General features: G+C 50.7%; 3 protein-coding genes and 1 long non-coding RNA gene across 5 annotated transcripts in view; 2 read left to right on the forward strand and 2 right to left on the reverse strand.

Moving 5' to 3' along the window:
• LOC146768856 (uncharacterized) overlaps nucleotides 1-9,796 on the forward strand; it is a 14,748-nt gene extending 4,952 nt beyond the window's left edge. For both annotated transcript variants that reach the window (XM_085560735.1, XM_085560729.1), the window contains exon 2: nucleotides 2,623-9,796. In XM_085560735.1, the coding sequence (XP_085416861.1) occupies nucleotides 2,637-3,074 (438 nt within the window). In that variant the 5' untranslated portion in view covers nucleotides 2,623-2,636 and the 3' untranslated portion in view covers nucleotides 3,075-9,796. The remainder of the gene's footprint in view (nucleotides 1-2,622) is intronic.
• Nucleotides 9,797-20,431: 10,635 nt separating this feature from the next.
• SMIM11 (small integral membrane protein 11) lies at nucleotides 20,432-30,111 on the reverse strand. Its single transcript, XM_077781711.2, has 5 exons — nucleotides 30,070-30,111; nucleotides 28,382-28,443; nucleotides 23,931-24,020; nucleotides 22,096-22,275; nucleotides 20,432-20,593 (listed from the first exon to the last, which is right to left on the reverse strand). The coding sequence occupies exons 3-4, from the start codon at nucleotides 23,949-23,951 to the stop codon at nucleotides 22,108-22,110; spliced, it is 189 nt and encodes a 62-aa protein (XP_077637837.1). The 5' UTR covers nucleotides 23,952-24,020; nucleotides 28,382-28,443; nucleotides 30,070-30,111; the 3' UTR covers nucleotides 20,432-20,593; nucleotides 22,096-22,107.
• KCNE2 (potassium voltage-gated channel subfamily E regulatory subunit 2) lies at nucleotides 23,931-33,651 on the reverse strand. Its single transcript, XM_085560742.1, has 3 exons — nucleotides 30,070-33,651; nucleotides 28,382-28,443; nucleotides 23,931-24,020 (listed from the first exon to the last, which is right to left on the reverse strand). Exon 1 carries the CDS (start codon nucleotides 32,137-32,139, stop codon nucleotides 31,762-31,764), a length of 378 nt encoding a protein of 125 aa, XP_085416868.1. The 5' UTR covers nucleotides 32,140-33,651; the 3' UTR covers nucleotides 23,931-24,020; nucleotides 28,382-28,443; nucleotides 30,070-31,761.
• Nucleotides 31,866-49,241, forward strand: LOC146768857 (uncharacterized). The gene is made up of 3 exons (XR_014950101.1): nucleotides 31,866-31,983; nucleotides 35,514-35,654; nucleotides 45,013-49,241. It is a non-coding gene; the product is annotated as an uncharacterized LOC146768857 (long non-coding RNA).
• The last annotated feature ends 18,203 nt before the right edge of the window (nucleotides 49,242-67,444 follow it).

Consider the following 67,444-nt stretch of genomic DNA (forward strand, 5'->3'; position numbering starts at 1 on the left):
TTTAATAATCCACGGGTTTTATAATCCATTGGAATGTGGAAGGGAATTTGACTTTCTGTTTTCCTATAGAGACAAAAAAATTCCCCTTCAGCTCCACGCCACACCTGAGCCGCTGCTCCCACACCCCCAGAGCTGCTGGAATTCTGTAAAATCTCCTCAATGCGGGGTGGCACGGGCTGAGCTGGGTTTGGTGGGCAGCAGGAGGAGATGCCAGGCGGGATGAGCACAGCCAGGAGCAGGGAATGGGCATCCCTGACCCGCCGGGATGCCCGGGGGCACCGCTGGGGCTGAGGCTCAGAGGTGAAGGGAGGTGCAGAAGGTGGGGTCGGTCTCTCCCACCTGCAGCACTGACAGAACCAGAGGACACAGCCCCAGCTACGTCAGGAAGGTTCAGGTTGGATATTAGGAAAAAAATTTTCACTGAAAGAATTATAAAATACTGGAATTGTCTTCCCAGGGAGGTGGTGGAATCACCATCTCTGGGTGGGTTTAAAAAAAGACTGGACATGGCACTTGGTGCTATAGTTGAGGTGTTAGGGCATGCGTTGGACTTGATGATCTTAGAGGTCTCTTCCAACCTCATTATTCTGGGATTCTGTGAATTCCCTGAGTCAGGAGTGCTGAACATCCTCGGAGCATCCACAATTTCCAAGGGAAGGAAGGTGCCAGGCAGGGATGCCAGCTGGCCTGACCCGGGGGTCAGGTGCTCTTTCTTCCAAGGATTATCCAAATACCTCAGGGGACACTGGCAGGAAGATCGACTCTTTTTAGTCTCCTTATTTTTTCACTTTTTTTTTTTTAATTTTAATTCTCTTATTCACATGAATTTAAATTTTTAAATGAGAATGCACTGTTTTAAACTCGCTTTAAAAATGGCTCAAACTTGCTTTAAAAATGGCTCAAACTTGCTTTAAAAACACCCAAGCTCACTTTAAAAATGCCCAAGCTCGCTTTTTAAATATGTTCTTGTAGGAAATTGCAGGCATCGTCAACCCCTCAGGTGATGGAAAGCACCAGAGCTCGGGCTGTAAGAGGTGGGGTTGTTCCCTCATTTTTAGAGGGCCTTGATGAATAAAACAGGATGAAAACTGAGACAAGGAATGGTGGAATGGTTCTGTTGGGAGACACTTCAGAGCCCACCCAGTGCCACCCCTGCCATGGCAGGGACACCTCCCACTGCCCCAGGCTGCTCCAGCCCCAGTGTCCAACCTGGCCTTGGGCACTGCCAGGGATCCAGGGGCAGCCCCAGCTGCTCTGGGCACCTGTGCCAGGGCCTGAGCAGCAGGAGATGACCTGAAATTCACAAAAATTCCATGTTTGGGATGAAACTCTTGCATCTGATTTAAAGCCCTCATGGGCAGATTGGCACAAAGCTTTCCTAAGATTGTCACGTTCTTCTCAAAAAAGGCATTTCAGAGAGCTAAAATTGATCCATGGGTTTCTGTCAAAATTGGGAAGTTGTTGCTGCCAAAAGCTTATTTTTGGGTGTGGGATTGGGAGATGGAGCAAAAATTCTTTTCATCTTTAGATTTTTCAGAATGGCAGGATTTTGTGGTTTGCTTAGAGGCAATGGTTTGCCCAGAGCAGCTGGGGCTGCCCTGAATCCCTGGCAGTGCCCAAGGCCAGGTTGGACACTGGGGCTGGAGCAGCTGGGACAGTGGGAGGTGTCCCTGCCATGGCAGGGGTGGCACTGGGTGGGATTTGAGCTCCCTTCCAACCCAAACCATTCCATGATTCTGTGACAATCCCAGTATTGATTTCCTCTCCTCTTGGTGAGGTTCCTTTTATTTGAGCTAATCCCTGGAATTGGCAGGGTTATTCCCAAGTTTTGGCTCTGGAGCTGCCCCAGCAGCAGGGCAGAAGCAGCCTGGGGGAGCCCTGTGTGCCCGTGCCCATTTGCCAGGCAGGCAGCACAGCTTTGCATTCCCTGAATTCCTGCCCCAGCTTGCCACTGCCTTCACTGTGGAGCTCTGCCTGGCAGATGTGCAGCTGGGGGATGGAGAGATGGGATATCCTGAGTGGGAACTGAACCGTGGGATACCCTGAGTGGGAATTGAGCCGTGGGATACCCTGAGTGGGAACTGAACCGTGGGATACCCTGAGTGGGAATTGAGCCGTGGGATACCCTGAGTGGGAACTGAACCATGGAATATCCTGAGTGGGAACTGAACCATGGAATATCCTGAGTGGGAACTGAACCATGGGATACCCTGAGTGGGAATTGAACTATGGAATATCCTGAGTGGGAATAAACCCACAGGGATCCCCCAGTGCCAGCCCTGCCCTGCCCAGACCCCACCAACCCCACCCTGGGCATCCCTGGCAGCGCTGGCCAAAGGCTCCTGGAGCTCTGGCAGCCTCGGGGCCGTGCCCATTCCCTGGGCAGTGCCAGCACCTCTGGAGAAGAACTTTTCCCTAAAATCCAACCTAAATCCTTCCTGGCCCAGCTCCAGCCAGGATCCTGCCCCTGTCCCAGGGAGGAGAGACTGGAGCTGCTGCTCAGCTGAGCTCAGGCTCCTCCAGCTGAACTTTCCAAATGCAGGAATTCCAGAGCAGAGGACAGGGAATGGTGTAAGACCCTGGGCTCAGCTAATCCGTACTTTTTTGCTTTGTTTTGTTCAGATTTGGCCTCTGGGATGGAAGCTGCGATGGCTTTGAGCAACCACACCAACAGCAGCTCGGTGCTGACCAATTTGCTGCACATGGAACAGAAGAAGGCCCTTCGGTTCAACAACTACAGCAACCCCGCCCTGGAGCTGCAGGAGGAGATCATGGCCTCCTTCTACATCCTCATCATCGTCGGCTTCTTCGGCTTCCTCCTCTTTGTCATGATGCTCACCAACATCGTCTCCAGCAAGCCCGAGAACTACATGGACTACCTGTACTCGGGGAAGCTGAGCCCACCCCGGGGCCAGCTGGAGCTGCCCCAGGGCCACAGCAGGGACACCAAGGACACCAAGGACACCTTTGTCATCATCAACAGCGCTGCCTTCCTGGACCTGCAGCGGCAGGACGGCACAAACCACCCTGGGGCTGAGGGGCTGAGCACAAACTCGGTCCTCAGGGATGTGTGAAAATGTTTTTTTTTTTTTTCATTTTCCTTCTGTTCAGCCTACCCAGGGGTCATTCTCCTCCTTGTGGAGCTTCCCACGTGCAGCTGTGAAGGCACTAGAGGGAAACTTGTGTTATTTATTCCAGCTGCAGGCCTTTGGATGAGGGACTGGAGATGAATTCCCTCTTGGCTGCTCTTCTGTGGCTGTTCCTATCGTGTTTTCCTGGCTTGGCTCTCAGGAGAAGGGATCAGCCTTCTTTTGCTGTTGCCTCCAGCAGGGCCGGGACAATGTGGGACAATGTGTCTGTGCCTGCTTCCTGGTATTCTTTATTCCCTAATTTATTTGGGAGCTCAGAGCTGCCAGTGAGCCCTGGCTGTGACTGTGCCAGCAGGAGCAGCCTCCGTGTCCAGCCTCCAGCTGGGAAAGGTCCGAGATCTGTGTCCAGCCATCCCACAAGGAATGAAGCTTATTCCAAGGGTCTGGAGGCACGTGCTGCACTTGGACTTGTTTGGCCTGCAGCAGGTTTTGGACAGTGGTCGTGCATTTCTCAGCAGCTCTTCCACACTTGGCTGCCCTAAACCAGGAAAATGAGGAGGGCCAGGATCATCCCATTCCCAAGGGCTTGGAGACAGGACCCAGGGATGGCTCCCACTGCCACAGGGCAGGGCTGGGTGGGATTTTGGGAATTGGGAATTGTTGCCTGGCAGGGTGGGCAGGGGCTGGGATGGAATTCCCAAAAAGCTGCCCCTGGATCCCTGGCAGTGCCCAAGACCAGGTTGGACACTGGGACAGTGGGAGCTGTCCCTGTCATAGCAGGGGTAGGAATGGGATGATCTTCAAGGTGCTTCCAATCCAACCCAACCCATCCCATGCTCCTGATGTCCCTCCCAGAGCCCCCCTGGGCAGCCTCAGGGCTGCCAATTCTCAGCTGGAGCCCTTGGGGATGTGACACTGCCGTGCCAACAATCCCAAACAATTCCGTCAGGGTTTAGTGCCACCCCTCTCCTCAGGGAATCCCACAGAGCTGCTGCTGCTCCCCAGGGTGGACACAGGAACCAAGGGGAGGTGTTGCAGTTTTGGGGTGTCTTCTGCAGTCCCCACGGGGCTCAGGGGTGCTCAGTTGTGCCCTGCAGTCCTGGAATCGAGGATGGGAGGTGGGCAGAGGCAAATGCTGGCAGAGGGTTCCAGCTTGCTGCACTTGGTCCAAGAATTCATCGGCAAAAGCTCTGGAGTCTGCAAATCCAAATGGTTGGAGACCGGTGGGGCAGATACTGTGAGAACCTTGAGGCATTTGGTTATAGGAGTAAAAATCCTGTGAAATCCTATAAAATTGTGAGTCTGAATGTTGGGGGTTCCTCTCGGCCTCCTTTATGTTCCTTTGTGTGTTTGCTTGTTGTTACTGACAGGAAAAAAATTCCCAACAATTTTATAGGGAGCGTTATTTCCTAATTCTCCTCCCACAGGTTTTTACTGTCTGGAACTTCACATTTTGCTACTGTGATGTTTTTCTCTCCCTGCTTTTCCTGTATCCTGTTCTGCCATGATAAAGTGTTGCTATTATGGGATTTTGCCACTGTTTGGGCCAATCCAACCGCCTGGAATTGATTTATTCCATGTGGGCCACGTCCTTAAAGGGAATTTTAAGAGCCTGATCTCCTCAGAACTGTTCCAAGCTGCTACTCCCAGCTGATATCCAAGCTGAAATCCAAACCACTCTCTTGGCTTGGAATTCCAGAGGTTCAGCTTTCCAGCAGAGCTCTCCTTTTTTGGACAGGTGCATATTCCCAGCCACTGGCTCAGCAGGGGCCAGTTAGGGATTGGAGTTGGTTTTGGATCCTGTTCCTTTGGCTTCCCTGAGGTGTCCACAACTTCAGCTCCCAGCAGCCACATTCCCACTGCTGCTGCTCAGCTGGAAAATGGGAGATGTTTAACATTTGCAGCTTCCAGGTTTGCTCCTTCTCCCCAGTGGGGCTGTTTTCCAGAAGGGGAAAGGTGGCACCATCCAAAATTGGATCCAATTTCTGCCGTGCCAGCAGCGAGAGGAGATTCCAGCCTGACTTCCAACACCTCTGAGAAGTCCTGCTTTGCACACCCAGCTTCTCTGTTCTTCCATGCAACAGCATCGGGAAGCAGAGCTGGTGGTGCCTCATTCCATGGTCAAGTTTCGGAGGTGCCTCATTCCATGCTCAGATCCAGATTTCAGTGGTGCCTCATTCCATGCTGAGATCCAGGTTTTGGAGGTGGCTCATTCCATGCTCAGATCCAGATTTCAGTGGTGCCTCATTCCATGCTGAGATCCAGGTTTTGGAGGTGGCTCATTCCACGGTCAGGTTTTGGAGGTACCTCATTCCATGGTGAGATCCAGATTTTGGAGGTGCCCCATTCCAGACTGAGATTTGGGGTTTGGTGGTGCCTCATTCCATGGTGAGACCCAGCTTTCAGAGGTGCCTCATTCCACACTGAGATCCAGGTTTTAGAGGTGCCCCATTCCAGACTGAGATTTGGGGTTTGGTGGTGCCTCATTCCATGGTGAGACCCAGCTTTCAGAGGTGCCTCATTCCACGCTGAGATCCAGGTTTTAGAGGTGCCCCATTCCATACTGAGATTTGGGGTTTGGTGGTGCCTCATTCCATGGTGAGATCCAGGTTTTGGAGGTTTCTCTTTCCATGGTGAGACCCAGGTTTTGGAGGTGCCCATTCCATACTGAGATTTCGGGTTTGGTGGTGCCTCATTTCATGGTGAGATCCAGGTTTTGGAGGAGCCTCATTCCATGGTGAGATCCAGGTTTCAGAGGTGCCTCATTCCATGGTGAGATCTGGGTTTTGGAGGTGCCTCATTCCATGCTGAGATCCAGGTTTCAGAGGTGCCTCATTCCATGGTGAGATTTGGGTTTTGGAGGTGCCTCATTCCGTGGTGAGACCCAGGTTTCCTAGGTGCCTCATTCCATGGTGAGACCCAGGTTTCCTAGGTGCCTCATTCCATGGCGAGACCAAGGTTTCAGAGGTGCCTCATTCCATGGTTTCAGCTTCCATCATCACCTCCAGATTTTGGGCAGGGATTTCACCTCCTGCACCAGTGGCTGCTGCAAGGAAGTACCAGGCTGGAAGATGAATTCCACAGTGAAGGACAAACTGAGCTTCCAAAAGCAGCTTCCCTGCCGAGGGGTGACAGAGCTCTGATACTCCCTCGGCAATGAGCCCGCTCCTGCTCGCTCCTTCACCAGCTCCAGCTGAGGTGGGTCCTTCCCTCTGCTCTGGGGGTTCCACATCCCAAAAAGAGAGGGGAAAATCAAACTCTGACCACTCAGGATCAGGTTGGTGGCTTTGTCCCTTCCCGACCACTCTGCCCCAGCCCCTTGGAGTTTTTCCTCCTGGCTTTTCCCTCCCCACCCCAGGGAGATGCAGCCATGCCTCCACCATTTCAGCCACGCTGATAAAAGCTCCAACTCCTAAAGAAATCCCGATCCTACAGAGTCCAGGCGAGGAATGTTCCTATTTCCACCCGGAATGGTGGCTGGGATGAGGCAGAAGCCATGAGGGAAGTGGGATAAACTCAGCCTTGGCTGAGAATTCCTAAAGCTCAAGCCCAAAGTCCATCAGTTTGCACAAAATCTCTCCCTGGCTGAGCAGGAAACCACCAGCTCTTGTACTGACTCTGTTCTGAGGAGCAGAAGGCTCTTAATTTAATTATTGTCTTACTCTATTTTCTCAATTTCCCTCCTTTTTCTGTTTCCATCCTGAGGCCATCTTTGATTTGGGCAAGTTTTTCTCTCTTGGTTCCAGCAGAGCTAAAACTACCCGCTTTTGGAAAGTATTTTTGACACCAGAAATACAACTTTTGTGTGGGACTTCAGCTCATGCTCAGGAATTCATCAGTCAGCAGGAAGGAAAAGAGATTATTTAAATTTGGGATGGTGATGGTTAGAAAAAGAATCCTAATCTTTGTCACTTTGTGTAAGTCTGGGAGAGAACCAAATTCCCTGTGGAGAGTTGGTTTTGGAAAAAAACCCCCAACTTACAAAACATTTAATTTAGATAAAAATAAAATATTAAATTTCAAACTTAATTTTAGCTGTAATATTATACAGCAGTAAAAAAACCCCATCCTAATGTCACTGCGTATTTCATTATGTTCTGAATTTCACGATGTTTTATTTGGCATTTTAAAATAAATGTGAAAATGTGTGTGAAATAAATGTTTTTGTGATGGTTTTTAGCTCGAATCCCAAATGACTGGGAAGGTAATGACATAATGACCCCTGAAGGGGGTAATTGGGATGTAAGTGATAATTGCCCCCCTAATTGCTCCATTAACAGGGACTTTGTGCAGGGGGAGGTGGTGAATGTGGTGCTTGGGTTGGTTTGTGTCGCTGCTGTAGGGCTGGGGCAGAGGAGAATCAGATCACAGAATCATGAGTATCCTGAGTGGGAATAAATAATAACCACGAATATCCTGAGTGGAAATAAATAATAATCACAAATATCCTGAGTGGGAATAAATATTAATCACAAATATCCTGAGTGGGAATAAATAATAACAATGAATATCCTGAGTGGGAATACATATTAATCATTAATATCCTGAGTGGGAATAAATAATAATCACAAATATCCTGAGTGGGAATAAATATTAATCATGAATATCCTGAATGGGAATAAATATTAGTCACGAATATCCTGAGTGGGAATAATCCCACACTTTACATCCAGTTCTTTAATAGTGAGGTCCATGATTGACTTTTTTGGGGGGGACTTCAGGCCATCAGCAGGTCTTTAAATGTGCTCTTTGCAAAATCAGTAATTCCAGCAGGATTATCAGGTTCTGCTCCTGGTATCCTTTATTAAGGATAAAAGCACATATTGAAAGAACTCTAAAAAAAGAGAGAATTTGAAATCCAAATGTTTCATTTCAGGTGTATCCCATGACCAGGTGCATCTGTGCTCTGCTTGGATCAGGGACAGATAACTTATAAAAAATGGGCCAAAAATCCAATTTCCCCACCCTTGTGACAAATTCCTGCTATGGGAGCCATGAGACCAGGCTTGGGGGTAAATTCCCCAAATTTCAACAAAGAGAAGGCTGGAACATGAACTCCATCGATCAAGGTTGTCTTTGATTCCAAGGGAGGATCTGCTCCTGAGCAGGGAATTGAATAAGGTTGAAGAATTCCACATGCCTTTCCCACTGCAGACACATTCAAATCTGATGAAAATGGGAAATTCAAATTTTCCCCCTAAAGCCTGGTGCCAGCTCAGTGGTTCCCCAGCCCCAAGCACTTCACTTCCAGCAGTCTGCAAGAAGTTCTCAGGGGCAGGTGGGAGAAATCTCCTGGAAGGGAAGTTCCCAGCAATTACTGGTTGGTTCAGGTTTTAAGGCATGAATTCAGTCTCTCAGAATAAAATCTGGCACCTCATCATAGCAAATTTTCCTTCCCCATGCCATTAATTAGTGAAATTCAGTGATTTCCCATGCTGAGTGATGCCAAGTGGTATTTTTTAAGTTTGTCCTAGTTCATTGAACATTTTCTTCCTTTTATATTTTTTTTTTTGGAAGTGGCTCCCAATTGACATAGTGGTGTTCATTACTGTGTTCCTTGTGGATTTCTGAGAGAATCAAGACTATAAAAACAAAAAAGACAGAAGATAAAGATTCAGTAGAGAGACAAACCTGTGCTGTGATTCCCCCGTGTGTGGAAATCATTGAAATGAGAATTTTTGTGGCAGAGAGAGATCTAAACCAAGGGAGTTTCAGAAGAATCCACATATTTCATTCTTCAGAACTGAGATGTGAATAGGAAAAGAAAAATAACCAGCTTTTCTCAGCTTGAGATTCCTCAGCAAAAACATCTGTTTGTTTTTGACCATCAGGGAAGTAGCAGGGAATGAGAAATGAAGGAAAGAGGAGGGAAGGGAAAAGGAAAGAGCAGAGAGGGGCAGGAATGATTTCATTGTCCTGGCATCTTAATCCTGCATGTAATTCCACATTGTCTTGAAGCAGCAATTGCTCCACTAAATATCCCAGAAGGATCAAGGTGGGAAGAGCCCTTCAGGATCACCCAGTGCCACCCCAAACCCTGTCCCCAAGGCCACCCCCAGACTCCCTCTGAACCCTTGGGATCTGGGTGCAGAGGAACAGCAGATCTGCTGCAGCGTTTGCTGTGCCCAAAATATTCAGATCTGCCAAAAACCTGTCTGAATATTCCAATAATTCCATGGCTGAAGGTCAGAGAGCACAGCAGGGTGCACTGTCCTCAATTCCTGCTGGAGGGGGACACCAGGGATGGTCCTTTGTGGCTAAAGCAAAATCCCAGAGTCACAGAATCCCAGAATCACCAAGAGTCTTCCATAGTCACCCAGCATCACCCAAATCCCAAGGGCCACATCAGGGTCTGGTGTAAATCCTCCCAGTGACTCCAGACCTCCCTGGGCAGCTCATCACAATGAAGGGGATTTTTCTTTCCCGATCTCCAACCTGAGCCTCCCCTGGTGCAATTTGTGGCCTTTTCCTCTCATTTTATTCCCTGCTCCTCCTGGCAGGAGCTGTGCAGAGCAATGAGATCCACCCAGAACTTTCTTTTCTCCAGGCTCAGCCCCTTCCCAGCTCCCTCAGCTGCTCCTCCCAGGCGGTGCTGCTGGATTGGGAGTGCTGTGAAATCAGAAGGAGGAAAGGAATCTGAAATCAGCATGAGGAAAGGACTCCTCGCGGTGGCTCTGTGCCCAGGGGACAGGCAGGGATTGCACAGCCCTGGGCTCCTCCTGAGCCACAGCTCTGCTCACCCCACGGCCCAGTGACTCTGCCCTGCCCTGCCCTGCTGACCCCTCTGGGGACAGGGACAGCTCCAGCCAGAGCAGCACGAACCCCAGCGCTCCACTGGTGTGAAAAACACCAACTGGGAATCCAGAGCATCCCCCTGGCTGCCCTGGGACCCTGGCAGGGGTCAGGAACCCCCTGGACAGAGCCCCCAGAGACACTGGCTGTGATCTCTGCCCATGGAAAAGAGTTTGCAATCTTACAGGATCAATTACCAGCTCTGAGTGTTTGATAGAAGTAATAATTAAGTGTGGCACGGGTGCAAAGGTAAAATTTTAGGATTCTAGATGAGGGGTCCAAAGGGGACAAGCTGGAGGAAATTGGGTGTGCCTTGTCCTTTTTCTCCTTCTTCATGCCCTCCATGTCTCACTGTGGTGTTGGCATTTTTCTGTTGGTTCAGGCTGGGGACACACTGTCCAACGTAGGTGACAGATATTGGCACGTTCTTGTAAATGCAGCCCAGGGAGTTTCTGGCATTGAATGTTTGTCACATCCCACTGAGGGCAGAGCCCCACACGCTGCCCTGCAGGACAGAGCTGGGCAGGGCAGCAGAACATGTGAGAGATCAACAGAATAAACAACCTGGAAACCAGCACAGATTAATTGCAATTTCTTCTTTGGCTGCAGGGCTGACAGACAGAGACTTTCTACAATCCTGGAACCATCAATAACTCAGATTCTGACAGCCAACCACTTGGTTTTTCAAATTTTTAAAAGTTTAATAATAATAAAATGATTATAAAAATAGCGATACAATTAGAGTAATAAAATTTAGAGTGAGGACAATTATAAGACAATAAAAAATAAAGAATTATGGATGTCCAGATGCTCTCAGACACTAAGTCGTGAAAAGCATACCTTGTGAACAAAGGAATAACTTTAAAAGCAATAGCTTGTTGTATATTCATATATTTTTTTAATGGTTATTTATACATTCTATTTAAAACAAGAACTCTGTCTGTTGTATGTCAGCTGTTTCCTTTAATCTCCATGGTGTTTTTATGTTTGAGTAACGCCTGAAGAAATTAGTTTCTTCTGATAAGAAAACCATGAATTCTTTATTTTTGGAAGATTTATTCTTTGAAGTGAGTATCTCATTCTTAAAAAAAAAAAAACTCTTTACACAGTATAGTTTCTATTTTAACATTACACTGTAATTTAAAACTATATTTAATATACTATTTGAGAGAATGAATATGGTATAACTTTTTAAGGTTATACATATAATATTCATTGTAACATTTGCGAAAAGCCAACCATAAAATATGGATTTTTCACATCTGGGTTCACAGGAAGGAGAACAAGCCCGGACCTGAAGGGCTCAGAGCCGTGGCCCTGCTGCCTCCCTGGGTTTGGTGCCAGCAGTGGGTGGGTTCTGGGCACTGTGCCCACCTGGTTCCATGGAAAGGTGTGAAACCAGGCTCCTCATAAAACAGGAAAGCTGGACAAACACATGGCCAACCAATATGGTTAATTAAACGTTCTGTTTATTAGTGAGAAGATGGCACTTTATATACACTTCTATATAGTTTACAGTTTACAAAGGCACTCTCATTGGCAAACTAACATTGTTTGTCTTTGTCTTAAGGTGGCCTAAACTTCACATTATAAACCTGTACTCCTTCACACCCAGACAGCCCAGTGCTTCCCATCACACCTTAACAGAATTTCTAACTGTGCCACAAACTCTTAATTTCTAACTGTGCACAAACTCTTAATTTCTAACTGTGCCACAAACTCTTAATTTATAACTGTGCCACAAACTCTTACTTTCTAACCGTGCCATGAACTCTTAATTTCTAACTGTGCCACAAACTCTTAATTTCTAACTGTGCACAAACTCTTAGTTTATAACTGTGCCACAAACTCTTAATTTCTAACTCTGCCACAAACTCTTAATTTCTAACTATGCCATGAACTCTTAATTTCTAACTCTGCCACAAACTCTTAATTTCTAACTATGCCATGAACTCTTAATTTTAACTGTGCCACAAACTCTTAATTTCTAACTGTGCCACAAGCTCTTAATTTCTGTGCCACAAACTCTTAATTTCTAACTGTGTCACAAACTCTTAATTTCTAACTGTGCCATAGGCTGAAAGGCCTCACAAGGCCCAGATCTGAGGTCTGGACTGGAGTGGCTCAAATCTCATTCCAGACAGAAATCTTCCCTCTCTCTCTCAGAAATGCTGCACCAAAGGCGTGTCCTGCCCTCCCTGCCACACAGAGCCCACGGGAGCAGGAATGGGACCGGAGGGTCACAAAATTATGGAATGCTTTGGGTTGGAAGGACCTTAAAACTCATCTTGTTCCATCCCCCAGGCTGCTCCAGCCCCAGTGTCCAACCTGGGCACTGCCAGGGATCCAGGGGAATCTGGGAATTCCATGCCAGCCCTGCCCACCCTGCCAGGGAACAATTCCCAATTCCCAATCTCCCATCCAGCCCTGCCCTCTGGCAGTGGGAGCCATTCCCTGGCTCCTGTCCCTCCATCCTTGTCCCTCTCCAGCTCTCCTGGAGCCCCTCCAGGCCTTGGGAAAGCTCTAAAATCTCCCCAGAACTTTCTCTCCTCCAGGCTGGACAACTCCAATCCCCTGCTCCCCATCCATTTAGCACCAGCAATTATCCCAAGGAATCAATTTGTGCCACAGGAATTGTCCTTCCTGGTTTGAATCCCTTGGGAAGGCAAGGGGGAAGCCCCCATGAAAGATTTCATAGAAACAAGCACTAGGAAAGAGGAAGAGTTTGCTGCCAGGTTCCCAAAAAACAAAGGGAAAACTAGAACAACCTCCTTTTCCTGGGAAAGCTTTGTCAAATCCCTTCCCATTTCCCTCTGGGAGGTTGAGGCCTGGCAAAACTTTTCTCCCCGGCCCCTTTTAACATCATGGAAACCTGTGGGCAGGAAAAAGCTGAGTCTGACATCCCAGGAACTTTGGGATTTTACAGAAACCCCTCCAAGAGGAGTCCTTGCCTTTCCTCCAGTCCCCCTTTGCTGCTGTGCAGGATAATTACAGCCCATGTTTTCCACAAAACCCCGTAACCCCTTCGTGGGGAAGAAAAATATTGTGGCTCATGCAGCTGTGACTCAACTGGTAATTTGGGATGACAAGCAATTCCTTGAACATCTGACTCAACTTAATGGGAGGATGTTACCCAACAGCAGCACCTTAGTCAAGAGCCCTTGGAAAAACATCCCAGCTCCTCAGCAGGGTTTGAAATCCTCATTGTTTTATTGGGTTTGCCAGCAGGAGCTCCTGGGGGGACAAGAACATTGTCCCAGAGCACTGGAGCATTGCAGGGGAGCAAAGCCAAGCTCTGGTCCCACTCAGGAATCTCTGTGTGTGTGGAGATTTTCTCTAAAATGTGGGAAAAACTAATTAAAGGATCTTTGCACAGGGACAAGAGGCAGAGGCAGATGTTGAGGGAGATGTCACAGATGTCCCTCTGCTCGAGCTGGAATGCAAATCACTTGAATTTCCATCATGTCTCACTGACTAATGACTCCTGAGGCTTTTCTAAGTCTCATCTTCCTGGGGAAAAAAAACCACAAACATTTATTTTTCCTCCAGCTCTTGGAGCACGTCTGTAATGGGTGACCCAACACATTTTTAGATGGGAACATTTTAAATGGGAACATTTTCCCCACTTTCAAATCCTCAGTCCTGACAGTTTTCTGCAACCAGGGGCCAAAAGCATTTGGGGACATAATTTAGGGGTGATTATGGTGGGACTGAATGATCCTGGAGGTCTCTCCCAAGCTGGATGATTTGGGATTTTGGGATAAAAGCTTTTCTGAGCGAGCAGGCGAGCTGGAGCGCACTGAGGAGTGGGAGAAGGAATGGAGAGCCAGGAGACATCACTCAAAGCTCTGTCCCTGGGAAGTTATTCCTTGGAATTTCTTCCTGCAGGGCCCAGCTGGGAGAGGTGGAGGCATGGGAGGAAGAGGGAACACACTAATGATCATCTGTGTGAGAAAAGCAGAATAACAGAGCTGGTTCAGAGCCCAAACACAAGGCCCAGACTCATTTCTTTGCCTCCAACTCCCCTGTCAGGAGCTGCCATTTGTTGGTGTTTGTCTCTCAGCCCCTCCACATCAACAAGGAGCTCCAGGCTGGGAAATGAGCCCAAATTTAGGCCAGAGAAACGAGTCAGGGCAGATAAAAAGAGCTGGAGGACTGTGGAAGGGCCACACGGTTGGAAGCTGAGGCACTGGGGAGCACAGCCGAGCAGCAGGAGGAAGTCCAGGGGAAAAAAAAAAAGGATAATCCAAAAGGAGAGTCACCCATCTGTGCTCCATGGCATCTACAGGAAGCAGCCACATCCATCCTGCTTCATGTGACAGCCACATCCCAGCCTCGGGACAGACTGGGACAGCCTTGCAGGGGTGCTGGGACACGTGGACAGTTCCAGGAGATCCCTGGGACACGTGGACATTTCCAGGAGATGGGACAGACTGGGACAGCCTTGCAGGGGTGCTGGGACACGTGGACATTTCCAGGAGATGGGACAGACTGGGACAGCCTTGCAGGGATGCTGGGACACGTGGACATTTCCAGGAGCTCCCTCTGATCCAGCAGGAACGGCTGCCCGACAGAAATCCACGTGGATAAAAGCCTAATCACCCATTTGTGCCCCAACAAACCCTCCCTCTGCAGGAGCACTCGAGGAGCTCACTGCCATGGGACAACCTGGGACAGCTGCCAGGAATTCCTGTGGTCAGCTGGGGTTAGCCCAAGGTGATCCAGGCAAGGTCCAGCTGAGCCCAGACACGCTGGAATTGCTCCAGCAGCCAAGACAAAGCAGCTTCAAAGCCAAAGCCAACCTGGGGAGTGACTTGGTTTGTGCCACCTTGTGGGTCTCAGATTCAGTCAAAGAGAGAAACTGAGAGTTTCTGGCCAGGAAGAAGCCTGGGGAAGAGCTGGAGAAGAATGTAAATAATTCTTTATCTCTCTTGTTGTTCACATTGTTTGTAGTTAAGTTCTATCACTGTGTGTCAAGCACTGTACACCAATGCTGTCGGTTGTTTCCACTTCAGAACAAATGGAGTTGGTCCTCATGGAGCTATGTATAAGAGAGCAGTATATTTTGAATAAATTGTAGTTTTATTCTCAGCAGCCTTCTGAATCAGTCTTCTCATTCCCGTCCTGCCTCGACAGCATCATCACCTCCCAGTCCCTGGACACTCAGAGCCAAAAAAAGGTCCTTGGATCAAAGCCAGGGGGAAAAGGTTGTGGAAATTTTCCCTGAGCTGTCCCCACACACTCACAGGTGGGACATTGGGCTGTTTGCCACGTGGAGCTGCAATGTTAGAGCCAAAGCTCTTAGAGAGGGTCCAAAGGATGGGGAAAGGTCACAGGAGGAGCAGCTGAGGGCACTTGGAATGTGCAGCTGGAGGAGCCTGAGGAGACCCCTCAGGGGCTGCAGCTCCAAGGGACAGCACCAGGCTAGGGCTGGGCCAGGGCAGCTCCAGCAGGAATTGAGGACAGTGCACCCTGCTGTGCTCTCTGACCTTCAGCATGGAGTTACTGCAATATTCCAACAGGTTTTTGGCAGATCTGGATATTTTGGGGCACCTGTCAGGATCCCTGTGGACACAGCCAACGCTGCAGCAGATCAGCTGTTCTGGGATCCGTGGGAAAAGATGGGCTCAGACAAACCCAAAGTGTCACAAGAGGTGACAAAACACTAAATGAAGCCTTGGGATCTCTCAGAAAGCCAAAATTCCCAAGGGTTGACCCACTCAGCAGTCAGAGACCCCAAAAGATGGAAGAACTGTTCCACAAGAAAGAAGCAATTCCACAGGGTTTCCTCAGTTAGAAAGAAAACCCAGCCTGGGCAGGGCAAGGCACCCAAAGTGCAAAGTTTGTTTCTTGCAGATGATGCAGGGAAACAATGGAATATTGGGAGAAAAGGGGATCAAGTGCACTGAGACTCCTCTGAAGGGAAATGTCTGGGGGAGATCACCATTAATAACAACCCTCTGCTCTTCAGAAGGATCCCAGAAGCAGTTAGGTGGGGAAAGGCCTCCAAATCACGGCACAGGGACAGCACCAGGGAGCAGCTGGGGCTGTGCAGGAGGGATTTAGGGTGGATTTTAGGGAAAGGCTCTTCCCCAGAGGTGCTGGCACTGCCCAGGGAATGGGCACGGCCCGAGGCTGCCAGAGCTGCAGGAGCCTTTGGGCAGCGCTGCCAGGGATGCCCAGGGTGGGATTTTGGGGGGTCTGGGCAGGGCAGGGCTGGAACTGGGGGATCCCTGGGGGTTTATTCCCACTCAGGATATTCCATAGCTCAATTCAATTCCCACTCAGGATATTCCATAGCTCAATTCCCACTCAGGATATTCCATGGTTCAGTTCCCACTCAGGATATTCCATAGCTCAATTCCCCCTCAGGATATTCCATGGTTCAGTTCCCACTCAGGATTTTCCATGGTTCAATTCCCACTCAGGATATTCCATGGTTCAATTCCCACTCAGGATTTTCCATGGTTCAATTCCCACTCAGGATATTCCATGAGTCCCACCAAGGTCAGCCCTGCTGGATGCTCAGCTCCTCCAGCAGAGTGAGGATTTAAGCCACGTTCACATCTCAGCTGTGATTTGGGATAAATCCACCTCTTTGCATTTTTTTAATATTTCTTTTTCACATTCCCATTCAGCTCCAGGCAGAGCTTTGCAGGAAGGGATCTCTGTGTGTGTGGATGAGCTTGAGGTGGCTCCCACTGGGATCTGCTCCCCAAAAACCCATCAGGAATTCCAGGAAGGAGCTGCTCCTGCCATCCTGCCTTGTCTTAAAAACTGTCCAGGTCAGGATGTGGGGATGAATGGAAGAGGGAAAAGCAAATTCCTCAATCTCCTTGGCTCAGCAGCGCTGGACAGAGCTCCAGGAGTGTTGGGCCACCATTCCCAGAGAAAAACTGGGATTGCTAGGGGGTCTGGGCAGGGCCAGGGGTGGGACTGGATGATCCCTGTGGGTCCTTCCCACTCAGGATATTCCAGCTCCCTCATGTGTGGTCCATCACCTCCCCATCAGCCTTGAAGGCTGAGGTTAATAATAGTTAATAAACATGAACTAATTAACTATGTCACATGTGCTGTAATTAGAGGATGCAACAAGTAGCTGCGTCCTTGGAAGCCAAGATCGGAGCTGGGATCCCAGGGAATTGTGATTCTCCCCCACACAGAGCATTGCAGAGCAGGAAAAAGCAGCTGGAATTGCTGATTGCCAAGAGGACAAGCAGGGGAGGAACTGCTGGGATCCCTGTTTGGATGTTGGATCCCTTGGGATGCTGCTCAGGGAGCTCTGCCTCCCTCCAGCCCCAGCCTGGGCTGCTTCTGGCAGAAGTCTCACACGAAAAGCTTCCAGTGGTACTAAAATTAAGCTGAGCTTATCTCAGCTAAAGTCTGATGACAAAACTGTCCTGGTGAAGGTTCATTTTTTCATTTTAAGGACCTCAGCAAGCCCAGAGCCCTGAGCTCCCTATTCCAGCAGCCACCTGAGTCACCTCAGAACCCGGGAGAGTTTTGTTTGTTTTCCTTAAAATCCCTTAACAGCTCCTTTCCTGATCACTCAAGGACTGCAGCTTTTGTTTAAACCCACACAGCCTTCACGGGAATAAAAGGAACCCTAAAAGTGCAAACACTGGAAGTTTAGAAGCCAGTTTTTAATGTTAAGCCTTTTTGTTTGTGTCTTCAACACGGAGCGCTGGTGACAAAATGACAAAATCAGAAACACAAACCTGTGCAAGGGAGGTACAGGCTGAACCCAGCCTTGGGAAAGAGGAATTTTATGGAACTGGGGAGAAGGAGAAACCCTGTGTTCTGTAGGCACCACAGTGACCTGGCTCATTTTTGGGATGGGAATATTTCCAAGAGGTTCCTGAGCAGATCCTCTGGTGTTGAGGTGGCCCTTGGGGACAAGCTTTGGGGTGATGGTGGCACTGGATGGTCCTGAAGGGCTCTGCCCACCTTGATGATTCTGGAATACACCAAGCACTCCACAGCCCTCTATCCTTGCTGCCTCCTCTTCCTCAGAAATGGAACTGAATTCTCTTTTCCTCTTTTAAATGTGTTTTTAACCATAAAACCTTTCTGTGACCAAGGAATTCCTGGAGGTGGCACTGAGTGCTCTGGGCTGGGGACAAGGTGGGCATGGGGCCCAGCTGGGACTCCCGGGGCTGGGAGGGCTTTTCCAGCCCCAGGATTTCCTGGGATTTTGGGATTCTTTCAGAATTCCAGGCCCCCAGGTGGTTTCTGAAGGAGAAACTGCAGCAAAGCTGAGCTGCTGTCTCCCCCCAGTGTCAGCAGACTTTTCCTGTTCCAGTGGTGCCACGAGGGATTCCCAAGGGTGAAATCACCTGGGAGCTGTGAGAGCACAGCTCCAACTCCCCATGAACAGCAGGAGCAGCCACGCTTCCCTTTGGGAAGGGACAGGACCTGACAAGTCTCTTATCCTGGAAATTATTGGATATCCCCATCCCAAGCTCTGGGGATTTCTGAGCTCTGATGCTACGCTGAAATTTAGGAATGGCCTCAAGCAGGAGGAAGGCAGGGATGGATGGGATATTGGGAGAAAATTCCTGGCTGGGAGGGTGGGCAGGGCTGGGATGGAATTCCCAGATTCCCCTGGATCCCTGGCAGTGCCCAAGGCCAGGTTGGACACTGGGGCTGGAGCAGCCTGGGACAGTGGGAGGTGTCCCCATGGCAGGGGTGGCACTGGGTGATCCTTAAATTCCTTTCTACCCCAAACCACTCTGAGACTCTAAAAATCAGGCTGGAGCAGAGTTGAAGTCTTTTGCCTGCAGAGATTTTTCTGATTTGGCTGCAGAGGCAGGAAGGTGGTAATTGCAGGATTTCTGAGGAGACTCCTCACAGCTCCTTCCCCCATATTCAGGGGCAAAAACCGAGCATGAATTCCCTTCTTGCACATCTTTGGCAGAGATGATTTTAAGCCAGACTTGATTGCTTTGGGTGCTAAATGGTGCCCAGTGGCTTTGGTGGTAAATGGAGTTGTAAAGGGAGATTGTGTCCCTTTGGCTCTGCCCACAAAACAGTAGCTGAAAAGCTAAAAAAAAAATTCATCATTGTTATTATTTTTCTTTCCTAGAAAAATCTACTCTGGAGAGCCTAAAAACTCCAGACTGGGGCTAATATCCAAAAATAACCAGTGAGTTCACGGAGCCAAGCCAGCGGTGTCAGCAGAGCTGCCAATTCCCTGGAAAGGTTTGGGGGAGTGGCTCCACCAAAATTCCTGGGATTCCTGCAGGGAGGGTGGGCACCAGGCTGCCCTCACTGGCACCCCAAAAATCCAATTCAATTCCCCCCCAGTTCACCTTGGCACGCAGAGGTGAGCGCTGGGAACAGAGGGGAGCTGCTGGATTCCCTGGGAATTCCTGTGCCTGGCAGGCCTGAGGCTGCTGGAGCAGGAGATTTCTCCAGGATGCAGCAGGATATTGCAGAGCAGGACATTTCTCTGTGCTGGGAATGGCTTTGTGCACTGCTGCTGTTCTCCAGGCTCCAAGGAGACAGCAGGGAAAGGAGATTTCAACATCCCTGCAGCTCCAAGGAACTCCCTGAGCATCCCCTGTGCTCCCTGCTCGGTGAGAGTGGGCTCAGGGCTCCTCCAGGGGATCTCCAACCTTCTCTTCCCTCCTCTCCCCAGTCCACTGGAAAAATTCTGCTTCTCCTTAACTCCCAGCAGGGCCTAGGAAGTGCTTTGGAATGGAAATGGGGATGTGAAGGTCCCTGGGGCACTGCCACACCTGAGCCTTTATTGCTGCGCTTCTCCTTCTCTGCTGATGAACCAAAATCTGCTCTGGAGCCAGGCTGGGAGAACTGGGAGTGTCCAGGAGAAGGAAAAGCTCCAGAGAGAGCTCAGAGCCCTGCCAGGGCCTGGAGGGGCTCCAGGAGAGCTGCAGAGGGACTGGGGACAAGGATGGAGGGACAGGAGCCAGGGAATGGCTCCCACTGCCAGAGGGCAGGGCTGGGTGGGAGATTGGGAATTGGGAATTGTTCCCTGGCACGGTGGGCAGGGCTGGGATGGAATTCCCAGATTCCCCTGGATCCCTGGCAGCGCCCAAGGCCAGGTTGGAGCAGCCTGGGACAGTGGGAGGTGTCCCTGCCATGGCAGGGGTAGAACAAGGTGATTTTAAACCCAAACCATTCCAGGATTCCATGCCCAAGTTCTCCAGGATTTGGTGCCACTGCTGCTCCCAAGCTGAGCAGAAAACGGGGAACCAGAGAGATTTCCCAGGATAAAGCTCCTGCCATGAAACTCCCATGGAGCCCAGGAGTGCCTGGAAAAGCTGGGACTGCCCACCTGCTTCCATGCAGCCCCACAGCCTGACCTTGCAGGAAGAAGCTGCAAACCTGCACTGAGCCCTCTCCACTCCCTTCTGCCTCTCCAGGAGCTTTGGAGCCTCCCAGGATGAATCCAGAGCATTTTTCTCCTCCATTTTTCCCTCCAGAGTGTTTTCCTCTTCCTTCCCAGCCACCTCCTTGCAGCTCATCTTTCCCAAGTGCCTCCCCTGCAGCTCCAGCCCTTTGATAAATAAAAAATAACCCCAAGTTCATCTTTTTAAACAAAGACATTTATTTTATTACATAAATAGAGGCTCAGCTGCTTTGCTGCACATACAAAACCAGAGATAATTTAAGTGTCACCCTGAGGTTACCCATCCTTCTTTTCCAGGAAGGCTTCATCCTCCTGGGAGGGGAATCCAAGTGTCAGGAACCTGCAGGGAGGGGACAGAGCACTGAGAAGAGCAGGCACAAGAGGGAGAGCACAGGGGCACCTTTGGAGCTGTTCCCAGCTCCAGGGGGGAATTCCTCCCTCTTCATCCCAGATTTTAGCAAGGACAGGGCCTCTGCTGGGCAGCTCTGGGGACTGGGAAGGGAATTTCTGTGGAATCAGAGAGGTTTTAACTCCAAGGGTGGTGTCAGCTGCTGGGCACTGAGGTTTTGTGGGATGATCCTGGGGCAGAAATCCCTGCAGCTGTGGGGTTATCCTTGGGATAACACTGCACAGAATCCCAAAATTCCAGACTGCTTTGGGTCATGCTTTTAGGGGCATCTCAGAGCTCATCCCATCCACCCCTGCCTTGGGCAGGAACATCTCCCACTGTGCCAAGCTGCTCCAAGCCCTGCCCAACCCTTCCTTTTCCAGGGAATTGGCCAAAATCTGCCCCAAAGCCAAGTCCTGAATCTGCTGGAGGCAGACGACTGAAAAACCCTTTTGGTTTTGTTGTCGTTGGGTATTTTTTGTTGTTGTTGTTGTTGGTTTTTTGTGTGTAAATAGAAAAAAACTTCATTCCCATGGTTATCCCCAGGGCCTCATTTCTAGGCACAATTCCCAATCCTTGGGAATAAAGGGAATAAAACAGTGGCAGGGTGGAAATAAAATCTAGGAAAGATTTTAAGAACTGGGAAGTGTCTTCAGATGGGAGGGAATGAGCTCAGAAAGGGAAATAAGATTTTATTTCAATAAAGAGCAACATGACATCAAACTCCCACTGAGCTTCCAAAGGGCAGGCAGGAATTTAATTCCCATTTTGCTGCAGAATAGGGAGAAGTGAAGCAAACTGCTCCAAAAATGACAAGAAAGGCAGGGAATAGGATCCAAGCAGCAGGCAGGACTCATTCTGCTCATGGACTTGCTCCAAGAATGCAGGGATTGCTTCAGCTTTGGAAACAGAGGGGAGGAGCTAGGGAATTTCAGAACGAAAATCCCAAATTTAGGGAATTTTGTAATGTTCATTTTGCTCTTTCAAGAAGAAAAAGGTGCATTTTTCTCACTGGTGGATGTTCCATAGCCTAACTTGTCCCTTTGGGAATGGAATTTGGGAGTGAAATTTGCCCTTTCCAGCTAAAGCATCCCCAAGCTGTCAATAATTTCACTCATCTAGAAAGGCAGATTATTTTCTCTGTTTATTCTGTGACTTCAGGCCCAGAGCTCTGATTGCAGCATGCTGCCTGGCTGCTCCCCTGCAGTTATTCCAAATTTTCTCCCCCTCTTTGTGCCCAAAATGCCAGGCAGATAAAAACAGAGGGGGAATATTGTGCTCAAACATCCTCAGACAGGACAGTGGTTCATTCAAATCCCACAAACAACTGGAGCAAATCCCCTGAACCATCCCAAATATTCCAAGAGCTCAGGTCTAACTGCACATCCCAAATCAATCCCACTGGGACTAACAATGCCATTGTCCAAATCCAGGGATTGGGATCAATTCCACACCTGAGGCACTCTTCACTCATCCTTCTTCTCTGCTTCTGCCTTCAGCTTCTCTTCACGTTCCCTCTTCAGCTTCTCCTCAATTTTCTTGCTCTGGTACATTTTGACTCCAGCAAAGGCCAAGCAAAGGATCAAGGTTTTAGCTGCCAAAATGTACATCAGCAGTGGGAAGTACTCCAGAGCCTGGAATGCCAGAGAATCTGTTCAGGCACTTCTGGAACACTTGGACAATTAAAGGTGAATTTATAGGGATGTTCTGCATCTTCCATTCCAATAGTAACGCTCCTTTCCCTCCATGGTTTTTATGTCTGTGGGAAATTAAACCAGGCAGAGCAACAAAGGCAAAGAAAAAATCCCCTTCCCTCAAGTCCTGAACTCCTTTTCTCATTTTCCAGCAGTATTTGCACCATCTGGAGCTGGAAAAAGGGAAGAGCTGAGGATTTGAGGGAAATTCTGGAAGTGGAAATGCTGCTGAGCAATCCTCACAAGTGATGGACCAGCTCTCAGGTGGGATCCCCAAAAACACTCCAGGAAATCTTAATTCCTAGAAACTTTGTAATGAACCTGCTCAGAGATGGAAGGTGTAGATAAATGCCTTTAAACTGGGAGAAAAATTAAAAAATCCAAGGATTGCTGTGCCAGTTTTGAATGCCTGGAATTGCACAGAGTGATTCAATGCTATAAAAACATGAACTTGGAGAGGAAAATCCAATTGAAATGGGTGGTGGGCACCGAGCAGGCTCCTCAGGGATGGGGTGGGGTTGTTGGGGGGTCTTGGGCCAGGCCTTGGACTGGGTGATCCCTGTGGGTCTCTTCCCACCAGGATATTCCATGTTTCTGTCATAATTGTGAACTTGGAATTCCCCCTGTTCCCTCAGGATCTCCCAAAGCTGTCAGGACACATCAAAGCTCTGAATTTAAGCCAAGCCTCGTGTCCCTGCACCAGCAGGAGTCTGGAAAAACAACACCAGGCTCTGTCAATCTCCCCACAGGCACATGGGCAGCAGCTCTGAGCCCACAGCTCTGCAGCACCAGGGCTGGGGGCAAGTTTGATGTGCTCAAATTGTTAATTACAGACTCATGGAATGGTCTGGATTGGATTCAAAGCTCATCCAGCTCCACAGGCAGGGACACCTCCCACTGTGCCAGGCTGCTCCAACCTCAGTGTCCAAACTTGGGCACTGCCAGGGATCCAGGGGCAGCACCAGCTGTGCCATGGCCTGCTCACCCTCACAGGGAAGAAATTTTTCCTAATATCTGAGCTAAACCTGTAATTTTTCACTTGGAAGCCATTCCCTGTGTGCTGTCCCTCCATCCCTGGAAATTGTCTCTCTCCAGGTTTCCTGGGGCTCACCCTGAGCTCAGCCCAAAGCTTCTCCTGTGCAGGTGAACAATCCCAGCTGTGCCAGCCTTTCCTGCCAGCAGAGCTGCTCCATCCCTCTGCTCATCCTGGAGCCTCCTCTGGGCTCTCTGCAGCAGCTCCAGCTCCAACACTGTGGTGCCTGACACAGGACCTCACAGAGCTTTCATGGCCCCAAAACCCCAAAAACACAGTGGAGAAATTCCCCTCCAGAAACAAAAGCAGCTGAGGGAACAGCAGCCAAAGGAAAACCTGGAAAGAGGAAAGGAGGAGGAGCAGGGATGAGCAGAGCTCTGGTGAGCTCAGGTCTAACATGGGAGGCCCCACAGGAAATCCTGGGGCAAGCACATCTGGCAAGGGAGGACAACAAGAAGAGTGTGGGGTTAAAAATCCCCCCCTGGGGAAGGAAGCATCAGAACCCACTCCACACAGCCCATGTGGAAAGAGCAGCAATCCCTGCTCTGGGAATGTGCCTCACCTTCCAGTTGAAGGCCATCATCTCAGCTGTGGGGTGCCCCAGGGCCTGGGGGGGTCACACTCCTGGAGGCACAGGGCAGGGCAGGAGCATCTTGGAGACATGGAAAATAAAGCAGAATTAACTCATGGAAACATGGAAAACAAAGCAGAATTAACTCTTGGAGAAATGGAAAATAAAGCAGAATTAACTCTTGAAGGAATGGAAAACAAAGCAGAATTAACTCCTGGAGACATGGAAAATAAAGCAGAATTAACTCATGGAAGCATGGAAAACAAAGCAGAATTAACTCTTGGAGAAATGGAAAATAAAGCAGAATTAACTCTTGAAGGAATGGAAAACAAAGCAGAATTAACTCTTGCAGAAATTGAAAATAAAGCAGAATTAACTCTTGGAAAAATGGAAGATAAAGCAGAATTAACTATTGGATAAAGGGAAAATAAAGCAGAATTAACTCTTGAAGAGATGGAAAATAAAGCAGAATGAACTTGTGGAGGAATAGAAAATAAAGCAGAATGACCTCTAATTTCTCAGTTCTGTGATTGATTAATTTAATCCTCCACACTAACAGTTTATAAATATAGAGGCTGGCAAAGCAAGCACTCCCTGGAGCCCTGAGAGGTCACCAAGCATTCCAGAGCTGAACTCCTGGGATGAAAAGCCTGCAGCACACTCAGCACTGCCCTGGGCTCTGTGCTCAGCTGCTGGAATCCAAATTAACCCCTGGAGGGTTTCCTGTCCATGGAACAAGAGTGCAAAAGCAGGAGGGAACACTGCAGCACCGTGAAAAGCTGGGCTGAATAAATCAGCACCACACCAGAGAGCAGCAGCTGAGCTCCCTGCAGAAATTAAATGTTCTTGCAGCTCCTGTCCTGCTCAGTTTCTGGGTAGATTTTCTAATTTCTCCAGCCAGAGCATCCTCTCCTCTCCTTTTCCCTCTCACCCTGCTGAGACACCTCTGGAAGCATTCCCACCCCTCCAGAGTGACCAAACCCAGCTGTCCCAAAGCCCTGGAGTGGCAGCCACCACCACATTCCTGTTCCTCAGTCACTGTTTCTGTGCTGATCCCGACTGTGCAGCTCCTCCTCCTGCTGAGAAAATGTCAGGGTGGTTGTGAACGGAGTCAGTGTTGTCACATCTCCAAGAAAATGTATTTTTACTTCATGGAATCATGGAATGGTCTGGGTTGGAAGGGCCTTGGAGATCATCCCTTGGAGATCATCCCTTGGAGATCATCCCCTGCCATGGCAGGGACACCTCCCACTGCACCAGGCTGCTCCAACCTGGCCCTGGGCACTGCCAGGGATCCAGGGGAATCTGGGAATTCCATCCCAGCCCTGCCCACCCTGCCAGGGAACAATTCCCAATTCCCAATCTCCCACCCAGCCCTGCCCTCCTTCACCCTGAGGCCGTTCCCTGTGTCCTGTCCCTCCATGCCTTGTCCAAAGCCTCTTTCCAGAATGTTTCCCAGAGCTGACACCTGTGATGCTCTGTCCCCACAGTGTCCTGTGCAGCTGGGACTGGGTGGGAATGTCACTGCTCCCTCCAGGCTGGGACATCCCACCAGCCCCCATGGCCAAGCACTTCTCCCCATCCCATCTCTTGGCTTTTCCAGCCTCCATCTGATCCCAGCCCTTATGAAACCTCAGGATTGAAAAAAGCAGGTGAAGCTGCAGCACGGGGCAGGGAGAACAAAGTGGGAAGAGGAGAGAGGTGGGGAAAGAGGAAGATTTTGCCCAGAGCAGCAGCTGGGGCTGCCCCTGCATCCCTGGCAGTGCCCAAGGCCAGGTTGGACACTGGGGCTGGAGCAGCCTGGGACAGTGGGAGGTGTCCCTGCCGTGGAGGCTGGATGGGCTTTTAAATCCCTTCAAACCCAAACCATTCCAGGATTCTAGGATCCCCTTCACACTTCAAAACCACCACTTACAAGCACTGAGGTCGTCAGTGCAAGAGCAGAAAGCTCCAGCACTGCTTTTTTTCAAGGCTGGGATATCTTAAATCAACAGCTGGAATTGTGTGTTTGCCTCTCCCGAGGAGATAAGGCACAGCTAGGAGCAGGGAACACATCCACAGGCAGGCATTGTTCCCTCCCCAGGAAAAGGCAGGCCAACACAGCCCCTGGGCCCCACACAAGGGCACCTGCCAGGAGCTCCCTGCTCCTCGTGTGCAGCCAAGTGAGCAGGGACAGGAGCAGCAGGCTCTGCCACACATCCCCTGAGAGATGCTCCAGGAGCTGGGATAAAACAGCACCAGGCTGGCAGGGATCCTCAGGCACTGCCAGGGCCCCTCTGGTGTTGGAACCCAGGCCTGGTTCAGGGGTTCTGTGTGGTGGAAAAGTCTCTCCTCCAACCCGTGCTTCCAAAAAAAACTCAGCAGCCTCTTGTTGTTTGGTCTCAAGGCAGTTTTTTGCATGTTATCTAAAAGATTTTCTTCTGGGGCTGCTGTGGTTTGCTCACAGCTCAGGCAGAGGCACACACACACACTGACATCCTCTCTGACTCTTCTCTCCCTTTCTGGGGCTGAGTGGCAGGAGCAGGACAGGGCCTGGAGAGCCCAGGGCAGGAGCTGGGGCTGGAATTCCACACCTGAGCTGCCCATGGAAAGCACAGCTGCCTCTGGGAGCTGGAGCTGGGTGTGCTCCCCCTGGGCCTGAGGGACACACAGGAGCTGCCCTGGGGGTTCTTTGAGGGTTTCCAAGCCCACCTGCTCTGTTTGGAGCTGAACATCTCATTAATCCTCTAATTTCTCAGTTCTGTGATTGATTAATTTAATCCTCCACACTAACAGTTTATAAATATAGAGGCTGGCAAAGCAAGCACTCCCTGGAGCCCTGAGTGGTCACCAAGCATTCCAGAGCTGAACTCCTGGGATGAAAAGCCTGCAGCACACTCAGCACTGCCCTGGGCTCTGTGCTCAGCTGCTGGAATCCAAATTAACCTCTGGAGGGTTTCCTGTCCATGGAACAAGAGTGCAAAAGCAGGCGGGAACTTTTATATGGTACATTACGTGTTACATGGTTACAGTTTTTCCCCAATGCCTATTACCTATATTAAATGGTGCTTTTCTATCTTTTATATGGTACATTACGTGTGACATGTTTATAGTTTTCCCCCAATACCTACTACCTATATTACCAAGTGCCTTTCTACTCTAAACCAATCTGTGAGTGCCAACATCACCAAGAACATGAAGGCAAGGAAGAAGAAAGAGGAGGAACAAGACCAGCCCAAATCCCTCCATCTTAAAACTTCTGACCCCCATGTACAAAGTAAAAACCCCCCGTAGAGGTGTTAAAACCCCCTTGTACAATACTAAAAAATTCTTCCCTCTACTTTGTGACTACTTCTACTATAATATCTAAACTTTTGTGACTTCTTGTTCCACCTGAAGGTTGGTAAAACCTTGGTTCCGTGGTTCAAACCCAAAATCCCAGCTGTTTCCAGCTGCCTGCCAGGGCCTCAAATGCTTCTGACCTGGGCCCAGAACATCCAAAAATGTCTGAGGGACATTCTGAGTTCCAACACTCTGGAGTTTTATTCCTTTACAAATGGGAGGTGCTCATGAGCACAACCATCCCACAGTGGCTGCCCCAGCCCTGCAAGTGTCCCAAGCCAGGCTGGATGGGGCTGGAGCAGCCTGCACAGTGGGAGATGTCCCTGCCCATGGCACTGGATTGGCTTTGAGGTCACTCCCAACCCAAACCATGCTGGGATTTTGGGATTCTGGGCTCTGTGTGCAGCCATGCCCCAGGGAATTCTGTCTGGGCAAACTCCTGCAGATGGGAAAGAGGAGAGGGCCTGGCCAGATCCCACCTCAGGGCTGTGCCAGCAATTCCCTGTGAACCCCAAATCCTCTGGATCCTGTGCAGGCACAGCAGGCTCATCCCAGAGGGTCGTGTCCCTCGGGGAGAGCTGCAGCACACCCCAGAGCTTGGGATTAGCCCTGATTCCAGCCCCAGGATCTCTGCCCAGCTCTGCCCTGTGCAGCACAGCCCCACAGCTGGGCCCAGGCACATGGGAGGCCTGTGGTGGAGCAGGGAATTGAGGATTGAATCCAGCCCTGGATTGCAGCTCCAGCCCAGCCCAGGCTCCCAGGGCATTGTCTACAGAGCACAGCCCAAGGCACCACAGAACAGCCACAGAATTCCATCATTCCCAGAAAATGGGGCTGGAGATACTCCTTTGGGGATTGCTGAACAACTGCAGCCACGAGGCCTTGGAAAGCACTGAGTTACCCGAGTGCACGTCAATGTGGCATTTCTGAGCTAGAAAAGGGGTGTCACTCACCCAGGCCAGGCTGGATGGGGCTCTGAGCAACCTGGAAGGTGTCCCTGCTCATGGCAGGGCTTGGAATGAGATGATCTTTAAGGTCCTTTCCAACCCAAACCTGATTCTGATCTTGGATCAACTCCAGTGACATCAAAACAACTTAAAAAACCATCAAGATCTTCGTACCTGATGAAGCAGAAATTAAAATATGAGTGATTGCTCTGGCAGCTCCTCACATGCTCCAAACTCTGCAAAACAGGAACAGAGCACATGGGATGTTTCATTCACATTGGTTGGATTAAAATCAAAACAAACCCAGAAATGCCAGGGACACATCAGACTGTTCCAACATGGCATCACCAGGGATCACAAAGATGATCCCAACATTTGAGGCCCTCTGCTCTGCAAACAGGCTGGGAGAACTGGGATTGTCCAGCCTGGAGGAAGGACAATTCCAGTGAGACCTTAGAACCCCTTCCAGTGCTAAAAAGGAGCAAGAGGGACTTTTTATATGGGCAGAGAGTGCCAAGACAAGGAGCAATGGTTTTAAACTGCCAGAGGGCAGGGCTGGATGGGATATTGAGAAGGAATTGTGCCCTGGGAGGGTGCCCAGAGCAGCTGTGGCTGCCCCTGGATCCCAGCCCAGCTCTGTCCTGGGCTGGAGCAGAAGGAAGGGACTGGGGAACAAGGAGGGAGGGTGAAAAGCAAGAAAAGCGAGGGGTGGAGAGCAAGGAAAGGGGATGGAGAGCAAGGAAGGGAGGCTGAAGAGAAAGGAGGGGGCACTGGAGAACAAGGAACGGGTGCTGGAGAACATGAAATGGGAGCTGGAGAGAAATGAGAGAATAATGAGGGGGGGCTGAAGGGAAATTAGAGGAGTGGGAACAAGGAACAGGGACTGGAAAACAAGAAATGGGTGCTGGAGAGTGAGAATAAGGAGGGGGGGCTGAAGGGAAAGGAGGGGAGTGGAAAACAAGGAATGGGTGCTGGAAAACAAGGAATGGGTCCTGGAGAGTAAGAGGAGAGTAAGGAGGGGGGGCTGAAGGGAAATTAGGGGAGTGGGGAACAAGGAATGGGGACTGGAAAACAAGGAATGGGTGCTGGAAAACAAGAAATGAGTGCTGGAGAGAAAGGGGAGAATAAGGAGGGGGGGTTGAAGGGAAAGGAGGAGAGTGGGGAACAAGGACTGTGGACTGGAAAACAAGGAATGGGGGCTGGAGAACAAGAAATGAGTGCTGGAGAACAAGAAATGAGTGCTGGAGAACAAGAAATGGGTGCTAGAGACTAAGAGGAGAATAAGGAGGAGGGGACTGAAGGGAAATTAGGGGAGTGGGGAACAAGGAATGGGGGCTGGAGAACAAGAAATGGGTGCTGGAGAGTAAGGAGTGGGGGGCTGAAGGGAATTTAGGGGAGTGGGGAACAAGGAATGGGGGCTGGAAAACAAGAAATGGGTGCTGGAAAACAAGAAATGAGGGCTGGAAAACAAGAAATGGGTGCTGGAAAACAAGAAATGGGTGCTGGAGAGAAAGGGGAGAATAAGGAGGGGGGGCTGAAGGGAAAGGGGGGAGTGGAGAGCAGGAATAGAGGGCCTGGAGAGGAAGGAGGGCGATGAAGAAGGAAAGGGAGCTGGTGAACAAGGAAGGAAAGGTGGATATCGAGTAAAGAGGCTGCAGAGCAAAGCGGGGGCTGGAGGTGGAGGAAAGCGGGGCTGGAGAGAGGCAAGGCGGCGTGGGGAGAGAGGACGGGGCAGAGAAGGGGCAGGGCAGCGGGGAGCTTCCCGAGGGGAAGGAAGAGGGAAGGAATGAAGGAAGGACAGAAGGAAGGACTAAAGAAGGACTAAAGGAGGACTAAAGGAGGAAGGGCCGGGCCGCTCCTACCTCCTCGCGGCCATGGCGGGGGCGGCGCTGCCTCGGAGCTCCCGGCAGCGCCGGCCCGGCGGCTCCGCCCGCTGCGGCGCTGGGGCTGCGGGGCTCTGCTTTCCCGGCCCAAAATTACCGTTTCTGCCCCAAAACTGCTCCCGCAAGGACGCGGGGAGGTGGCAGACACCCCGTGCCCAGCTGGGCATCAGGAGAGGGGTTTGGGGGTTTGGGGTTTGGGGGTTTTGGGATGGTGTTCCACAGGTGAGATCCCTGCAGAGCTGCCCCAGCCCAGGAGGAGCTGGAGCTGCTGCAGAGAGCCCAGAGGAGGCTCCAGGATGAGCAGAGGGATGGAGCAGCTCTGCTGGCAGGAAAGGCTGGCACAGCTGGGATTGTTCACCTGCACAGGAGAAGCTTTGGGCTGAGCTCAGGGTGAGCCCCAGGAAAGCTGGAGAGAGACAATTTCCAGGGATGGAGGGACAGCACACAGGGAATGGCTTCCAAGTGAAAAATTACAGGTTTAGATCAGATATTAGGAAAAATTTCCTCCCTGTGAGGTTGGGCACAGCTGGGGCTGCCCTGGATCCCTGGCAGTGCCTAAGGCCAGGTTGGACACTGGGCTTGGAGCAGCCTGGCACAGTGGGAGGTGTCCAGGTTGCTCCAAGCCCTGTCCAGTCTGGCCTTAAACATTTCCAGGAATGGAGAGTCCACATCTTCTCTGGGCAGCCTGTGTCCCACCTCACCACCCTCATGCTAATGAATTTCTTCCTAACATCTGTCATAAACCTGCCCTCCTTCAACTTAAGGCCATATTTCTTTGTCTTATCAATACATTACGATGTGAGAAGTCTCTCTCCAGCTCTCCTGGAGCTCGTTCAGGCTCTGGCAGGGGCTCTGAGCTCTCTCTGGAGCTTCTCCTCTCCAGCCCTCCCAGCCTGGCTCAGAGCAGAGATGCTCTGTGAAACAGCTCTGTGGCCTCCTCCAGACTCTCCAGCAGCTCCACCTTCTTCTGGAGTTGATTTGGAGGCAGCTCTGCAAGTGGGGTCTCACAGGAGCAGAGTAGAAGACAATCCCTTCCTTCAGCCTGCTGCTGGTTGTGCTTCTTCTGCACCGCCAGCACATCTGGGGCGCGATGGGATCAGCTCAAATCTCAAGGCCTGTGTCCAAGACAAGCCAAAGGCTTCCAAAGAAAAGAAGCCCTTTGTGATTTATTATTTAACACGAGCGAAAATAGGAATCAGGTCGCTAAAAAGGAGTTGGGAGTGAGTGTGGGCAGGTATCAGGTCCCTCCTGTGATTCATTCCCTAATTGCTTCTTCAGTCAATCCGTGGAGATTGGAGATTTCACTGGACATTATGAATTTAAGTCACACAGTTTGGATCTAAATTGGCACTTTTGACCACTAACTCACAGTTATTCAGAGGTGAGAACATCCAGATCTGCTTGTGGATTTAAAAAATGCTCAGATAATCAAGTTATCCTTGTCTTGGCTTTATTTTCCCAAAGGACAGACTATCAAAGAGAAGCACAATCACAGATTTTTCCTGGACTTTCCCAAGATCCTCACGGAAACCATCACATTGATTTCCTCAGGACTCCATTATCCCTTGACCTGTGTGTAAATTTAATCAACACTTGCACAGCTCTTTGCACTTCCAGCGAGTTCCCTGTGTGTGACTCTGTGAATCCCACACTGCTGGCATTCCCAGAAAGTCAGGGTGACTCCGGGCTTGTTTTATCCCTTGCCCCCAGGTTCTCATGGATCACACACTTGAGATCTTCGGGGTTCAGAACCTGGCTTTTGTACTTCTCCCCCCAGTCCTCCACGATGTACTGGTGATAGGGATCGTTGGAGTGCTCCCTCCTCTTGGATTTCACAGTGCTCACCAGGATGGCCACGATGATGAAGGAGAACATCCCAATCATCACCATCAGGTACAGGATGACGTAGTCAAAGTTTTCAGCAGCCACCTCAGCCTCCAGTTTATTCGCTGCTTCTGTCATGTTCCTCCTCCAGCTGTTCATGTAATTGAGGAAGGTTTCCTTGAAAATATCTTCCACTGCCCAAGTGAAGTTTTGCAGCTTGGCCATCCTTGCTAATTATGCTGCTAAAGACAAGAAAATATTATTTTTTAATCAGATGTCTGTATTAAAAGAGTTGGTTTTGAGTGTTTTGTCAGTGTTATGTCAATTATCTAGTAGCAGTCACCTTCTGACACTTGAAGGTGCAGCTTTAGCTCAGCTGAGAATCCCCATCTCTGGGTGGTCGGTACGTTCAGAGACCCAAGAAGGTTCTACTCAGAATCCTGGAATAGTTTGGGTTGGAAAGGGACCTAAAAATCACCCAGTGCCACCCCTGCCATGGCAGGGACACCTCCCACTGCCCCAGGCTGCTCCAGCCCCAGTGTCCAACCTGGCCTTGGGCACTGCCAGGGATCCAGGGGAATCTGGGAATTCCATCCCAGGCCCTCATTTCCATCACAGGGAACAATTCCTTCCTAATATCCAAAATAAGCCTTCCTTCTATCAGTGGGAAACCATTCCCTGGCTCCTGTCCCTCCATGCCCTGGAAATTGTCTCTCTCCAGCTTTCCTGGGGCTCCTCCAGGCCCTGCCAAGGCCACCCTGAGCTCAGCCCAAAGCTTCTCCTGTGCAGGTGAACAATCCCAGCTGTGCCAGCCTTTCCTGCCAGCAGAGCTGCTCCATCCCTCTGCTCATCCTGGAGCCCACTCAGGTCCCTTTGCTCTGTGGGACACTTTGCTGAAGTCCCCCGTGGCCCTGGCACAGGGTTTGTGGCACTGTCCCTCCCCTACAGAGGTGAATCTCCAAGGGAAGAAGGATTGCTCCTGAGGAGAAGATAAAGGCATGGGAGGGACATGGAGGCTGAGACTCCATTCCTGGAGTGGCCTCAGAGACCATTTGGGACAGTCCCCAAAGGGGAAGAGACACTGCCTGGTACTGCAAAGCTGTGTTTGATCCCATTTGTCCCAAAATTCAGACCCCAGTGCTGCTCAGACCCCATGAACCAGGTGTGTCCCACAGGAGGAAAATCCCCCTCTGGCATTCCTTCCCACACACATCCCATTCCCACAGGATCCCATTCCCACCTGATCCCATTCCCACAAAGATCCCATTCCCACAAAGATCCCATTCCCACAAAGATCCCATTCCCACCAAAAACTTACTCATTCCCACCTGATCTCATTGCCACACGATCCCATTCCCACCAAATCCCATTCCCATTTCCACATAGATCCCATTCCCACATAGATCCCATTCCCACATGATCCCATTCCCACAGGATTCCATTCCCACACAGATCCCATTCCCACATGATCCCATTCCCATTCCCACATGATTCCATTCCCACACAGATCTCATTCCCATTCCCACACAGATCCCATTCCCATTCCCACACAGATCCCATTCCCACAGGATCCCGTTCCCACATGATCCCATTCCCACATAGATCCCATTCCCACAGGATCCCATTCTCACACAGATCCCATTCCCCATTCCCACACAGATCCCATTCCCATTCCCACACAGATCCCATTCCCACACAATCCCATTCCCACAGGATCCCATTCTCAACCAAACCCTAAAACCTGTGGGAATCTTCCCCCAAAATCCCTTTGTTCCTGGTCCAATCCTCAAGAACAAGGAGCTGGCTGCAGGAAAGGGGAAGAGGCAGTGAATTTTCATTGCTAATAAAAAATTTGGGATAACTTCCAGTTCAGGAATTCAGGAATTCAGCCTTGTGTGCACACAGGGATTCAGGCGCACGTGCAGGTGGATCCCTTTGCAGTTAAACCCTCACACATGCTCAAATATAAGTGATAAAGGGAATTAATGAAACAAAACGAGAAACTGTAAATGCAAACTGCCTTCACTGTCTGTAAAACCGGCTTTTTCCTTGATTTGCATCAAAAATTTGCATTTTTCAAGAGGAAATAGACTTGTAACAGCATCTTACCTTTGCCGTGTCCTTCCCTGAGGAGATTCAGAACACTCAGGATTTTCCAACTCCGCTGGATAATGGGAAGAAACTCCCCAAAAGAGCAGGGATGTTTTAAGGAGCCTGCACAAGGCTGGGAGCAGTTGCCTGTGCAATAAGTGCCTTGCACTGCACGCCTTGTGTTTGTATTAAATTAAAAGCTGAATCTAATCTCACCTGGAAAGTCAAATATTGGCTGACAGCTTGCATCAGTCATCCTGTCGGATCTGGGATTGAGCCTTTGAGCTGATTGCTGCAAGTTTAGATATTGGAAAAGAGCTTTCCTGGGGATAAACAGGGCTGCAGCTCCATTTCTGGTGAGCCAGAAGAGTAAAGATGAGCTCTGTAAAATAATAATAATAATATTAAGAATTGTTAAAGATGAATTCTTGGCTGTGAGGGTGGGCAGGCCCTGGCACAGGCTGCCCAGAGCAGCTGGGGCTGCCCTGGATCCCTGGCGGTGCCCAAGGCCAGGATGGGTCTTGGAACAGCCTGGGACAGTGGGATGGGATGATCTTTAAGGTCCCTTCCAAACTGATTCATTCCAGGTTTCTATGAATAAACCAGTAGTGCCAGCAGTAATAAGAACATTCATTTCCTTTGCTGATCTGGGCACAAGAGGAGAACACTGAGCAGTCAGGCTGCTCAACACCCAAAGTTTTCCTTTCCCTTTCCTTTCCTTTCCTTTCCTTTCCTTTCCTTTCCTTTCCTTTCCTTTCCTTTCCTTTCCTTTCCTTTCCTTTCCTTTCCTTTCCTTTCCTTTCCTTTCCTTTCCTTTCCTTTCCTTTCCTTTCCTTTCCTTTCCTTTCCTTTCCTTTCCTTTCCTTTCCTTTCCTTTCCTTTCCTTTCCTTTCCTTTCCCTCCCCCTCCCCCTCCCCCTCCCCCTCCCCCTCCCCCCTCTTCCTCTTCCTCTTCCTCTTCCTCTTCCTCTTCCTCTTCCTCTTCCTCTTCCTCTTCCTCTTCCTCTTCCTCTTCCTCTTCCTCTTCCTCTTCCTCTTCCTCTTCCTCTTCCTCTTCCTCTTCCTTTTTCCTTTTTCCTTTTTCCTTTTTCTCCTTTTTCTCCTTTTTCTCCTTTTTCTCCCCTCAGGATCAGGTGAGCACACTTCCACATCCTTGCTGCAGAAGTAAATCCTCGGAGCTCTTCTCCGTGGGCACCTCACTCATGAGCTGGAGCAGGAAAAGACAAAAACTCCCAGAAACCAAACCAGAAGAGATTAAAAAAAAAAAAAAAAGGAAAATGAATGAGTGTTGGCTTTCCTTCTGGCACCCAGCAAATGCTGACACCTCTGAGAGGCTCTGGGACCCCTGAGGAGTTTGCTCAGGGAAATGAGACCACGTTGGGAGCATCAGCAGTGGCTCCTGCTCTGGTGGGGACATCCAAGGAGGGGGAAGGAACGTGGTGGGATTGAGGTGCAAAATGCCCCCCAAGCACTTGGACTGGGATAAAAAACCACATTTTCATTTTACAGCCAGTCCTGCCTAAGAAATGTCACCTTTGGGGGACAGGAAGGCAGCATGGAGCGATCCTAAATCCCAGCACACCCCAGAGAGGGAGATTTGTGTCGTTATAGGACACGAGAAAGCACAACACGAGCTACTGCGATGGCAAGGTAAAAAAGAAGGTTTATTTTTTTACTCTAACTTTTATATTTTTTTAAAGGTGACAGTGGATTGGAGAGTGAATGGGCCACCTCTCCCAAGACATTGGACAAACCACCAGTACATCAACTTTCTCCACCTCCACGAAGGAATGCAAACCAATATGTTGTTTATAGAAATTGTGTGGGAAAATTCTCCAACAGAATGTAAATTCAGAAGGCTTTAGAAAATTTTAAGAATCAGGGTGACAGATTTGCTCCTGGTGTGGCAAAGTGCTGATCCCTGAGGAAACCCTGCTGCTCCCACCACTGTCATGGTTGAATTACTGCTCTCCTTGCTCCTGGAGATGTTCTGAGCAGGAAACCTCCAGCCACAGGGATGAGCTGCTGGCAGCTTTTCCTCCTGATCCCAGACTTTTCCTGGCAGGTTCCCTTGGCTGTGCCCCCAGAGAGCTTCTGTGGGCTCTGAGGGACCCCAAGGCACCTCCCTGTGCTCTGCACAGACATTCCCTGGCTGCTCCCAGCTGCATGAAGTCACTTGGAGCTCGTTTGTCTGGCTATGGAAATGAGAAAAGAGCCTGGAAGTTCCCAAGTTCAGGAATAACAGCCAATAATGTGGAATTTATCCCTTCCTCAACCCCTCTCTTCTACCAGCTGTTCCTGAAGCCAAAGATTCCCTGAACAATCCCAGTCCCAGTGTCCCCCTGAAGGTCACTTAGCTCAGGGTTTGCTGGGTGTGGAGAGCAGCGAGGAGCTCAAGGACAGACAGGGTGGGAAGGATTAAACAGGAGGAGGAGCAGGCAAATGTCTTGGGCAGGAAAGGTGGAAACCTTAATATTAGACTGCAATGGAGGCTAATGCCAAGCAAAATTCTCCTGATCTCATGGAATAATAACAATGGAATTCCTGAATGGGAAGGGATCCCCCAGTGCCAGCCCTGCCCTGCCCAGACCCCACCAACCCCAGCCTGGGCATCCCTGGCAGCGCTGGCCAAAGGCTCCTGCAGCTCTGGCAGCCTCGGGGCCGTGCCCATTCCCTGGGCAGTGCCAGCACCTCTGGGGAAGAGCCTTTCCCTAAAATCCACCCTAAATCCCTCCTGGCCCAGCTCCAGCTGCTCCCTGGTGCTGTCCCTGTGCCGTGATTTGGAGGCCTTTCCCCACCTAACTGCTTCTGGGATCCTTCTGAAGAGCAGAGGATTGTTATTAATGGTGATCTCCCCCAGACATTTCCCTTCAGAGGAGTCTCAGTGCACTTGATCCCCTTTTCTCCCAATATTCCATTGTTTCCCTGCATCATCTGCAAGAAACAAACTTTGCACTTTGGGTGCCTTGCCCTGCCCAGGCTGGGTTTTCTTTCTAACTGAGGAAACCCTGTGGAATTGCTTCTTTCTTGTGGAGCAGTTCTTCCATCTTTTGGGGTCTCTGACTGCTGAGTGGGTCAACCCTTGGGGATTTTGGCTTTCTGAGAGATCCCGAGGCTTCATTTAGTGTTTGGTCACCTCTTGTGACACTTTGGGTTTGTCTGAGCCCATCTTTCCCCACGGGATCCCAGAACAGCTGATCTGCTGCAGCGTTGGCTGTGCCCACAGGGATCCTGACAGGTGCCCCAAAATATCCAGATCTGCCAAAAACCTGTCGGAATATTGCAGTAACTCCAGGGCTGAAGGTCAGAGAGCACAGCAGGGTGCACTGTCCTCAATTCCTGCTGGAGAGGGACACCTGGGATGGTCCTTTGTGGCTAAAGCAAAATCCCAGAGTCACAGAATCCCAGAATCACCAAGAGTCTTCCATGGTCACCCAGCATCACCCAAATCCTGTCCCCAAGGGCCACATCAGGGTCTGGTGTAAATCCTCCCAGTGACTCCAGACCTCCCTGGGCAGCTCATCCCAAGGCCTGACCACTCTGGCAGGGAAAAATTGTTTGTAATCCCTAATCTGACCCTCCCCTGGTGCAATTTCAGGCCGTTTCCTCTCATCCTTTCCCTTAGTGTGGGAATCTGAAATGCAAGGAACTTTCTGAACTAAATAAAAATATAAGTAGTTATAAGAGTAAACAAAGATATTAAAATATAATAATGTGTCATAACATGATTAATTAAAAAACCTTACACTGTAATATGTCCATAAGACAAAATATTTGAAGATTAAGTAAATATATATATATCCTTATGAACAGTATTTTATCAATCAATAATTCCTTAAAATTCTTATAATTTGAAGTCTTATAACCATATTTCTAAACCATATTATAACAATATAAGCCATATTATAACAATGTCACCCTTCCTACCTATGTGAAAAAAATAATAAAAAAAAACCAACCAAACCACATCATCAGAACCAGCTCAAAAATCCCATCTTTAACTTATTCAAAACAACCCACAAATAAATTATCACACTTAGGACATGGCAGGAGCCTCCTGCCAGGGAGGGGTGGAGAGCAAGGAGGTGCTGCCAAGGAAAACTGTGCTGCCTCAGCCCAGGGATGGAGACATCCCAGGCAGGAGGAGCTGCAGTGCCCAGCCCTGTTGCTATGGTTTTATGTGGTGCTGTTGCAAAAGCTTCGGGGGATAAATGAGGGTGTTGGCAGCACAGAGCCTCGAGCTGGAAAAGCAAACACGGATATTTCTGGCTGGGAAGAGCAGATGTGACACCTGGGATGCTCTTCAGGTGCATTTCATTCAGGTGTGTGTCCCTCAGAGGGGAAGAGAAACTTGAGGTGCCCACACTGATCCCTCTGAAATATTGGGGGGTTTCCCATTCTTTCAGCTGTAGTGAAAACATTGGTGCTGCAGCTGAACTGCAACAACCTGTGGGGACCTGAGGGCAACATCTGCCCAAAACATCATGGAAGGCAAAGTAAATGAGTGACAGCAGCAATGGCTTGAGGGTTTTAAGGTTTTTGGTTTGTTTAATTTGTTGGTTTGGGTTTTTTTCCAATGGTTTGGGTTGGAAGGAATCTTGAAGATCATCCAGTGCCACCCCTGCCATGGCAGGGACACCTCCCACTGTGCCAGGCTGCTCCAGCCCCAGTGTCCAGCCTGGCCTTGGGCACTGCCAGGAATCCAGGGGAATCTGGGAATTCCATCCCAGCCCTGCCCACCCTGCCAGGGAACAATTCCCAATTCCCAATCTCCCATCCAGCCCTGCCCTCTGGCAGTGGGAGCCATTCCCTGGCTCCTGTCCCTCCATCCTTGTCCCCATCCCTCTGCAGCTCTCCTGGAGCCCCTCCAGGCCCTGGCAGGGCTCTGAGGGAGATGAGAAGTACAAATGTACCAAGGACAGTCACACTGCAAGGTGCTGTCTGTGCCCAGCTCCCCTCTGCTGCCATGGAGTAGAAAACCTGAATCCAGAGCTCCCCTGCCACCAGTGGCTGGAAACAGCAGCCCTGGTGGTGCGGAGACCCCACTGTCCCTCGTGTCCCTCGTGTCCCTCGTGTCCCTCGTGTCCCTCGTGTTCCTTGTCCAGGCTGAGAGCTGGGCCCTCTGCTCTGATCTTTACACACTTGACTCTGAGCCCTGGAAATAAAAGTGGGTCCTGATCTACTGATCCACTGATCCACTGATCCACTGATCCACTGATCCATCACATTCAAATATTTTTGTTTGTTTGTTTTCCTGGAATTTGCTCGGATAAACACAACCTGTGGAGCTGAAGTCTCACTGAGGAATCACTGTTGGACCTTCACAGGAGAGACCTGGAGGGGCTGGAGAGTGTCCAGGGGCAGGGAACGGAGCTGGGAAGGGGCTGGAGAATTCCTGAGGGAGCTGGGAAGGGGCTGGAGAGTTCCTGAGGGAGCTGGGAAGGGAATGGAGAGTTCCTGAGGAGCTGGGAAGGGGCTGGAGAGTTCCTGAGGGAGCTGGGAAGGGGCTGGAGAGTTCCTGAGGAGCTGGGAAGGGGCTGAGCTGGAGCAAAGGAGGCTCAGGGGGACCTTGTGGCTCTCACAGCTCCTGCCAGGAGGGGACAGCCGGGGGGTCGGGCTCTGCTCCAGGAACAGGGACAGGAGGAGAGGGAACGGCCTCAGGCTGGGCCAGGGCAGGCTCAGCTGGGACAGCAGCAGCAATTTCCCCATGGAAAGGGTGCTCAGGCCCTGGCAGGGGCTGCCCAAAAGAGGAATCCCTGGAGGGATTTCAAAGCCATGTAGATGTGGCTCTTTGGAACGTGGTTTGGGATGTGGCGGTGCTGTTACAGGCTGGAGTCCATAATCTTTTCCAACCTAAACCATTCTGTGATTCCAGATTCTCCTCCCTTCCACACAAGAATCCAGAGATGGGGAAGTGAGGCTGCAGATGGTACCAGAAGGCCAAAGGTTCGTGGTTTGGTGTCAGGGAGAGCAGAGGTTTTATTTGGGATTACAGTGGGAAACAGTTCCCAGAAGCTGCAGCCCAGGTGTGCAGTGGTCACAGACATCCCATCCCACCTGCCACCTCTCACAACAACCCCTCCAGAGCCTGGCCTTTCCAGGGAATGGGAACTGGGAGAGGCAGCTCTGCTGAATCCCCATTTCCCTGCCAAGTCCTGTCCTCCCGAGGCAGAGGGAGGCAGAGCAGCAGCTGCAGCAGCAGGCCCCGGGTTTGGCAGGAGAGCATGGCCCTGCCAGAGGCCACTGATTGCCACGGCTCCCACGGGCAGGGACAGCTCAGGGTCTGCCAGGGCTGAATTCCCACAGCAGCACTCCTGCTTTCCAGCTGTGGGAATCCAGGGCTTCCCTCTGGCTGCCCTGGCAGGTCCGGGACCCTGGCAGAGGTCAGGAACCCCCTGGACAGAGCCCCCAGAGACACTGGCTGTGATCTCTGCCCATGGAAAAGAGTTTTCAATCTCACAGGATCAATTACCAGCTCTGAGGGTTTGATATCAGTAATAATTAAGTGTGGCACGGGAGCAAAAGTAAAATTTTAGGATTCTAAATGAGGGGTCCAAAGGGGACAAGCTGGAGGAAATTGGGTGTGCCTTGTCCTTTTTCTCCTTCTTCATGCCCTCCATGTCTCACTGTGGTGTTGGCATTTTTCTGTTGGTTCAGGCTGGGGACACACTGTCCAACGTGGGTGACAGATATTGGCACGTTCTTGTAAATGCAGCCCAGGGAGTTTCTGGTATTTAATGTTTGTCACATCCCACTGAGGGCAGAGCCCCACACGCTGCCCTGCAGGACAGAGCTGGGCAGGGCAGCAGAACATGTGAGAGATAAACAGAATAAACAACCTGGAAACCAGCACAGATTAATTGCAATTTCTACTTTGGCTGCAGGGCTGACAGACAGAGACTTTCTACAATCCTGGAATCATCAATAGCTCAGATTCCGACATCCAGTCTCATTCCTTCTCCTGTCATCTCCTCACCACAGTGCCCTGGAAGCTGGATCCAAGTCCTGAATCTCCTGATCCACCTTACCCCTTCTCCCTTCACGCTGCTGAGCTGCGGGACCTTTGTGCCAGAGGTGCAAACATTCCAAAAGAAGTTGACTCACAGAGGGAAAATGCATCCAGAGGGTTTGAGTAAAAGGACATGGTGTCCAGTCCCAGAGGAGGATTAGTCTGGGGAGGTGTGACCACATGCCTGCCCCACTTGCGTGTCCTTCCTTAATCCCTCATGTTTGTCCATCCCCTCAATGGATTTCTTCACCTAAAACCTCCCCGCCCTGTCTGGGAAAGAGGAGGGAGAGGCAGGAAAGAGGAGGGTGGGAAAAGGAAAAAAATGCATGTGGAGGACAAGCTGTCCATGGGAAGCAGATGAGACCAAGGAAGGAGGCAAAGGTCACCTGGATGCTCCTGTCAGGCCTTCCCTGCTGGGGCAAAGGTGCTAGGACTTCATGGAGCTTCGGATGAGACAAGGGGAATAAAAAGGGGAGAGCAGGAGGGCAGCCAGAGCCTTTCTAGAAGGTTCTTCAGGGCTCAGAAGAGAAAACACAACCAGGAGGGACATCCTCATGTTGATGTATTCCATGGACATTGATGAATTCCACAGATATTTGTGTATTCCATGGACATTGGTGAATTCTGTGGACATTGGTGTATTCCATAGATGTTGGTGTATTCCATGCATTCCATGGGCATTGGTGTATTCCATGGACATTGGTGTATTCCATGGACATTGGTGAATTCCATGGACATTGGTGTATTCCATGGGTGCTGGTGGATTCCATGGACATTGGTGCATTCCATGGATGTTGGTGTGTCCCATGGACATTGATGAGTTCCATGGATGTTGGTGCATTCCATGGACATTGGTGTATTCTGTGCATTCCATGGACATTGGTGTATTCCATGGACATTGGTGTATTCCATGGACATTGATGAATTCCATGAACGTTGGTGTATTCCATGGACGTTGGTGTATTCCATGGACATTGATGAATTCCATGGACATTGATGATTTCCATGGACATTGGTGTATTCCATGGACATTGATGAATTCCATGGATGTTGATGAATTCCATGGACATTGGTGTATTCCATGGACATTGGTGTATCTCATGGACATTGGTGTATTCCATGGACGTTGGTGTATTCCATGGACATTGATGATTTCCATGGACATTGGTGTATTCCATGGATGTTGGTGTATTCCATGGATGTTCAGAGTGGGTCTGATGGCACTGCAAGGCGGATCAGGATGGAAGTGCAGGGATACTTGGGCTGGTTTTGGTTCCAGCCCCACCAGCACGGATCAAAACCAAACTTGTTCTGCTCTCTTGGCTTCAAGGAAGCCCACGGAATTCCACAGGGAAGTGGGACAGAACATCCCCCGGAGAGCCTGAACTGGAGCTACATTCCCATCAACACCCACTTTCATGGAGTGTACTCTTGGTAACCCACACATTCATGGAATTACAGAGTTATTCCTGAGGAGTGGATGGAGGAGCAAAGGACCTGTTTCCATAACTCCTTAGGAAAACAAGTGGCCTGATCCCCACAGGCAGGAGAATTCCACCACTTCCCTGACTCCTTAGCAACACTCCAGTGCTTCCAGGCACATTTTAAAGCAAGGCTGTTTAGAACACAGAGGGATGAAATCCCAGCTCTCCTGAGCTCTGAAAAAAATCCAGGACACACCTGAGCCTTGCTCTGTTGGAAGCTTTTCCCGAAATTCTCCTCTTGTTCCCCCTGCCATGGGAAGGGAACATCCCCTAGACCAGGCTGCAAACCAGACGTAGGAACTCACAAGTTTACATATCTTAATCCCTTCTATTTTTAACAATTATTTTATTCTTAATACTAGTCAGGGAAGAGAAATAGATTGGAGTCCCACCTCAACCTGAGGAAACATGTTTTTCCATGGAGCCCTGGAACAGCTGCCCATCCCCAGAGGGATGGATTCTCCCTCTCTGGAGCCATCCCAAACCCACCTGGATGTGTCCCTGTGTCACCTGCTCAGGGTGACCCTGCCTGGGCAGGGGGGTGGACTGGGCGATCTCCAGAGGCCCCTTCCAACCACAACAATTCTGGGATTCTGGGCTGGTGTCACTGGTGAGGTCCGGGCTGTGTTTGTGCCACAGGCAGGAACAGGAGGAACAAACTCTGCCAGAATTCTGGGATGAGCACCTGGCCACTGGGTACAACCCGTGCTGAGCTCAGAGTTTGGCAGAAATATCAAGTCAAGTCTAGAACTGCTGCATATTTTGGGTTTGCTGCACCCTGTAAGTGACTATTAAAGAAGTGCTGGTTATTTTTTACTTGATACAGGCCAGAGAGGCTCATTCCCATTCCTGGGACTGTGATGGAGCCCTGACATTGTGGTCCCAGTGGGCGCTGCACAGTCAGAGGGGAAGCAAAGGCCAGGTCAGGAGGTTTGAATGACCCCAAAAACCACAGCAGCCACCCCACATGATCTCTGGCAGTGTCATCCTCTGAGCCCGGCTGTCGGAGAAAATTCCACTTCCACTGCTGTTTATTTTGGCAGGAAAAATCCCAATTTGACACACAACCATCCCGGGAGGTCACGGAGGCCAAAACTCATCCCGAGGCCGCACAAAACCCGGAGCCTCGGGGTTATGTGGGGCTTCCCACGTGGTTAAAGGCAAAGAGAGCCGATCATTTCCAACCCAAGGAGGGCAAACAAGGGTGTCAGCACAGCAGTTGAGAAATCCCTGCCCATGAAACCTGGGATGTGTTGCATGAGCACAGGAACATTCCTCATTTCTTGTTTCCTCCCCCTGCCTTGACCTCGGGCCCGTTTGCGATCCCGTTGCGCAAACGGGTCTTGCAACCCAGCTCCTGCTTCCAGCACAAAATCCTCGCCTCTGGAAGGGCAGGCAGAGGCCAGCCCTGCCCTGGCACCCAGCCTGGGTGCCAGGGTGAGGGTCTGGTGGCACCCAGGAGACCTGGCACCCCCGGGAATGCTCTGGATCCCACACTGAGCCTGCTCTGAGCCAGGCGGGCTTCCAAGTATCCCCTATCCAACACCAGCTCCCTCAGGAAGGTTCTGGAAGCCAAGGGAAGTCCTCATGCTGGTTTGCTGGGTCACTTGGGGTCATCTCCCTTGCTGGGAGGGCTCCCAGAGTGGGGGGATGTGGGATTTGGGAGATAAACTGCACTCCAGAGCTCTGGGTATTCCCATGGGCAAGGAGGGCACGGAGTGATAGCACTGGGGAGAGATAATGAAGGAGGGCAGGGCTGGGTGGGAGACTGGGAATTGGGAATTGTTCACTGGCAGGGTGGGCAGGGCTGGGATGGAATTCCCACATTCCCCTGGATCCCTGGCAGTGCCCAGGGCCAGGATGGACACGGGCTGGAGCAGCCTGGCACAGTGGGAGGTGTCCCTGCCATGGCAGGGGGTGGGAATGAGATCATCTCAAGATCCTTCCTAACCCAATTCATTCCATGATTTTACGAAGCGCAGCATGTCCACGGACATTTTCAGCAGCCTCCTCCCAGCTCCCCCAAATCCCCTGGAACCTTCCTGCTGCTGCAGATCTACATTTAGGGAGCCAGGGCCAGCACAATTCCGTGCATCCTGCTGGGAAGTGCCTCTCCCCTGGAGCTGCTCCGCACCGAGATGATTTCCTGAGCCAGAGCCTCCCCTGGGAGCTGGAGCAGATCCAGGCGGTTATTCCGGGTGAGCTGCCTGAGGGATTCCAGCAGATCATTCTGTGCATCTCTAGAACACTCCTGGCTGGAGAACAGTAATCTTTTAATTGGATTCTCTCCGGATAATTGCCCTGCTGGAGCTGTTCATGTCCAGCTCTCTAGAAACACGTCCTGGCGTCTCCATGGAAGGTTCCAGAAACAGCTCCAGGAGAAAGCCAGGAAGTGTTGACTCACCGTGGAATTTCTACAATACCCTGAGTGTGATGGCCAGAAAAGCCTGGTTTATCCATTTATCCCACCAATATCATGGAAGTGCCTTTTGATCCTGCTTTTTTTTTGTTCCAGTGCCACGTTTAAGAACCATGAGTTGAGTCTGGCGCTGCCTTTTGCTGACCTGAGGATGGACCAAGATAAGGATTTTCTTGTTCATTTTATCCATTTTCATTAAAATTAATGTTCATTTTGAAAAGAAATCAGATTCTCCATGCTGTGTCTGTAGATCTTGGTGTGTGTGTGTGAATCTGGGATTGTGTGCAGTGTCTGACTTGGGGAGGCAATCCTGGAGCTTGATTTCCAGGAATTTGCTGCTGTTCTAGTGGCAGGAAAAGCCAGCACGAGGTTCCTAATACAAATCGGTGATAATAGACACCAGATTCCAGCTAAAAGTCAGGATTTGGTCCCACAAACATCCAAGAGTCTGGAGTCAAGTGGGTGTTTATTTATTTTCTCCTCATCTGCTCCAGTGACCTTCAGCTTGTTGTTCCTGTGGCGCTGGGAATCAGCAGATTTCATGGGACAGACTCCTGGTTTTGCATGTGTGTCTCAAAAGATATTCCAAAAGATATTCCATAAGATATGGAATATCCCAAAAGATCTTCCAAGGGAAAAGCCAGTACTCACCTCTTCAGGGCGGTAATTCAGGAATTTTGTTGGCTGAGGAGGCAGAGCTGACCTTCCTGACTGCAATTCCCCCAGAAAGGAATCCAGACCTGCATCCAAACTCTGCCTTCCACTCACTCATCTGTGGAAGGAGCTGAGCTTCAGCTCTGGATGTTCCTCATGTTGATCCATTCCCATCTGAGCTGGGATTTCAGTGCTGTGCCATGAGTGCTGATCCCCAATGGAAATGTTCCTCCAGGCAGACTGATCCTCCTTCAGAACAGCTCCAAGCATTCAAATTCCAAATCGTGGAATGGTTTGGATGATTTGGCTGAAGACAAAGAGCCTTGAACAGGAGGGATCCCCATCTCGGGGGGTTGATTTTGCCAACCCACACCCAGAACGATCAAATTCTGCATCACTAAAATACAAACACAGATCCCACAGCTCAGGGCTCACCTGGAGTAATTTAATCCCAGAAGGGAGGTCTCAACCTCTCATCAAACCCAGAGTTTCTCTTAAAGCTGATCCCTGAAACTTCATATTTTGTGCTTTATCTGGGTTTTAATTTTGATAAATATTCCACATATTGCTGAGAATATCAGAATTAAAACCACAAGTAGTCAAGAGTGGGTTGGGGAGTGATGTGCCACTTGTGTCCCCACTTATCAGGAGCCCAAACGTGTGGGGAGGAGATTTGTTCCCATTCCTTCCTCCAAAGGCTCCGTCTCAGCCTGTGCCTGGCTGAGCACAGAGCCATTTGTTTGACCTCCAGCTCTGCCTAAACATCCTAATAAACCAGAGGGAGCCTGATTAGATTAAAAAATATCTGGGACACTTTTGCCAGGGAAGCAGGAGAGGATTTAATCTCACCCAGAGACGCATTTTTCCATAAATCAGGACAGCAGGACGTCCCTTGGCGTTTCTCTTGGAGCACCCCGGAGAATGCAGGTCCCAGCTCCAGCTGGAATCGCTGCTCTCATCCCATTTCCTACTGGGAGGGACAATTAAAGAAGCAAAATGTTTATCTTTCCCTTTGGAGAGCATTCCAGTAAAAAAAAAAATCCACGTCAACAAAAAGTCCATGTCAACAGTCCAAATGGGATGCTCCTGTTTACATATGTAGATTAAAAAAATTATAAAACAAAAAACTATAAAACAAAACAAAACAAACCTATAAAAATAAACTATAAAACAAACAGGCCACGAAGAAATGGCCAAATAGGAAGACCCCATAAATTACAGTAATTTTGATTATTTGGCTGGAATGATGGATACATGCCTGTCTGGAATTCTCTAAGGTGTAGCCAGGTGCTTTAACCTATCCTTTGGCAAGGGACAATGATTTTAAACTGGCAGGGAATGGAATTAGATGGGGAAGAAATTAGATTGGGAAGAAATTCCTCCCTGTGAGGGTGGTGATGCCCTGGCACAGGGTGCCCAGGGAAGCTGTGGCTGCCCCTGGATCCCTGGCAGTGGCAAGGCCAGGTTTCCTGGTGACAGGACCACCACGGACTCCATAAGTTCAAAGGAAAACGTGGATTTGCCGAGTCTCTTTCAGGAAAGCAAAGGAAAGTGTAAATCTTCATGGTGTGTCATCCATATTTAAATCAGTGGGACTGAGGAACCAAAACACTTTTGAGAATTTGGGTGGTTTGTCCCATGGGACTGAAACTCCCATAATGGGCAACAGAGCTGGGGAGGGGCTGGAGAGGAAGCCAGAGGAGAATCCCCAAATCCCTGGGGCTGGAAAAGATTTCCAAGGTCATTGAGTCCCAGCTGGGCCCCATGCCCACCTTGTCCCCAGCCCAGAGCACTCAGTGCCACCTCCAGGGGACACCTGCAGGGATGGGCACTGCAAAGCTCCCTGGGCAGCCCCTGCCAGGGCCTGAGCACCCTTTCCATGGGGAAATTGCTGCTGCTGTCCCAGCTGAGCCTGCCCTGGCCCAGCCTGAGGCCGTTCCCTCTCCTCCTGTCCCTGTTCCTGGAGCAGAGCCCGACCCCCCGGCTGTCCCCTCCTGGCAGGAGCTGTGAGAGCCACAAGGTCCCCCTGAGCCTCCTTCTGAAGCAGTCAGAGGATTTCCCCTGGAAGACTGGAGCTGGAGAAGCCTGCTGGGAATGCTGCAGGGTCGGAGGGAGCCCCTTGGATGAGAATTCCCCAAATTCAGTTGATGCTCCCCGAGGGATCCTTGTACACCCCTGGGGTTACTCCAGAGGCAATCCCAGCTCCTGATTTACACCAGCTGGGATGCCCTTGGCCCTTCCTCTGAATCCAGCTGAGTGCAGAAGTGGAATCAACATTTTCCTCTTTTCAAACTGCTCAGCGCTGGAATTTGGCCACCAAAACCTGGCCCCTGCCGCCCCTCTGAGTTGGCACTTTGGGTTCCTCACCTGCTCCTGCTCCCTGCTTGCCCCAGCCAAGGAAAAGCAGGATTGTGCTGCTCCAGCCCGGCTGGAGCGTTTTCGGGAGCCACCACAGCGTGTCCCCAAAGAGCTGTGCTTCCATCCCTGCATCCCTGCATCCCTGCATCCCTGCTCCTTCAGCAGGAACGCGTCCAACTGCGAGCTCATCTGCATGGCCATAAATACACGCCCCTCCAGCGCGGCTCCAGCCACTTCCACGGGCAGGAAAATGCTCCTGACCTTCAGCTGTGCCCAATCCACCCGGCTCGGGTCTGGTGAGGTGAGCACGGAGTCGTAAAAATAAAAAAAAAATAATAAAAAAAACCCCAAACCCAACAAAGCGAGCAGCAGAGAAAACCCAACGGTGGGGAAAGGTCACGGTTCAAGGTCTGCTGCTCATTAATGAGGAACAGCACCAGGAGCCGGCCTCATTTGCATAATGAGTTCCATGCTGGGCTCTGACACGTCCCAAAACCAGGGGTTGACATGGAGTGGGGTTAGGTTAGAAATTAAGGAGAAATTTTTCCCTTTGAGGGTGGGGAGGCGCTGGCACAGGGTGCCCAAAGAAGTTGTGGCTGCTCCTGGATCCCTGGAAGTGTTGCCTGCAGGGATAATTAATGGATTGAAGCTGTAGGAGTTTTGGGATACAGGGAAGTCTCTGGCCAAACTGGAGGAAAAGCAAATTGGAGGGCAAAAGGGTAAAAAATTAAAAGGTTCTTCCAAGACCAGGAAGAAGAGAAACCATTTGAGATGAGGAGACTTCTGCCTCAACTGCGAAGAGTTTCGGGAAGCCCAGGGACAGGAAAAACCTCCGGGATGGAGCTGGGAAGGGGCTGGAGAGTTCCTGAGGGAGCTGGGAAGGGGCTGGAGAGTTCCTGAGGGAGCTGGGAAGGGGCTGAGCTGGAGCAAAGGAGGCTCAGGGGGACCTTGTGGCTCTCACAGCTCCTGACAGGAGGGGACAGCCGGGGGGTCGGGCTCTGCTCCAGGAACAGGGACAGGAGGAGAGGGAACGGCCTCAGGCTGGGCCAGGGCAGGCTCAGCTGGGACAGCAGCAGCAATTTCCCCATGGAAAGGGTGCTCAGGCCCTGGCAGGGGCTGCCCAGGGAGCTTTGCAGTGCCCATCCCTGCAGGTGTCCCCTGGAGGTGGCACTGAGTGCTCTGGGCTGGGGACAAGGTGGGCATGGGGCCCAGCTGGGACTCCCTGGGCTGGGAGGGCTTTGCCAGCCACAGGATTTGGGATTCTGTGAACTGTGTGAGGGAGGCCATGGAGTAAATGAGGTGCAGCCAGCACAGCTGAGGTCCCAGGTACCTCCAGCAGTGACCACGAGCAGAGCTGGGGCACAGATGTCACACAGATGTCACTGCTGGTGCTGAGCAGCAGCACTGAGATCCCTCCTGGTAGAAGGTCAGGAGTGGGCACCAGCTACCAAATCCAGTGGGATTTTTTCTTTCAGGACATGACAGTGCTCTACAGATGTGCTTGTTCCTGCTTTGATCCTTTCCCCCACCAACCCCACCCTGGGCATCCCTGGCAGCGCTGCCCAAAGGCTCCTGCAGCTCTGGCAGCCTCGGGGCCGTGCCCATTCCCTGGGCAGAGCCAGCACCTCTGGGGAAGAGCCTTTTCCTAAAACCCACCCTAAATCCCTCCTGGGCCAGCCCCAGCTGCTCCCTAGTGCTGTCCCTGTCCCAGAGCAGAGATCAGAGCTGTCCCTCTGAGCAGCTGCAGGACCTTCAGGATCACAGAGCTCCTTGACATGGGGCCAGCAGGGAACTGAGGACCCTGGGGCTGTTTCAACTCCATTATTTTTCGATCCTCTTGATTTTTGCCATTTTTGGGGATGGGTGCCTGGAGCCCCTTTATTGCAGCCTCTGTTACTAGAATTGGGGAAGCAGAAGAGCCAATCCCCTTATCCTGGAGCCACTGCCATGAGCAGCTGGCAGAGGGATCCGAGCCGTGCCTTGCAGCCAGCAGAAGGAAAAGGTCAGGCCAGCATGTGATGACCCCCCCAGCTTCCTCCCAGTGCCCTGACCCTTCTCCCTGGGCACAGAAATGTGGGTGACCTCTGGGAGTGCCTGCTGCCAGCGGTTCCAGATGTGCAATGAAACGGGAGCTGACTTCCAGGAACGAGCCCTTGCCAGAAGCTCCTCGCTGTGAGGCCAGTGCTGATTGCTGGGCCCTGACCACAGCATGATGCTCCTCAGCCACAGAGGGGCTGGACCACGCGTGCCCCAGCTGCACTCACTGACCTGCGGCTCAGTGCTCACCTCTGGCCCTGCTGAGGCACCCCAAGGACATCCCCACCCTGTCCCACCCCTGCTGCTGCCCCCGGGCAGGGTGGGGAGGACAGGACCCACTTGGGGGGTTCAGAGGGAGGAGACCGAGAGGAGACTCGCTGCAGGTACAGCTTTCATGGCAGGGGAGAAGGAGGGACAGCTCCAATCTCTGCTCCCTCTGACCTGACAGCACCCAGGGAGCAGCTGGAGCTGGGCCTGGAGGTGTTTAGGGTGGATTTTAGGGAAAGGCTCTTCCCCAGAGGTGCTGGCACTGCCCAGGGAATGGGCACGGCCCTGAGGCTGCCAGAGCTCCAGGAGCCTTTGGCCAGCGCTGCCAGGGATGCCCAGGGTGGGATTTTGGGGGGGGTCTGGGCAGGGCAGGGTGGTACTGGGGGGTCCCTGGGGGACCCTCCAGCCCAGGATATTCCACGACCCCGTGATCTCTCCCAGGCACTCAGGACACGATTGGCAGGAGCTCAGGATGGATTCCCCACGGTCATTTGGGGGGTCCCAGAGCTGATATCAGTGGCAGTGCTGATAATCCCAGGGTGGGGCTGGTGGCTCCAACAGCAGGACAGCAAACACCTGGCAGGGGTGGCAGCTGGGCACTTCCAGGAGGGACAGGGACTGTGGTGATCTGAGAGGCCCAGGTACAGCCAAACCTTCTGTGGGTGACAAATTTGGGGAGCACCATGGGGTAAAACTCATCCAGAGAGGGGGAGATGCTCTCCCAGTTCCTGGGCAGTGGGAACAGGGAATAAATAATCCATGCAGTGCTCCCTGGTGGCACTGCCACAGGGGACACGTGGCAGTGCCAGCCCTGGAATGTGGCGTGGGGCCATGGGAAGGTCAGGCTGGAGGTGGCCTCAGGAGCTGCCTGATCTGGCCTCGTGCTCCAGACAAGTCCAGACCGAGGGCAAGGCTGGAGCTGGACTGAAATGCTGCTGGGATTTGTGGGAGAGCTGCCCCACCCATGGAGCTTCCTCCAGGGACAGGGATGGGGTGCTCTGCTCCTTCCCCAGGGCAGCAGCACAGACAGACAGACAGACAGACAGACAGATCCCTGGCTTTGTTCATCCACCACTCTGGAATTGCTCCTGGAATGACCCACCCCGCTGTGGGAATTCTCCCTGTCTGATGTCACCTGTGGAGTGACAACTTCCTGGGGAGCTACTTCTCACCACTGCTGCTGCTCATTCCTGGCCAGTTTCTAATTATTGTTCATTAATAAAGGTGACCTGAAAGTGTCTTCTCAGCAGTACAAGCATGGAGATGTCCCAGGCCAGCCTAGATGGAGCTTGGAGCAACCTGGGACAGTGGAAGGTGTCCCTGCCCATGGAATGGGATGATCTTCAAGGTCCATCCCAACCCAAACCAGTCAGAGATTCCACGATTCCATAGCAGGACAATTATCCCTCCAAGCCAGGTCCATGTAGGATTCCTCAGCTGCTATAGCAGCTCCAGGCCCTGCAGACCTCAGGGAGATGTTTGAAGCAGGAAAAAGAAAAGTGACAGCAAAAGGAATATTCCAACATTTTTAATGCCACTCAGTTCTCCTGGCTTACCTGGACAAACAACTCCCTGACACACAAGCTCATGAAACACATTCCAATAAATGATCAGAAATTTACCTTTAGCTTTTCCAGCCATTGGGGATAACCCAGCTCTTGGGTTTGTGCTTGCACAGGGAAAAAGGGCCAGGAATGAGTTTGGGTGACTGCTTGCTTGGGCTGTTGGACACAAATTGTCCCCTGCAGACACAGGGATGAGTCCAGCAGCTCTGGCTGTGCTGTCAAATCCCAGCCCTCTGCAGATTTGCCCTTCTTAGAAATGTGGCTACGCAGCTTCCCCCTCAGTCTGGAGTGACAAAAATGGGGTTTTTCCACTCTCCCATGAAGTAAAAGCAACTCTTTGCTCCAGCTTTCACTCACCCAAGCAAATTCCACCTCCAGGCAAACACCACCCGTGGAAAACTCCATGTCCAAAGGTGAGTGTTTTGGAAAGTCAGGAGAGTGTGAAAAATAGGGGCCAGAATGGAAACTATTCCTGCAGTAGAAGGCAAAGGATTGGATTCCCATCTTGGATTCCTTCTCCACAGCGTCCCCAGCCAAAGCTGTCACACACCACAAACAAAGCCAACAATGAGCTGACCAAAATTCAATGTTATTCCACAGAACATAGTTGAGGTGAGGGGAGTTATGTGGGATGGAAGCCGAGGTTAAGTGAACACAAAGGAGAAGGAATTTGGGCACTTTGGGGGATGAGCAGGGAATATTTTTCCTTCGCATCTGGTGCAAATTGGAGGTTGCCAGGCACAAAATCCATACCCTGGGCCAAGCCAGTGGTTGGGCTTAAAAACAAAGCAATTGTCTTCGAAAAATTAAATATTGTTTCTCTAGGATTTGTGGCTGTGCAGCCTCGAGATATTCCAGAGGGAGTGCTGGGGTGAGGTGAAATGACCCTGCTGAGGCCAGGCTGGAAGGTTTCAGAGAAAGCTCCAGCAGCTCTGAGCTGAGGGGCCTGAGGAGACTCATGGAGGTGGCACTTCCAAAAGTAGGTGTTGGCTGAGGAGGAGCGAGTTCTTCCCATCCCACCTTTCCTGCACTCTCTCCCTGTTCCCTGGCTGCTTGATTTTGGCTTTTTTAAACGCTGTGATTTATTAGTTTGCCCTTCCCTGTGCACTCCTTTGCTGACGGGGACAGGGAGACTGGAGAAAGGCACAGATCTCCAGGCAGTGGTAAAAGTGCTGCTTCATCCCAGAATCCACAAATCCCTGGGGCTGGAAAAGATTTCCAAGGTCGTTGAGTCCCAGCTGGGCCCCATGCCCACCTTGTCCCCAGCCCAGAGCACTCAGTGCCACCTCCAGGGGACACCTGCAGGGATGGGCACTGCAAAGCTCCCTGGGCAGCCCCTGCCAGGGCCTGAGCACCCTTTCCATGGGGAAATTGCTGCTGCTGTCCCAGCTGAGCCTGCCCTGGCCCAGCCTGAGGCCGTTCCCTCTCCTCCTGTCCCTGTTCCTGGAGCAGAGCCCGACCCCCCGGCTGTCCCCTCCTGGCAGGAGCTGTGAGAGCCACAAGGTCCCCCTGAGCCTCCTTTGCTCCAGCTCAGCCCCTTCCCAGCTCCCTCAGGAACTCTCCAGCCCCTTCCCAGCTCCTCAGGAACTCTCCAGCCCCTTCCCAGCTCCCTCAGGAACTCTCCATTCCCTTCCCAGCTCCTCAGGAACTCTCCAGCCCCTTCCCAGCTCCCTCAGGAACCCTCCAGCCCCTTCCCAGCTCCCTCAGGAATTCTCCAGCCCCTTCCCAGCTCCCTCAGGAACTCTCCAGCCCCTTCCCAGCTCCTCAGGAACTCTCCATTCCCTTCCCAGCTCCCTCAGGAACTCTCCAGCCCCTTCCCAGCTCCCTCAGGAACTCTCCATTCCCTTCCCAGCTCCCTCAGGAACTCTCCATTCCCTTCCCAGCTCCCTCAGGAATTCTCCAGCCCCTTCCCAGCTGCTCTTCTCCCAACCACACAATTCCAGCTGTGCTGCTGATGAGCAAAGGTAAAGAAAATTCCAGGAGCCATGAACACACTTTTTATTTGCCTTTTGGAAATCTCAGCTGCACTGGTGTCAAAATTCACAATTTTCCCGCTCCTTTCTCACCATTTTTTTACACTTCCACAGCCAGTCCAATAAGGATTTAAAATAATCTCATTTCCAAGATATGGCAGTGGCTGTGGAAGTTCATTGCTGCATTTGGGATCACCTCGATTTACCCCGACGTGATTTAAAATTCTTTTTGTGCTCTATAAATGGGTTTCCATTAAATCACCCATAATATTCCTTTAACCCCCGGTCAGTGTTTGGCTTCCAGTGCCTACATTTAAATATGATTAGAGGAACTCTGCCTCCTGATGAAACAATTCCATATAAAGCAAACTTACCGTAATTTAATTTCTCTTTTGAACTGGAGGCAGAGTCTGAATCCACATTTATTTCATGGAACTGAGGGGGTGGGAACAGGGTTTGATTACAAGAATAAATATAAGATTGCACGATTGAAAAATTAATAGCTTCCCTTATCCAACTTTAATCTTTTTAAATAACTTTAAGAAAAGCTCAAGGGTTGGAATACTTGACTATTCCATAGTAAAGCAGCCAAACAGCTCAGCAGAGTTCCTCCTGAAACATCCTTGATTGACTTTCTCCATGAAAACTGAATATTTAGGGTTTCAAACCATACCTTGATGCAGCTTTTTTTTTTTTTTTTTTTTTTTTACATGTTTTAACCAGCTGAGAATTCATTGGGATTTTTTTCCTGTTGAAAAAAAAAAATCTTGTGGATATTTCAGTGGAATGTTTGTTGTTAAGTGAGGTCAGGCTCCAGGGTTAACTCGTGTTTGATATCCTGGATGAATCCACACTGGGAATTGGAACAGTGCCGTGACCAAATCCCAGAAAATGGAGCAGAACAGGTCAATTCCATTCGGTGAGGAAAAGTTTTTCCAGGGAAGTTTAAGGGATGTAACTCCATGACATTAAGTGAAAAATTTAATCACATTTCCCTAAAAAAGTGATTTGTGCAAAACCTTTGTACTCCCTGAAAGATCCTCTGTTTGAAGGAACTCTCTAATATTATCAGTCAAACTGTGGAATTGTAAAATTTCACAATGGTTGGGATTGGAAGGAGTTTAAGGATTGTCCCATCCCACCCCTGCCATGGCTGGGACACCTCCCACTGTCCCAGGCTGCTCCAGCCCCAGTTTCCAACCTGGCCTTGGGCACTGCCAGGGATCCAGGGGATTCTCTGGGAATTCCATCCACCCTGCCAGGGAACAATTCCCAATTCCCAATCTCCCACCCAGCCCTGCCCTCTGGCAGTGGGAGCCATTCCCTGGATCCTGTCACTATTTGCAGGATAAAAACTCCCTCTCCCTCCTTTTTATAACCCCCTTAAGGCACTGGAAGGCCTCCAGGAGTTCTCCTCTTCTCCAGAACATGGAAAACCAAATCCACAACCTGAGGACAACTTGGGAAGGAATCCCCTGCTCAAGGAGCTGAACATGTCGATTGTGACTGGCATAATTTGGGATTATTCCATTTTTCCATCCACGTTATTCCGTCCCTTCCCGGAAGGAGGCATGAGGCAGGAATTCCACCAGGAGTGGGGAGATTCCAACAACTGCAGCTCCTGGAACCATCATGGAATTTCCTGCTTTGTTTGTACCGATCTTTAATTTATGGAGAAAGTCCAGCAGGTCTGTGGGAGCTGGGGAAGGAAAACCGCCTTTGAAATTTCTCTTTTCAGGGAGCTGAATTCCATCAGGATGGATTTTTTCATGGAGTGGAGCACCCAGTGGTTCATCCATGGGAAGAGAGGAAGGACACCGGGCCCAGCTCAGCCCTCCAGCATTCCTGGCTCTGGGATTTCCCAGCTGGGCTGGAGGCTGTGGCCAGAGTTTATCAGCTCAGACAAACCTGTCCTGCCTGGGTTTGTCCAAACTGTCTCCCAACAGACTGAAACCTTTGGCCTCCTCCCTGTATTGGGATCAAGGCTTCACAACTTAATTACACCTGGAATTAAAGAGATCTTCCTTTGGACTGTGTTAAAACCTCTGCCTGATACTTTGATTGGAGCTTTTTCTTCTTTTATTACCATTTTTATTACTGTTCCTCATTCCTCAGGACTTTTTGGATCTAAATTCCCATTTACATCTTTTCCAATCTATTAATCCCTTCTACATTTCTCCTCAGCTTTATTTCCCTCCCTTCTCTTTTCTCCTGCTTGCACATAATGGGTTTGAACAGAGGCAAAATGCATTTTTATTTTGTTTAGCTCTCTAATCATTGCTCCGTGGCCTTTTCCCTTTTCCACCACCACTGAACACTTAGCTGCTTTTTCAGGGAATTAGCCAACAAACCCCAGACTAATTCCCTAAATAGCAGCAGCTCAGTCAAAATCCCAGAATCCTGGAATGGTTTGGGTTGGAGGGACCTTAAATCCCACCCAGTGCCACCCCTGCCATGGCAGGGACACCTCCCACTGTGCCAGGCTGCTCCAGCTCCATCCAAGCTGGCCTTGATCATTCCCTGGGATCCCTGGCAGTGCCCAGGGCCAGGTTGGACACTGGGGCTGGAGCAGCCTGGGACAGTGGGAGGTGTCCCTGCCATGTGGCACTGGGTGGGATTTGAGGTCCCTCCCACCCCAAACTATTCCATGATTCTGGGATTCAGTTCCTCAGCTTGCCCCCTGTACAGAGCTCCTTCTCCATGGGAACTTCTGTTTGATCCAGATGGAAAACCCTGACACAATCAGGGTCAGTTGTTCCAAAGCCCCTCTGCCCCTTTTTTCAGACACTGATTTGTACTCAGGTCCCTCCTCTTGCCTCTGGAATGGCAACTGTGATGGTGAAAGGATTTCTGTCCCTGCAGCCACATTCCCAATCCCACAGGCTCTCACCCTGCACTTATGGACAATTGGTGTGCAATCCCTCTCTCTTTCCCTGGCTTGCCCTCAAATGAGCAGCCAGACATTCATTCAAGCCCTGCACTTCTTTTCTGATCTAGATGCAAGGAGAGCCTTTTTTTGGGAATCATGGAGAAGTTTTCCAAGCTTTTGCCATGAAGAAATAGTTGCCCCCTACCTGTTGGCCAAACAGCTGCTGCAGCTGCATTCCTGCTCTTTTCCTTTTGCTCCCCATTCTCTTGGAGGATTGCTGGCTGTTGCTGACATTTGTATTGTGCCTGGGTTTATTAATTCATCAAATGCCAAGGATCTGGTTCCTCATTCTGCTGGAGCAGCTGGTTCCCATCAGCTGCTGTTACAATTGGCTTGAAAAACCTCCCAGGAGGAGCCCAATAACTCAGATTTGTCAGATCTGCAGTAATTCATGCAAGATGGGGCCGATGTGGAAATCCACATTTCTTAACTGCAAGGATCAAGATACCAATCCTATTGTTGAATCCAAGATGGGACTTCCAGTAGAACCCACTTGTCACTGACAATTCCCAGTTCCCACCCCCTTCCTATTGCACAGCCTGAAATCTTCTGTGCTTGCTCTTAGGCCAGAGGTTTGTGTATTTCCTTTTGAGACAGAAGAAAATCTGTTCAGATTAGAACAGAACAACCCAAACAATTCCGAAAGTCACTCCAGTGCTCCTCGTACTCAGATAACTCCAGGAAGATTTCCCTTAAATCCTCACATTTGGCATCTGCCAAAGAGGAATGTGTGGTTTGCCTCGATAGGAGAAATCTGGAAATGAACATTCAAACATTTTCTGCTTTGTAATTTGCAATTGTCCAGGCTGGTTTAGCAATAAGTGTGTGTTCAACGTTCAGGGAGTTTTTAGCTCTGATCCTCTGACTCAACACAGACCTTTTGTTATCTTTTTGACTCAGGAATTACATCAGATGTCATTTGGAACTCACTGGAGGGCCCTGCACGAAGGCAAATGCACAGACCCTGAGGAGAAACTCAACATTTCCTCATAAAAACTCTGCCTCGGTGATTTTTGTTTCCTCAGCACCTCCTCACCTCCACAATAATTGTGTCTAAGCCAATCTGAGCTCTTGGACAGAAACAGGATGAGGGGGAATGGCCTCCAGCTGGAACAGAGATGGGATATTATTGGGAAGGAATTCTGTGAGGCCCAGGTTGGCTCTCAGGGCTTGTGGATTCCCCATCCCTGGAAGTGTCCAAGGCCAGGTTGGAACAACCTGGGATAGTGGAAAGCGTTCCTGCCCATGGATAAGCTCTAAGGACCCCCCCAGCCCAACCCAACCCAGCCCAACCCAACCCAGCCCAACCCAACCCAATCCAACCCAACCCAACCCAACTCAAACCAACCCAAACCAACCCAGCCCAACCCAATCCAACCCAACCCAGCCCAACCCAGCCCAACCCAACCCAACCCAACCCAACCCAACCCAGCCCAACCCAACCCAGTTAAAGAGCCCATGATCCCATGATTCCATGATCCCATGATTCCATGATCCCATGATCCCACGATCCCATGATCCCATTATTCCATGATGGCCTGTGCAGCTCGTTAAGCCAATTACAGATCTTGCCCCACCTCTCTGTGCCTACAGCAGCTCTACCAACCCATCCTTGATGCCTTAAGGAGATGGAACAGAGGCTACATGGAGATAAAGGAATAAAGTTAATTTATTATTGTACCTTCAAAGGCCACAGCCCGGCAGCACTGGACCCACAGTTATGGCTCTGCTCCAAGATGGCAGCAAGAGGGCTTGGTCAGGAGATCTCACATTTTTATTAGTCCATTTGCATACAGGACTCAACTCTCCAATTAAAGCTTCAAATGATGAAGTTTCATCCTCCTTGATCGCTTGCCCGCCCTCCTCTTTTCACATTTGAGCTTTGAGTCTGAGGTTTGAAGAGATTGTCCTTGAGTCTCCAGCTGGAATAGGATTGTTTTGTCTTCCCTATGCTGTGGAAAGATCCCAGTAACATTAATATTAATATATTAATAAAGCTGAAAGCTGCACACCAAAACAGAACAGAGAAACTTGGAACCCTTTTCCCTTCTTGTTCCCTGGGTATGGCGTCCTTGAGCTTGGGTGCCTAATCCTGGGTGTCCTGAGGAGCCCCAGGGTCTCCACACAACTCCCAAACTCCAAGGACAAGGAACAGCTTTAGCTCCATTCCCAGTGGGCACCTCTGGCTGTGGCCACAGCGAGATCCCAGCCTCAGCTTCCTTGTGGGCAGGAGGGCTGACCAAGAAAACAGAGTTAGCCTGTGGTCAAAGCCAAGGTCTGGGCTCCATTCCTGGAATTGCAGCAGATTTCCTGTGTGGCTTCGGACAAGTCACGTCAGCCAAAGCCCCCAGACCTGGGGCCAAGCCACTGCTGCTCCAAATCAGGTGTTTGTTTGTTTGATTGTTTGTTTGATTGTTTGTTTGGCCAAGCATGGATTTAGGAGCCTGATTTCTGACATCCAGGAGGTTTTTATAAATCTTTGGTTCCTATGTCTCAGGTGCCAGAGCTCCATGGAATTCCTGGAGAGCACTGGATGTCAGGCCAGTTGCTGATGTGTGAATTTAGGTGTGTTCACTTTACAAAGCTCATCAGGTGGGCACTCATTTCTCTGAGCCAATCACTTCCACCTATGGATGAGGAAGATCCAGGAGCACAATTCCATCCCTTCAGGCCTTCCAGAAGTTCAGCACATTAAGGGTGGAAAGGCTTTATCCCAGAGAAATGCAAAACTGAGCATTTCCACTTCAGTTTATTCCACCTCTGTGGATAGGCCTTGAATATTCCTGTTGCATTCTCAGTGGGGAAACACTCCAGACTTGCTGGGCAGCTGTTCTCATCCTGAAGATTTTTTTTTTCACCTCAAAAAGTATCCCAGAATTTACCTGCTAAGTTTTAAATTCCCTCTCCAATTCTGTCAGGTTCCAATCACCAGAAAATACCATGCAAGACCTTTTTAAACAGCAAAAATGCAAGGTAGCAGCCCACACCCACTCATTATTTTCATTCCTTGTCTTAAATAACCTGTCCAAACAAACAAATACCTCCTAGGCTGAGACCTTCTGCAACAATTTTTAGTCCAGTCTGGGTTTTAACAGCCAATTTATAACAACAATCCCCCCTTATTGGTAGTGGCGTGTGTGCTACCAGGGTAAAAATATTCCCAATGTGCACACACTGGATGGGATTTAAATAGAAATATCCTTGTGATTTTGGCTGACACAGTCCTCGGGCAAAGCTGGCTCTGTGCAGAAATTTTCTTAGCACAGCCAGGGCTGGGTTTGTGTCCAACCCTCGGCTGGGAGGGGACAGCAGGGGCAGGAATGGGGGCTGAGCTCAGTCTGAGGCTGGGACTGTGTGAGGGACCCCAGCTGGAGACCCCAGTGAGGTGTTTCACAGCCCAGCAGATGGAAGCTGGGGTTTTTTCCCAAAATCCCCAAATCCCTGGGGTTGGAAAAGATTTCCAAGGTCATTGAGTCCCAGCTGGGCCCCATGCCCACCTTGTCCCCAGCCCAGAGCACTCAGTGCCACCTCCAGGGGACACCTGCAGGGATGGGCACTGCAAAGCTCCCTGGGCAGCCCCTGCCAGGGCCTGAGCACCCTTTCCATGGGGAAATTGCTGCTGCTGTCCCAGCTGAGCCTGCCCTGGCCCAGCCTGAGGCCGTTCCCTCTCCTCCTGTCCCTGTTCCTGGAGCAGAGCCCGACCCCCCGGCTGTCCCCTCCTGGCAGGAGCTGTGAGAGCCACAAGGTCCCCCTGAGCCTCCTTTGCTCCAGGCTGAGCCCCTTCCCAGCTCCCTCAGGAACTCTCCATTCCCTTCCCAGCTCCCTCAGGAACTCTCAATTCCCTTCCCAGCTCCCTCAGGAACTCTCCAGCCCCTTCCCAGCTCCTCAGGAACTCTCCAGCCCCTTCCCAGCTCCCTCAGGAACTCTCAATTCCCTTCCCAGCTCCCTCAGGAACTCTCCAGCCCCTTCCCAGCTCCCTCAGGAACTCTCCAGCCCCTTCCCAGCTCCTCAGGAACTCTCCAGCCCCTTCCCAGCTCCCTCAGGGATTCTCCAGCCCCTTCCCAGCTCCCTCAGGAACTCTCCAGCCCCTTCCCAGCTCCTCAGGAACTCTCCATTCCCTTCCCAGCTCCCTCAGGAACTCTCCAGCTCCTTCCCAGCTCCCTCAGGAACTCTCCAGCCCCTCCCCAGCTCCCTCAGGAACTCTCCAGCCCCTTCCCAGCTCCCTCAGGAATTCTCCAGCCCCTTCCCAGCTCCGTTCCCTGCCCTGGACACGCTCCAGCCCCTCCAGGTCTCTCCTGCAGGACCAGAACTGGGCACAGCCCTCGAGGGACCTCATCCCACAGGGACAATCCCTGCCCTGCTCCTGCTGGACACACAATTTGCCCCCAGTGTGCAGCAAATCTCTCGGAGATGTGGCAATCAGGAAGCCCAAAAGCCAGTGAAGACTCTAAAAATCCTGGTGGCAAGTGAGATTCCCAAGCAAAATGGATTAAAAATCCGAGGGAATCTTTAAACCAAACATTTGTTTTTGTAGAACAACAAAACCAGGGTAGTGTTTGCACTCAGCCATAAAAGTTGCTGTGGTTGTGTAATCATGTGAAGTTGTGGCCTTAGGAGGAGTTGGAAAGCAGCTGCAGCAAATTAAATGCTCAAATTCATTATGGATTGGGTGGAATCTAGAAAATTCCCCCATGTTATCTTTTTTCTTCAATAGAGCTGGAAAAGGCAGGTTTTGGACGAGGTTTCATCTCAAGCCTCGCCCCCTGGGCAGGCACAAACCTGCATTTCCTTCAAGGGGAAATGCAAAACCAGCAGCAAAACCAGACACCCCCTCCCAAAAATGCATGGAAATCTTTTTTCCTCCTGTAAGGACCTGCTCCGTGTCCCACGGGCTTCAGGAATCCCAGCACAGGGAGCTGGTAGAGCCTCAACAAGGTGAAAATGTGTGGGGTGATCCCAGCTGAGTGAATTCTGGTAAAACCCTTGGGGATCCTCATTCCACAGAAGGGGGTGGGCACCACCAGAAGGAAATCCATGGAATGGCTGCCACAGCCGGCACGGGGGGAAATTCTGGGTTCTATGCTGAGAAATAAATTCAGAGTCTCCTCTAAAAATCAAGCCCAGAAAGCCTCCAGTGCCCTGCCTTTTTTAGAGGATAATCATAGGAAGGTATCCCAGATTCCCAACATTCTCCAGCATTTCTCTTTCCCTTCAAAAATAATTCCCAAGTGCCCCTCACCAGCTCCTCAATCCTCTGGTGTTTCTCCCTGGGATCTTCAGTTCCTTGGCTCACCACTCTTCCCTGTATCCTCTTTCACACCTCTAGGTCTCCTCTCCCCTTCCTCACTTCCCCTCATCCCATCCCACTTTTAATCCAGGTCACTGGATGGCCTCGAGTGTCTTTCCCCCCCTTGGAGATCCTGTGGTTTTCCCATCTCAGGAGAAGCAGGGAGTTGTGTTTGGGGTTCTGTCTGTGGGAGTGATGCTTCTCAGCAGTCCACTAAGGATGAAATCTTTTCCACGGAGAGCCCTCCAGAAATAAAACCATTTCCCAACCACTTTACTGAGCGAAATGATGATCCCACCACTCGGATCTGGATTCCCTGGAATGTTCATTTGCTGTAGATCCCATCCAAGCCTTACCCAGTGGAAATTTTTGCATCACCTCCAAAGCTCTTGGGATGTCATTACGGCCTGGGACAGGATCATTTTGTTTTCCCTGCATGAACAGTCATGTTCCCACTTATCCCTGCATATTTCTGCTGGGTGTTGGATCCTCCCGAGGAGAGCTGCTCATTAACAATTTTCCCCCTCCAACGGGTATTGAGGGTGAAAGGAGGCTTCCTTAAAGCCCACTCATCTTGTTTTTGAAAAATGTTCAGTTCCTTTCATTGTTTTCCTACCAAACTTTCTCTCCTGGATTCGTTCCCTGTGCTGGTGGAAGGATTTACCTTCAGAGCAGGCAAGCAGAGAAGCATTTGGGGCCTGGCAATTCAGCTCCTTGCTGCCATGAATGAAGGATTTTAGGGATGCCACACTTCACTTCTGGCCCTGAGAGGCTCAAACCAGCTGCTCTTCCAGGTGAAATGTTCACTGTCCCTCTAGGAATGCTCGTCTCCATAAAATATTCATGGCAGTGCAGCAGGAAGTTCCTGCTTTGTGAGCTGGGCTCTTCCCTCCAGGTTCCACAGAAAAAGATCAGAAAAGAGGGAAAATAGTTGAGGCTGCAGCAGAACCAGGTTTTAGTTGTGAACTGAGAGCAGGGGATGAGCACCAGCTCCTTTGAATCTTATCTCTAAATGGGAAAAATTTAAAAAATCATAGGATCTCCATGGCCACGTCACCCAAGTGTGAATCTGAGCTGTTCCAGGAGAACCAGTATGGACCACTGGTTATGGAATTCCCAAGTCCAGACATGTTCCAGATCATTTTAGTGAATAACTGTACACAGGTCACTGTTTTCCGGGTGATTTAGGGATGTCCAGTGCCTGAATGGATCTGAAAGTCCTGGATAACTCCAGTGGCATCTGAGAATTTCTCTGCCCAGAGCAGCTGTGGCTGCCCCTGGATCCCTGGCAGTGCCCAGGGCCAGGTTGGACACTGGGGCTTGGAGCAGCCTGGCACAGTGGGAGGTGTCCCTGCCATGGCAGGGGTGGCACTGGGTGGGCTTTGTGGTCCCTTCCAACCCAAACCATCCCATGATTCTTAGGCATATTTTCTGCTTAAATAAACAGAATTCCTGCTAAAGAACCTCTGTGTGTCTCCAGGGAAAATCCACAACCCTTCTAAGGTGACCCAAGTTGTGCCTGTGCAGAGTTCTGCTAAAACCACACATTAAAACCAGTTTTAAAGCAAGAAAACAGCTTGAAAGGAGTGAGGGTTTGAGTAGAATCCCATCTAAAGCACCCCCTGGTGTGGCAAGCACATTTCTCTCCCTCTCAGGATTTTTCATAGAGGTGCACAGAGAAAAAGGAAAGAGAAAACAATTTCTGTTTCTGCTCCTTGTTTTTCCCATGTGGAATGTGTTTGGAGAATTGTTTCCCTGGGGTGTTGCTTGGTTGGATTCTGGTGAGGATTGTTTGAGCCTGGTGGCCAATCCAACCCACCTGGGGCTGGGCTCAGAGAGGGGCACGAGTTGGGTTAGAGTCAGGGAAAGTAGGATGTAGTTTGAGTATCCTGCTTTTATATAGTATATTAATGTATTTTATTACAGTTATAATAAAGAAATCATTCAGCCTTCTGAACTGAGTCAGACATCAGCATTTCTTCCCATTGGGTTCACCTGCCTTTACAATACCCTGGCAGCTCCACGGCTTTATTACCCTCGGTTACTTCGCTGCAGACTCCGAGGAGCAGGAGCTGTGGATGCAGACACTCATCCCTGACATTTCCAGCAATCCCAAAGCTTCTCTCCCTGCTGTCCACAGCTCATGGAGCAGCCAAGCCACTCGGGGCCTTGCCAGAGGCCACTGCCCACTCCTTACAGCAGCCCAGCTGCACTCACACAATGGCTCCTTCTCCTCCTCCTCCTCCTCCTTGGAGCCAGCTCAGGAACCATCCCAGCCTTTTCTTCCCTCTCCATCTGCAGAGAGTCATCACTGCTGGCAAGGACAGCGTGCAGTGGGATAAATCAGCGTGGATCATCGAGGCTCCAGCCTCTCCTGGAATTTGTCACTGCAGAGGGACATTTGTCACGGCTCTGACGGGTCAGGGATTGAAGCAGTGCTGCAGAGATTTCGGTTCAGCCTGTTTTTCAAGCAGGCTCTGCAGTGCAGCTCTTCCAGGAGCTGTTCCAGCCTGGCAACAGGCTTGGAACGAGTCTGTTCCTTCGTGTCCATCACCCACAGGACAAAGCAAAGGAGCAGCAAAACAGGGGAGAGTGGATGAAGCAATCCCAGGCTGGTTTGGATTAAAGATCCCCTCATTCCACCCCCTGCCATGGGCAGGGACACCTTCCACTATCCCAGGCTGTTCCATCCCTGGAAATGTCCCAGGCCAGCTTGGACAGGGCTGGAGCAGCCTGGGACAGTGGGAGGTGTCCCTGCCATGGCAGGGGTGGCACTGGGTGGGCTTTGAGATCTTTTCCAACGCAGTTCTTCAGTGAATTCATGATCCCCTGGTTCTCTTGACCTTGCAGGATAATTAGAATCTCATCCTGCTGCATCATTCCCCGCTGGGAAATGCCTGGATTTGTCATTTCTGTCACCCATGGGATGTCATTGCTTCCTGTCAAAGCCTGTTGCCTCAGAAACTCCGTCGCCAGGTTTGTGTCTCGTCGTGGTGGGAACAGCAAAAAACTCAGCTCTGCTCCAGAGATTTTATGGACAGTGACAGCAGACAATAAATGGATGCAGAACAGGGATGGCAGGATTTCAAGATTTCAGGATTTCAGGAGAAAATCCTGCAGAGCAGAGCTGGCAGCAGGCTGCTCACGGCTGCTGTGGGAAAAAAAAAAAAAAACAAAAAAACAACAAGGAAAAGAGAGGCTGAAAACAATTCCAGACTGGTTTGGGTTGGGGAGGACCTTAAAGCCCATCTAGTGCCACCCTATCCCACTCCCACAGTCCCAGTGATCCAGGGGAATCTGGGAATTCCATCCCAGCCCCTGCCCACCCTGCCAGGGAACAATTCCCAATTCCCAATCTCCCACCCATCCTGCCCTCTGGCAGTGGGAGCCATTCCCTGGCTCCTCTCCTTCCATACCAAAATCAGCCTCCAGATACAAATCCATGAGAAATGAGGATCCATAATCTCAGTTATCCATGGAGCTGCTATGTGGTAAGCACATTTCTCTCACTCTCAAGATTTTTCATAGTACACAGAGAGAAATGTACTTACCACACAGCAATGTCTCTATGTTAAAGGTGACTTTATTCCCATCTTGGATTTTCCAGAACCCAACCTCTTCTTCTGCGTCTAAATGACGCCTGGGTTTAGGATATTTTTGGGATATTTAGGATATTTTTGGGATATTTAGGATATTTTCAGGACTTTCTGTGTTTGTTTGGATTTCTGGATTTCTGGAGACCTGGCCAGGCTTTTGTCCATCCCAGATGTTCCCACCGTATCAGTACTTCCACAAAATTGTGCCCGACTGGGATCTGACATTGTCTAGGACCTCTCCTGGCAGAGGAACCTCAGAGTTCTGGGTCAGAGCAGAGATGCCCCAACAAAAGCTTCATTCCTGCTCTTGCCACATAATAAAAGTGTTTGGGAAATGCAGAATTTGCAGAATGAAAAGGCAGAATTGTATTTACAGAATGTCCTGTATTTCCCATTCCGTGCTTCCATGTTCTCATTCCAAATGTCCATAAAACTCCATAAAATTGGAGAAGACATGGAAGGCCTTTCTGTGGCTAACAGGGACATTCGTGAAGATTCTTCCATGATCCAAATGTGGGAAGTGATAATTGAAATTTACGGAACAGAAAAAGAGAGGCAAAATTGATGGAGAGGCAGGGATGAGGGAACAGGAATTGTGAGGAGGATGGGAAGAGTCCAGGTCCAGTGGAAGAGCCATGGGCAAGGTGGGCAGGGAATTGGTTTGGGCAGAAGGATTTGGGCTCCTCTGGAATCTCAGTTTCCACCAGGGAATGTGTTTTATGTAGAGGAACAAGGGAAAATCAAAGCAGGTGTCTCAGCCAAGCAACCTTGGGAATCCTTTCATTCCAGGGGGATTGGATCTGCTGGAATTTCCCCCTGGCAGCAGCAGGAGCAGGGCAGGGATTGTCCCTCAAAGGCTGGATCCTTTTATGGTCCTGCAGGAGAGACCTGGAGGGGCTGGAGCGTGTCCAGGGCAGGGAATGGAGCTGGGAAGGGGCTGGAGAGTTCCTGAGGGAGCTGGGAAGGGGCTGGAGAGTTCCTGAGGGAGCTGGGAAGGGGCTGGAGAGTTCCTGAGGGAGCTGGGAAGGGGCTGAGCCTGGAGCAAAGGAGGCTCAGGGGGACCTTGTGGCTCTCACAGCTCCTGCCAGGAGGGGACAGCCGGGGGGTCGGGCTCTGCTCCAGGAACAGGGACAGGAGGAGAGGGAACGGCCTCAGGCTGGGCCAGGGCAGGCTCAGCTGGGACAGCAGCAGCAATTTCCCCATGGAAAGGGTGCTCAGGCCCTGGCAGGGGCTGCCCAGGGAGTTTTGCAGTGCCCATCCCTGCAGGTGTCCCCTGGAGGTGGCACTGAGTGCTCTGGGCTGGGGACAAGGTGGGCATGGGGCCCAGCTGGGACTCCCTGGGCTGGGAGGGCTTTGCCAGCCCCAGGGATTTGGGGATTTTGTCTTTCCCAGCCAGGCAAACAAACAACGGAGGATTTGTGTTTGCTCTGCAGATGCACAGGAGGAAATCAGCTGTGCTCAGCCTCCACAGCTGCTGGATCCTGGCCTTTCCCCGCTCCCAGATCTCCGAGGTTTGTCTGGAGCTGGATCCCAGCAAGGCAGGGGTTAACCCCACACCTTTAGGCAGCTCCTGAGGTGTTTGTTTTTTTCTCTGAACACATAATTGGGCTGGGAGCTCATTTACATCCCATACTGAGGTCATTCTATGCCAGCGGTGGATTTTGCCAGAGCTGGCAATCCCTAATCTGCTTCCTCTGCAGCAGCTCCCAGAGGAAGGGAGAGACCCGAACACCCATCCCAGCTAACAATGCTTTTATTTGCACGGCTGGGCCCCAAATTCCTTTGTTTGTTCCCCCTCTTTCTGATGGGTTTTCCATAACAAGGAACAGGCGGGAGATCCCTGCAGCACAAATCCACTCTGC

This window comes from Lonchura striata, chromosome 1, assembly GCF_050655825.1.
Source record: "Lonchura striata isolate lonStrDom1 chromosome 1, ASM5065582v1, whole genome shotgun sequence".
Taxonomy (NCBI): domain Eukaryota; kingdom Metazoa; phylum Chordata; class Aves; order Passeriformes; family Estrildidae; genus Lonchura; species Lonchura striata.

Bases quoted from the DNA above. Each gene is read 5' to 3' on its own strand.
- SMIM11 (XM_077781711.2), bottom strand. From the start codon at position 23,951: ATGATGGCCTTCAACTGGAAG. The intron at 22,276-23,930 runs GTGAGGCACATT...CTGGCATTCCAG, and splicing joins TGATGGCCTTCAACTGGAAG to GCTCTGGAGTACTTCCCACT.
- KCNE2 (XM_085560742.1), bottom strand. From the start codon at position 32,139: ATGGCCAAGCTGCAAAACTTCACTTGGGCAGTGGAAGATATTTTCAAG.